General features: G+C 40.4%; 1 protein-coding gene across 2 annotated transcripts; it reads left to right on the top strand.

Annotated features, from left to right (window-relative positions):
* The first annotated feature begins 14,372 nt into the window (after positions 1-14,372).
* wnt7bb (wingless-type MMTV integration site family, member 7Bb) lies at positions 14,373-47,970 on the top strand. Of its 2 annotated transcripts, none has more exons than XM_046037406.1 (4): positions 14,373-14,946; positions 22,086-22,312; positions 38,674-38,945; positions 46,429-47,970. In XM_046037406.1, the coding sequence occupies exons 1-4, from the start codon at positions 14,876-14,878 to the stop codon at positions 46,906-46,908; spliced, it is 1,050 nt and encodes a 349-aa protein (XP_045893362.1). In that variant the 5' UTR covers positions 14,373-14,875; the 3' UTR covers positions 46,909-47,970. The 2 variants fall into 2 exon arrangements, with proteins under 2 accessions (XP_045893362.1, XP_045893361.1); XM_046037405.1 differs by lacking the exon at positions 14,373-14,946 and adding an exon at positions 17,362-17,485.
* The last annotated feature ends 24,119 nt before the right edge of the window (positions 47,971-72,089 follow it).

Genomic DNA, 72,089 nt, shown 5'->3' with positions numbered 1-72,089 from the left:
ATAGGCTTAGATAGACTGTCAGACGTGCCTTAACAAGATTGTGGGGCAGGCCTTGATAACACACTCAAATAAGCTGCCTATTTTCGGTCATAGGACTCAACTTACTCACCCCAGCCAGTGCAAATGAAAAACAGTTGGCTGCAGATTCAAATATCAAAATATAGCAGGAATCCTGTTTTGTTTCTGCTGTACTGATACAAATGCATGCAGTGTGAATAAAATTGTGGCTCAAACACATGTACATTTGTGTTTTGCAGTCATATATGCATATATTTGTCTGGGCCGTGCGTTTGCATGTGACAGCGCACAAGTGATTTTTGCAAGTGCCATCTAATGCATACCTCATGTGACTTGGTCCTGTTGTTTGATTGGGCATTACCGCATAAGACTCCTGTCAGTGCTCTTGGATTGTCTCTACTTGAGGGTTTTATCTGTCCAGCTTCCCCAGAAGATCTTTGCTGTTTCAGACTGTCTGTTGAGCCATCCCCACAGCCCTGCTGCGGTTCTCTTACTCAACACGGCATGTGTTATTCATCAAATGCTGTCATGAGCTGTCAAAAGCAGCCATGACAAATGCTGCTTTTCTGTTTATGAAACGATCATGTTGGCCTCACACTTCAAACCACCATTATCATCCACAGTCGACTGCTCTGCACTTGCAAAATCTGTTGTGTGGGCATGCGGTGCCATAATTCAAAGGCAGGAGGACATTTCGTTTGCAAAGTCAATGAAATACAATATTCTTCACATGTCAGTGCTGTAAAAAAAAGCTGAGAAAACAACAGGAAAGACATGAGTTTAACTGATAGTCAGAGATGTGGATTTTTGCACAGAACAACATACTCTTTTCCCTTACAGTAAGTGACCTCAAAGAACTTACATTATGAAGCAATCAACGGTAGTCACTGCACAATACGATTACAGCATATATCTTAACCCCCCCCCCCCCCCCCCCCCCCCCCCCCCAAAACACACACACACACACAAACTGCTCCGAGAGATGACAAACATGTATTGTCCTACTCCAAGGCCAGAACAATTACTTCCATCGTTGAGGAATGCTCAAGGGTCATGCAAGGTCAAGGATCTTTAAGAACTGGAAACTGGACTGTAAAGGAAAATAGGACTCATTCGCAAGAAGGATATTTATAGAAGCATTTGCAGGGTATTTTACTGTAAACCCCTTATCGTCAGTTGAAATCAAACCTCCCACTTGTGTATCTATGTTTTGTTTTTGCATCTAAAAGTCTGGCGAGACTGTTCAGACAAAGCCTTCCCTCTGTCACAGAGCTGTGCAGAAGATATTTTGGCTGCTGCACGGAGACAGTTTTGTCCCTCCCTGCATCACTCCTTCTTTCCCTTCACCCCTCCTTCCCCACACCGGCTGAATCAGCACACTGGGCACCTGGTGTCGCTTTGCAATGGCATCACCATTAATTTTCTTTGGTGAGCCGGCCCATGCTTCACCAACAGAGAGCTGTCTCCCCCAATGACAAAGCCAGAAAAGGCAAGGTAGGCGGGATTTGAATTTGAAACAGCCGAGATGGCTCAAGTGAAAGAATTACCAACTAGGAAAAAAAAAGTTTTGCTCAACTGAGATTTAAGGGGAAACAGGCATAATAAATCAAAAAGAGCTCATGGAGCTTCTTTGTAATGGTGTTTTGGCTCTTGTTCTCATTTTGACATTTAAAAGACATCTGTATTCACTTTTTTCTGTGTAAAGACCACAGAGTATTTGTCATGATGGAACACATGGCTAAAGAGTAAATTCTAACCCTGCGTGATAACTAAACATGAAGCAAAGGAAGGAGCTCAGTGTAAATTGGCACATATGAATAATACTCACTGAACTTCTATCTGACCCGTATGATTAGAAGGAAGCTCGAGCAGTGGAGTTTACATGTGCAGTGAGCTGCAGAGTCGAGCTGTTTATGGCTCTGGGGTCTGCTCTGTTAAAAGGTGTGAATTGGCCTGGACGCAGCAAAGATTGATGTATATGGGTAGGAAATCTGGTGCACACTCAGTCAGTATAATTTACTGGATCACTGAATCTTGATTTTTATCTTTCTCAAAATCTTTCAAGCATTCAGGGAAAAGATAATCTCATTAGCAGCGGTATATTTCTAGTAGTTTGCATTAAAATGCCTGCTGACACATGTGGAAATACCAGATGGAGAAATATTGAGAAAAACAAGTGAGTAGTACATACATTCTACAAATCCAAATCCAGTGAAAGTAAGTATATTTTCATGTTCTATGATATTAAAGGATAATTATAGCCTGTTACAATATTTTTGTAGATTTGGTCACTTACTCATCAGTGTATTCGGAGATCGTGAAACATGGCATTCCTAGTATGTAAGGTAGTTCAGCAAGAAACACAAGTGGTCAGACAACAGATGGGTTGCAAACAAGCCAACATTATATCCAGATAAAACTGATACTGAGCACAGCCGAAATGTCTGCAATAGTACCTTACTGTGTGGGAAGACTGGACAACTACAGTAAGTATGTTACCGCTAACCGCTTACAATATTTTTGTAATTGTCAATAAATCAGATGAAAAGACCAAAAACAACATTGTGTTAGTCCAACTCCCAATATTTTCTGACTTCCATTTCCTGTCTGTGACCCTCAGCCCTAGCCTTTTTTTTTTCTACTGAAACATACTTTCTTATAAAACTGGTCATGAATATGTACACTATCCATCCATCCATCGTCAACCGCTTATCCTGTGTACAGGGTCGCGGGGGGCTGGAGCCTATCCCAGCTGACATTATGCGAAAGGCGGGGTACACCCTGGACAGAATATGTACATTCATTTTCTAAAAAGGATAAATAATTTACTTCAAAAGCTGGACACTGTTTTTTGCTAGTTACTCAAAGAGGAGTAAATGGTGTATCGGTTGGAGATTGGGGTTTTCATCTGCAGATCTGTGCAGATGAGTATTTACAGCAGCAGGATGGTGTATGTGGGATAGACTAAATTACAGTGCATATTGAGTGAAACAATGTGGCTAATTTATGTGTTTTAATTTTTTTTTTGATAACAATACAGGTCTATAGCACAGCAGAATAAGATGAATCAGACTTTGGCTACACAGGCAATAAAGTGTGAGTAGAATCACTTCTTTGTTGGTTTTGGTCTTTTCATGGGAATTGTTGACAATAAGAAAAATTTAATAGAATGTAATATACAATCACTAGACTTATCCATTAACAGTGGCCGGAAAAAAAATTGGACTATAGACTCTTTGTCTTCAAAGGTAGAGCATAGTCTTAAAACCTAATGTTCCTTGGGAGGAGTGTGGTGACCCACAGTTGGACTGGGGAGGCCCCTAAACTAATGCAAGGTACTGATAAAGACCATGCTGCTCTGCAAGGTTTGAAAAGTTTCCTCCATGCAATCATGGACATGAATGACATTTCCTCACAAGGGAATAATCAGATCGTTCAGTGCCTTTGTGATTATTATTCAGTTTGTGGAAGTAGCGAAGACCACTATATATTCCAGATTTTTTATGTCAATCCGTGCAATATGAGAGGAGACAGTTTTGACAATTCACTCCGGTTGAGATTGGCCTGAGATTGTACAATTAAACAGAATATTTACATATGTTTGATGTTTAAGTGCTTTGTGTTACATGGTAAAACACAAGCCGGCGCTATAATGCACTTTGACTCGGAGCAGTGGGCACAATGTCTATCTTTGATCAAGCTCTTTTTGAATCTTAATAGGGGTACTGTTACTGTACAGTGATACGCCTGGTGGGACTCTGAGCATGGGGTGTCCGAGCCAGACACTGTTTCAATCACACAGCAAGGCTGGAATTGGAGGAGATGAGTTCCTCTGAATCTAGAAAGTGGTGTGCAATCAAGAGTGAAGAAGCCCCCCCCCCGCCTTTTCCCACTCACTTACACACAGACATGCACACAATCCAGTTGGCAATCTAATCCACTGTAGTGTCGGCTGTAGTCAGGAAGTGCTAATGAAGTTATTAATGATATTCATGTGTGCAGTGGCGTGCAAGCAGGGACTGGGCCTCCATTAGCCAGCTGGTAGATCTGTCTCAACTTCAGTTGATGGTGATTAATATAATGGGGAGGGAAAAAGAGAGAGACTTTCACTCTGAGCTTTGTCAAATGAACATGAGCAGAGAGATAATGAAGTCAAACAGATGATACAGGCAAAGAGTGAATGGTCACTTCAAAAATAAGGGAAATGTTGCACATGATCAGAAATTAGGGGTAAATCTTCTGAATCTTCTGATTGCACTAGATGGCTATTTGGACAGTTAACACTTTTAATTATTTCCTTTTGGTTAATACAGTGAAAGCCATTATCAGTTTGATTTGATCTGGGAAATCTGAACAAAAACTTTCTTATACACTTTCTAATATAAGATGATTAACAGATCATAACAGACTGGTCTTGTCCACAGTGTTACAACGTTCCGTTAACACAATGAAACTTTTGAGCTGCGAGTCTCCTGCAAAGATGGCAGCAGTTAAGATGGCGGAGGGACTGGGGGACCGTCAGACCCCAGCTTAGTGCAGGCTGGGTCCACTGGCTCCACTACTAGGGAAGGTTGAAAGAAAGGACCTTCTTCCCACTGCTGCCTCAATTCTTGTCCAACAACTCCCTCTGCTGGGTGTCCACATTGCTCAGAGTCAATGACCAGCTCGGGTCTAATCAGATTTCTAAAAGGTTTTATGGATAGAATGAGTGAAAGTCCATGGTAAGCCCCTCTTTCTAGCATGCTTCCAGTCTTTTTTATGTTTTAGACTGCCTTAGAATCATTCTCTTGTAATGGTTGAAATCACTTAAAAATCAATTAAAAAGACCCTTCTAACTTCATGGATTTTCTTTTATGTTTTCATTTCATAGTGAACTGAGGTACAAGTTCATTATGTAGCATTTTGTTCTGCATACTTTGTCTCCATCTACTGGGGAAACTCAGCTGTCACTTTGTTTTCCAAGTTTATTCCAATGTATTTCAGTAGCAGTTAATCACTTTCACAAAGGCATCAAAATGTAGATACGAGAATTTGTGTCACTTTAGGTCTTGTTGATAAGTTTGTAATATTTTGGAATACTTGGCAGCATATTTCATGAAAACAGAACAGTGATGTGTGCATGACTCATAGCTCCAATTGGGAGGTAGAGTCATGTATAGATCACATCCCCAAGAACACTTTTTTGAACAGAATGTTTCAGACACATTATAGATTATACTATACTGAGCTGATTGTTTGACATATTGCTCTGATTTGTTATACCACACACAGATGGGCAGTGTTTCCCAAAGACATCATCATTCGAATGGATTCTTGATGACAGCGGTCAAATCTGAATTTCATACAGGAGTGCCAGGATCCAACCACCCATTAACCACCAATATATCCCTCAATATATTTAATCGCTTGGTTATGAATGATTTATCTCTCCGACAGCATGCGGCGCCAGCACTGTGTACGTTTGGGAGCCATTATTCAGTTCAAGTTATATGAAGATAAAGGAAAGACAAATTTATTGCCCGAGTGCACCATTGATCGAAAAAGAGGAATTGCATTGTCCACATTTGCTATCTGCCACTTTCTGTGAGCTTTCTGTGCATCTGCGTCTCTGCCAGCAAGCGTTTGCTACAAATTCCACTAGATTCCAGTAAGTGGTGTCAGACAGCTTTCCTGGGCTTAACGGGAAATCTGTCTTTGGGGTGCAAGATTATAACCTCTGCAAACCGCTGGTCAATGGAAAAGTCCTAATCCACTCGCAGGCCAACCACTCCCGAGTGTAACATTGGCTCCAGGAGATATGGAGGTGGCCATTTGACCAAAAACAAATATATTCTGTGAAGAATAAAATAAATATTCAGAAGAACAGCATGTGGGGAACGGAAAAACATTTTGGTCTCTTTTTTCTTGTAGTCACTTTTGGTTATATTATGACTGAATTCGGAGACTAGAAAATGCTGCCATGAAGATGTTGGGCTTCTTTGTCCCTTCTGATTAGCTTAAAATCAATGCAAACTCCTAGATGCTAAAACATTTACATTACAATTACAAATTACAATGTGATCAGTGAATTCTTTTGAGTAATACTAACATCTTCCATTTAAATGCCTTTTGTAAGACCATTACATTGCCATTCCAGACGTCCACACTTCTCATCAGAAGCTGATAATGACTTTTACTCTCACTTGGCCTAATTGTCACGAGACAGTCCAAACAAAGGAGACGTTCTTTTAATTCTCAGAGGGAATGCATGCAGTAAAAAAGTGTTGCACCGCAGCAAAATAAAACCAAATGGGAAGCCTTTCATGTGTCTGCAGCTTTAGTTTATAACGGGGTTTACGCTATGACTGAAAATATCATTGTCATGCTGGTGGAGGCTGAGGTAATGGCTCTGGCCTCAGTGTGGAGGATGGTTCCCCTTCTGTGTCCGCCAGCCGTTGTTGTCATCTTCACCCAAAACCCTAACACCAGACAGAAGGAGGAACTGAGGAGGGTTTGAAGAAGAGACACAGAGGAAGAAGAAGAAATGGAAGAAAGACCGAACCCCCTTAGAGCAGCCACAGTCCAAGTCCAGTGGAACGCTAAAGTGCCCTTTGACCTCAGCTGTCAAACAACCCATAATGCTCTCTGTTTGCAGTTCCAGTGGAGTTGAACCTGCCGGCTGGGAGCTCTAGGTTTGGCAACACTGGCTGTCACTCTTCTGTCTCCACAGAAATGTCTTCTTCCTCTATGCGCCAAGGGGAAGCTTGAGGGCAGACACCCAGACCGACAGACAGACAAACCGCAGGCAGCCCAGCGCTCCGGAGTTGAAATAGCAGTCACTTCACAGGAAGTCGTTGCTCAATGGGATGCTTCGCTGCTCAGACACAACAAAGTGGCCTTTTAAAGACCCAAACACACAGGGAGAAAAGTGCGGGGTTAACTGGAGGCCAGGAGCAGAATGAGAGTTGAAATAGAGTGTGTGTTGACTGTACATGCAAATTGTGTGGGATTTATACACTTACAACTGCTTGGAAAGAGATGACGTTGAAATAAACAATCATAACAGACAAATGGCCTCAGATAGGTCATTCCATAAGTTTATTTCCATTTTGGAAAAAAAAGGTTCATTCGGTGAGGTCTGGTTGCCCTTTGCAACCCGTGGTATGCAAACTGATAGTCAGTAAGCTGCCATCATCTTTACACCAATGTGACCATTATGATTTATTGTACATGCATTGTTCTTGAGAATTTAAATGATTCTGACTGTAACCCTCCTGACCCAGAACAATCTGACTGTCCTACTAGCATTTCCTCTCCTCTGGCTGCCTGCTTATCCACTGTCCAGTCTCTAAGCACTACAAGGACCTCCCTGACCCAATTTAGATGTCAGATTACTGTTGTGGAGTCAAACAGGCAAACAAGCAGTGTGTGTGGCAGTGTAACAGATCCATCCAAACATTCCTTTGTGTATGTGAGGCCCTTGCAAGGTTCAGTGTGTGGCTGACACAACAAAGAGAACCTGTGTTTGACAAGCAGCCCGATGCCAGGCCTAACCCAAGGCTGCCAGAGAAACCCGGGACACTCTGAACCCACCTGAGGCTGGATGTTCAGCTCATAGACCCAACGCAGACACACACATAGACACAACAAATTAAGAATGTATTCACATGTTAGAAAATGATTACTGGCATTCTGTCGCTTTCTAATTCTGATCTTCTGATCTGATTTTTATCTCTTTTTAAGTTGTTAGTTTGTAACTCCTTGTCACTTCAGGAATATTCAGTTGGGATAAATAAATTAATGGACCATGGTCAAACTAAGTGAGCAATTTATTTTACAAGTGTCTGTCTGGTTAGGTATTTTCAAATAATGAAAAGTACTGTTTGCTGAGAGTAAAGCGAAGTGGGTCAATGTCACTTGAAGTAAAGCAAAACTGCACACATTAAGGATGATCAAACATGTATATAGTACTAAGAAAGTTTGTTTTATATAATTTAGCTTAGAAACTTTAAATCGTAACATGCCCAGTTGAGGTCTAATATTTTACCACTTAATGCTGAAACTGGACTATATGTCATGCAGCAAACAGAACAGTGGACTTGTCTGATATGTCATCATAAAGAATATGCACTACTCTACTACTCTAGCTCTAAAACAACAACTGCAGCCACATAACACTTATTCCAGAACTTTCAATTGCATCTTATGGTCTTCCTCAGAGGACAGTTGGTCACATGATTTCTTGCGACCCAAATTCCATACTTTCTTATTTTGGTGTTGACAACTGAGCAAACTCTATCCGCTGGGAAAGACTGCGAGTCAAAAATTCATGATTTCTTGTCAACTTCATAAGTGGTGTTTTTCTTGTGATTTTGTAATGTCACCAGACAATAATTTAATGTTATAAAAAAATGGAAAGAAAAGTAAAAGAAATATTCATCTGTATTTGTGTAATTGGTAAAGATTACAACAAAATAACTAAATGTACCAGCTATTTAAGGTGCTTTAAACCTTCAAGGAGAAATATAATATTGCATAATAAATTAATAATTGGCATGTGTCACAATGCAATTTGAATGATGACTGGTTGAGCTAATTGCTCCCTTATAGCAACAGCAAATTTAGCTTGAATATCATTTCACATCAGTCCTCCTGAAAAAGGCAGTATTTTCAGGAAACATTTTTCTGCCATTTCTTTATACTGCAGTCTATCAGACCAGTATTATTAGACCTTACTATACAGCTGCCAAGCCATCAGTGAGCAAGAGTGAACACCACAGATGGCCTTTACATATTACATACCCAGTGTTTGATGTCAGGATGGTATATGAAAAGACACCATGACAGTGCCAAAACAGGAAAACCGGGTTCTTATATCCAAACATATCAGGCCATTGGTATAGAAACCTCAGTCTGCCAAACGCAATGCTGAAGATAAACAGAATGGATGGATTGAGGGAATGGCATATGCAGAGACATGGTGGGTTGAGAATAGCCAAAAACTTTGAAAAATGTATTGCACTTATCCAGAGTGATTTATGCTGGGTTCATCAGCAGAATAATGAAATTCTGAGAAAATTAAAAGCAAGCAATAGTATGGCCTGCTCTTGCTGAATCTGATCTGACTTCAAAAAAATGAATTGTACTGTAATGTAATGTATGATGTGATTTAAGACAATACAATAGATTGCTCTTTTGTTCATTTTGTAAAGACAGTCTGGAGTTCATTGTTCATCTCTGTTTTTTATTAACCTCTCTATAACTGAGCAGAGAGCTAAAGCGAGGAAAACAAGCTGCTATTGGCTTTGTGAACTTGATGTACCAGCTTCTTCCGAAAAAGCAGGTTTGTTAAGGTTAAGGTTTGGCCATTGTTAAGGACATGAAATAGTGCACTACTAATATCTCTGTGACCCTGATTGGAATGCCAAAACATTATCAACTGCCAGAGGAGAAAACACAGGACAAAATGTATCAGGTGCATTTCTGAAATTCTGGTTGATTTCTCAATGAACTTGGCCCCTGTTTTCTTAGTGCAACCCGAGGCCAAGCCTTCGCAGTTTATGTGTGTGTCTTCACAAAAGTGAGCCTCAGTGTGCTTGAATGGCAAGCGGACGGAAACAAACACTGTTTGAGCTGGGTGCAGTGCAAACACAGACAGTGCATGGGTCATTGTGTGAGACAGAGGAGAATGAACGACCCACTCACACTGCAAACACTCCCAGCTGTTCAGAGTGAGGTTTGCATGAGTGTGTGTGAGTGTGCAAGCGTCCATGCACTTGTGCTTGTCCATAGCTGCGGTCAGATACAAATATGGGGCCACACCATAAGTCAATGCTCTTTGTTTAACTTTCACAGGTATGTAAACTCCAACGCCAAGGCATGCATTTGATGTATCCGCAAGGTTTACCCAAAAGGGGAGGAAAGTTAATACCTAATTCAGTTTTGCAACGCTATCTCATCCATATTCCTGCCTATTGAGGCAAAACATGCTCAGAACATTCACTAATAGCTCTCAGCCAATCAGACCAATGTGTGCTGGAATCAATGATGCAAGATGGTTATTTAAAGAACTATAGGCCATGTTGGAGTGCTAAGAGCACACTAAATGTCATAAAATTAACCTCAAACTTACTGTTTTATGTCATTTATGCTTTATTAATGCCTTTTTTCATAGTCAAGCTGCCTTTTTGAAAACAAAACAGCAATTATCCTGTTGAATTGTTGCTTCTGGACATGGGGAACATGTCACGATATTAATATTTTAGATGAAATCCCATCCAAAGTGCCAAATTGACATGGACTCTGTCTGTTCTCAGACCTTTGCTCATATCCCCGGGCTTATTAGAGGCCAACAGAGAGTATTGCTTGTATTCGCTCCACTGCACACAAGGTCTGGGGCCTTTGCTACAAGACACAAGCCATATGTCTGTCAGATTTTATTGTGAATGTAAATGCCCTGGTTCCATTCTCTGACCAAGGACACTGAATATGTTTTATGTATTTTTTATGGTAACATCAGTCTTGTTTTATTGTTTTTAGTGATGAAATGCATTGTTCCTACATTTAGTGATCCCTGTCCACAGTTTTGCAGCATCTCCTTAAAACACAACACAGTCTTATTCTCATTCTAACTGACAAGCTCATCAAACTCAAGTTACCTTGTGTTTTACATATCAAAATGTGGACGAGGGTACAACCATTGATGGTATTGTGATCTCTGGAAATGATATAACTTCAGTTTAACACCCCACAGAGCATCAACTCACTATTCTGGTTATTCAGTCTGTTGTTTGACATTTGGGAAGGAAAGATTCATCAAAACATGCTTTTGGAAATCATAAATTCAACAATGGATTATAAATAATTAGAATGAATTGAAGTGTACAGACATATTTTTCTGATTGTACTTCATTCAAAACTGTTGAGCAGAAGACATAAAGTCAGAAAAACAAAGCAAATATTGCTGATGGTGGCACTAGGATCTGTTGTTATGCTGTATTCCTTCTGAACTATCACATACATAATTATTAAGTGTATATTATATTACTTCTGTGAAAACATACATACCCAACTACAGTCACACTCATATACTCATGAGCCAGGTCTAGACACATGGCACAGTAGCAACAAATCCTAATCTCAGTCATTCTCAGGCCTCTCCAACTTGAAACTGGAGTCTTTTCTTTCCTCTAAACCATTTCATTCATTTTACAGAGTGTGCTCTTGAATAGAGGCTACAGCTTTGGCATGGTGTCCCAGACTGTCAGATTTGGGTAAATTGATCCTGCCTCCCTGTTCTGTCTCGGAGCCCTGGCCTGATCAGGAAAACACCCATGACAGTTTGGCTAGCGGCCTTGCTAAGAAGCGAGCCCTATTTAAACTTGCAACATTGCAAATTAGTGTTTGAAGGTTTTAACATGAGAAAAAACATTGCTCTCCCTTTGAGTTTCAGTCCAAACTTTATACAAGCTCCCCAAGTGGTATCAGACACTAGTGAGGCCAACCCTCAGAAAACCTGCTTTCCATTGGGAGGGCATGGCGCAGCATTTCAGCCTGGGCTAATCAGCCAGTAAGAAGAAGGCTGGGATACACGTGGACCGAGCCCTGCAGCTCTGCTTGCAAATGAGCAACAAAGGATCTGATAAATCAACGAGCATGGTGAGGAATTAATCAGATCACACGTTGTTTCCCTATCCACAGCTGTGACTGAAAAGGACAGAAGAAAAGGTCAAACCCAGTGGTCAGGATGGGAGGACTGGTAGAGTTGGTTTAACCTCTGACCTCACAGTCAGATGTAAGAGGACATATCTGACATCCAGGTCTCAAAGGTCACTTTCTCTCAGTGTACCTCTGTGAATCCTTTTCCTCTGGGTGCTACCTTTCACAGCAGCAGCCCCAGAGGATAAGGTGTTGTCAAACTAAATCTGAGCTTGGTTAATTGATGGAAGTGTTAAGATCAAGAAGAACATAGTTAGAAGGAGATGGCTGATGGAGATGGAGAGGGGGACTTTGCGAGTGCATAATAGCCGTTTCCCCCCTCTTGCCTGGGGCCCAGTGTAGATGTGGTGGACCCAGCCCCAGACGCCACTCCATGGTTTGGCACACTCTGCATTTCAGCCCTCTCACTGTTTCCAGCTGAACCAGCTCCCATGCAAACACATGGGCAGCCGGTGGGTTTTCTTATTTAGTTGTCGGTCAAGAGTACTTAATAATATTCAAAAAGACAGTGCGACATATCATCCCATGCTTGCCAAAATATGATCCCCTTCTTTTTTTCCCTTCCTTCCCAACATTTTCCCCTCTACACTTTGGGAAGAGTACATGCAGATGAAAAGGAACAGATACACAATGGTGCAATCTTGAAAAAGTTTGGCCGACAGTTGCTAAAGTAATAGAGCAGACTGAGAAGAGGGTAAGTACGGAGCAAGGATGACAGCGACTGCCTTTGAGTAGACTGTAAGAGGAAGTATTCAAATACAATGGCCTGTAATGTAGTATAAAGTACAAGCACTGATGTGGCGTATGACTTACTCAGATTGATATGTCCTTGCTGACCCAAATGCTCTCATCCCTGCCTCGGCTTTTTGAAGTTAAATAAACAGTGTGTCACAAGATCTTCCATATACCACCCAAGTGCTACAGTGTGTGTGAGAGTCTCTGTGTGGGTCCACAATGCTTGTGTCTATGGTTTGATTTGTGAATCTGTATGCATACTTACTGTATGTGTGGACACATAGAGACAGATAATGTGTGTTAGCGTGCACAGGAATGTGTGCGCCGACAACAATCGAGCATAAATGTGTGTGACATGTTTATAATGACAATGGCGGGTGACAAATAACGCTGACGCACACTGTTCCTGGTCTTGATCCTGCTTTCATAAAAAAGTGTTGGCTCTTTGAACATTTTAATTAAACTAAACAGGACCATCCCCACCCAGGCCTTGACGATGAGCTATGTACATTTGAAGACAAACAAGACCATCTGTTACATGGTAGACATCAAATACATGTCTTTTTTATGTCACCCTGGACCCGCATGTTGACTTTCATTATTTCTAAAACCCATCTGGAATTTTGATGGGCATGTTTTGAAGGAAAAGGCCTTGAAACCACAATGCAGGGATGTCTTGAAACAAAGGTCTCTGTGGTTTTGTCTGTTTCTCGTGGTCAACAACAGCCCGGCAGTCTCTGTGCTCAGATAGCTCATGTCTGTAATTTTAGTTTATGCCATCATTATTACAACACGTTAGCCGTTTTTCATGCAGTTTTTTGGAAATATACCGAACTGATGGTTTATGTGTTCTTTTAAGAAATTGAACTAATACCATAAAATTTAGAGAGAAGACAATGGGGTTTCTTAGATGTTTGACGAGCCAGGCAGAGGAGAAAAGTAAAGTTTGTTGCCGAAAAATAAATATAACATATAATATTTATGTAGTGTCACTGAAAAAGTGGTCTTGTCAAAATAACATCACCTTTATTACAATCTTCACAAAATATTAGACTTTCTTCTCAATAACTCTTCAAATGTAGTGACATTTTATTTAAAAAGTAGGTGGTAATTAAATAAACTCAACATTCTGGAAAAAACCCACAACTGAACTTAAATTTGAAGCTTATCACAAAATATCAAGAGGGTGATTTTAATTGTATGGAGTGTGTGTGAAATGAAAAAGAATTCCCTTACATTACTTTCATTGCATAATCTACTTCTGAAGCTCCCTATTAGTTTGATTTCAGATTTACAGATTACAACTTAAAACTGTTCTGCAGAGCGCCCACTGCTTAACTCTTGATTTTGAAATGTCATACAGGAGCCCCAAGAGGTGTATTTCTGTATGTTTAACCAGATCAGTTCAGCTGTGTTTTGTAGCCACCAGAGGGAGTCTTCATAGTCAAATAAAAACTCCGAAAAGGGATGATTGTATTCTGACCATCTGCTCAAAATTCACATCATGACTCAAACCCAAGTGATGAGAATATTGATGTTTTGTTCATGCATTGCACTGTTAATCAAAGTGACTGACAGCACCTCACTGACAAATATTTATCTTGACGCCAGATCATTATTATTAGTCATTATTAGTCATGCAATGGTAAATTTTATTCATACAGCTGGAAAGCCATTCCTCGTCTGTTTGGCTTTATGGGACTTACTGTTGTGGTGGAGACCATCCGGGGAGCCCACACTGGTGGGGCAATGCCCAATGTTGCAATAGACAAGCACCCGTCTAGCCCCGGTTGCAGGCCTATAAAAGGCCTTTTCATTTCATTCCTTTTAGTTTTCTGTACAACAAATACACGTGTTGAGCTCAGACTGGAAGCCCGTCCCATTCCCTGCATATCCATGCTGGAGGAGGAGGAGGAGGCGTGTAGCCCTTTTGTTACCTGTATTAGAGTACCTGGCTGTTGTAAGTTAGTAACATGTTTAAGATGTCTCCAGAGAATCGAAACAGCGAGCGATGTAGCCTAAAAAAACTTTAAATACAACAAAACCTACAGTGTTGGCACTGCAGTAAGTGCAAGTATTTTTTCTACCTGCAAGGCGCAGCAAATGGGAATTGTTAATTAGGCTCTACCGTGAAGGTAAGGACGAATAGGAGGCACTTCCTCCAAGAACTCATTCACCTTTCAAGTCCGACCCTCTCTCAAGTTTCATTTTGGAGTTCTTAACCACCTTTCAGGTCGTCATCAGCATCTCACCTGTATTGCTGGACCATGGATTTCCCACGGTCGAAAATTTCAAATGCGCTTCAGCTTCAAGTCGCGGAAAATAGGCGGTTTACGTGCATCTGGAAGGGTTAGGAAACCTGCCAATGTGAACGGAAAGCGTAACCACTTACAGTACATGGCCTCTGGACAAAGTGGTAACGATCATGCACAAACCCCTCCGAAAGTGGAGTCTCTACGTGTTCCTGTGTTTTGGCGTCATATACCTCAGAATTGGGTGAGTTTTTATTACCTGTGATTACGTGCATAGACTGCTTTCTTTACATGCGCAAACCTGAAGATCAAATTCACTGCAACTCTCTGGCAATTAAACTCTTTACAGGAAAGCACCGGCTGCCCTCTGACCTCAGACTTTAAGCGTGTTCTGAAAAATCTGGTTTCAGCAGGTGTATTAAAAAATTCGATTTTAATCATGATATCCAAACGCCTGCACCTAGGGAATGTGTCGTGCGTAAAAGTGGCAGATCAGGTTTCATGCCAACAGACATGATGATCGATTAGTATTCGCTGTCAGAGGGCTATTTAGTTCATACGAGACTCCTGTTCCTTTGTCTCACAAGATAATTTGAGCCGCTGTCTCTGCTCCAGATCCAGCTCACCCCTGCATACCTTCATTAATAGCGGCAGACTGAGTTGTATTTCCACATTCCATTGCCCAGACTGAGTTTTTGCCTGTTTTGCAATACCTCACCTTGATGCATAAACACAGAAGGACTTCTATCCATTCTTTCTCTGCTGCCCTACCGCAGTGCCTCTCAAGCATGATGCATCATGTTAGGACCCCCAGGTAGACACACGTTAGAATCACGACGAATAATGTCTCTGAATATCCATGTGGGGGGATTTTGCTGTTGTTTTGTATTTTTGTCCAGGCTGCATACCTACATGTGAAGGTTAATGCTGTAAACATTCTCTATTTATGAAATGCATATTCAAATTAAAACATTTCTTATTTGATGGCGACGTCCCTTAATCTACTATTATACTATTATAGCCTACTAATTGCTTAACTTGTAATAAGCCCCAGGGGTCTGCGGTTTTACAAGTATGTTTGCAACAATGCATAGCTGGCAAATGATGATGCAGTGGAGGAAAACCCATATAACACTAAAACAGTGTATTCATCAATATTGGCTAGGCACCTTTTCATGCGCCACTACATCTGCTTTCTTAAATTATTGCAACTGAACACGAAATTAATAACTGAAATATAAGCTGCCACATTACGATAAAGCCCATACGACTGTACTGATATTATTTCGGAGATTCCTGCAGCTACAATGAACCAAACAAAAAAGCGTAAGCCCTCCCTGTGAGAACCTCATGTGGAGTGAAGCGTGTAACTGACAGATGCTCATATCACATGACAGTAGCTCCAATATGAGTGGAAAGTCACCTCTCTCCGTGTTTACCAAGCCAGAGTAGTTAGCTCATTCCTTCCATCCTCTTACTCTGGCTAAATCTTTCACGGTACCCTCTTCATTTACAATGACTGGAGCCTGCAGGTGTTGAGTGAGAGTCACGATGCTGAGGCGATAAAAGCCCTCCACTCACTAAGCTCAGCGAAAAAAATCTCCCCTAGTATTTTATTTCTCTGCTCATATCCAATCTCGGGCAACAGGAGTGCTATTTTTTATACCTCCACCTTTAGCAGTCCTATACTCTGAGGAGATTATTAAACGATCTAAATAGGGTCGCAAAAATATATTTTATTTTCTAAGAAATTGATTAAGATTTGAATGGTATAGGATGACGGCCATGAAATACCATCAGAGCGCACCAGAAAGGTAGACAGAGCTGAACTATTGTAGACGCCTATAGGAATATTATAGTGTTACCAAGGGAAATAATAAGGCTACTTAAAGTCATATTTGAGTACCACAAACATGCTTTATGTCTCTAAGGAGATATTGTAGGAAAACGTGTTACCAGAGGGAATACTACTGTGTAATTCCCAAGAATACTATAATATCGTAGGAGATACAAGGAAATTTCTTTTCAGCAGACTGGTGACGCTCTATGCTCACTTTCCCACACAGTAATGAGATTAAAGTACTTTTGTGCGTTTATGACAGCGACTTTCAGATTCAGACCGACACATCCTTCCAAAGAAATTTTCAGATTTTTTGCACGTGGAGCTATGACGGTGGTGTGAGGCTGAAGTAGCGAGCGTCTATGTTTGTTTGTTTTTGGCTGGATGGTGGGGTGGGTTGGTGGTGGTAGTGGTGGTGGTGTAGGAGCGGGGTGTGATGATGAATGAAAACTCCTGCGTGTCCAACGGGGATCGGATCAGTGTCACTATTGTCCCGTTGTGGCAAAGTGGGCGGATAGCAGTATCTCTCCCTGCCCAATGGCAGTCACGACTCTCATGAGAGTGGAGAGAGGCACTTTTCTGCCATGCAAAATCCCTAAAACCATCATCATTCCGGCTCGGGAACCCACAGTACTGTGTAACAGCCTCCGCCGCTGAGAGATGACAGAGCCAATCTCAGCGCACACACGGCCCTGGGAGCTTGGAGCTGCGTAGAGCCACCGCATCAAAGACAAGGAGACGCACGGCACCTCTTTTTGATTTTGGGTGAAAGGGACTTAAAACCGGGAATTAAGGGAGTTTTTTCATCCTGTCCGCGTCGTCTCACTCAGTCCGAACGTGGCTATTTGCTCAATGTCATCATGATCATCTTCTCGTCGCGCAGTGTACTGCTGTCAGTCTATTATCCACAGATCTTCCTGATCCTGACGAGTGGCAGCTACCTGTAAGTTTGAGCCAATTAACAGGGTCCTTAATTAACTTCAGAGAGTGTGCGCGCTCATCCTCAGCAACACAAAGACGCACAGGTTTGTTTTTGCTCTCGTGCAGCTTTCCTTACCGGAAAACGGGCTACATTTCCTTTTTCCTAATTATTAAACGCCGGTTCTGAGAAGCATTTCTTAGGTTCTCCGAATTCACAGATTGGAGCTTTATATTAAGTTATTTATGTTGTGTTATCAAAATGCAAGGACACAGGCGTAGCAAAACTTCAAATTACGCAGTAAATGGGATTTAATCCTAGAGTATTTTTCACACAAACTAATGTTATACAAGCAAAAATTCTGTAGAGAAAACTCATCAGTGGAAACATCGCCGGGAAAATCATCCACGTGGTATTAAACTAATTAGGTGAAAACCTGAACTCGCTAATGTGCCGTCTTCAGGTGGAGGAGCACGTCTTACGCAGTGATGGTTTGTATCTAGCTGTCGTATTGCAAATATTTATAGAAAAACAAAACATTTTGCTAACTGCTACATGGATCATTTTGGCCACAGAGTGGCAGAGATGTTCAAGACAATTGGATGCTGAGATTTATTGCTGTGAGGAGAATTTAACACAATAAGGACAGTCTCTACTCACGCGAGCACAGTTAACCTGTCAGAGTGTGTGAAATATTATCTCTGTGCATTACCTCATCTCTGGTTAATTCTCAGTATATCGATACTATCATTTGAACCCACATCTTGAAATATCTGCCTGCAACATGCACGTGATTGACGGTATAATTAAATAAAGGAGAATTTCTCTTGTAAAACACTGGCTTTCTTAAAGCTTCCAAAATAATTACTCACCCATCGCTCCTTCCTCTGCTACCCGGAGACCCCAAACCTGATGCTGAAATAGATGTGGTTTTTGGTTTTCTGTGGGCTACACTGCTAAATATAGAGATGGCTTGCACATTAAAACTACATACTATTGTTTGTTTTGATTATTAAAGTATGTATTATGTTAAGCATTAACCAGAAAATGTATTTAAAGGAGAACATTTCAGTATGGATTCAAAATAATACAATGCCTCAAAGCTAGACAACTGATTTTGTTTTGGCATGTTAAACTGTAAAATTTGTAGACCTCTGGGTGGCAAACAAGCCTTCAGCAAAAGACTCTGACCATGTAGAGCTTTTGGGCCATTGCACACCTCACACTCCGATATCCAGGAATTTCACACTTATTGTTCCAATGGCAATATTCTGACCATTTTCACCATATTTTGTTAATATGGGCGTAACTAGAGTGCGACTGTTTATAGCTATAGTTTATAGTTTAAAACAGATGTAAACAGGATTTTGTTTTGAACTAAACACCTTCAGTGCGCTGTTCATCTTAAGCTCTTACATTTGTAAATGACTAGCAAAATAGGAAAATCATATTCAGCACTAAAAACTGTTAATTTCCTGCTCTTGGAAAAAGAAGAGCATTTATTCACTTACTTACTTACTTAAGTTGTGTCTCAGGCATTTTTGTGAGTGCATTCCTCGGTAGAAGATGCATGCCTGAGAGCTTAATAGTCTGTCAGTTAGGTTCAAAGTGTTCCATGTGATGGAGTAGGTGGCTGTGATCACACTGTATGCCATGATGTAGATTATAGTTTCTCTTAAGGCCAAACTACCCTATGATGGAATCTCACACGGGTACCGATTTGATTATTTCAATTACGTTATTACAAAGAAATTAATTTACTGTGAAGTCTAACTGACAGAGGCCTCTATTTCTCTGACATTTAATGTTGGATGTTAAGTGTAATGTATTTTTCTTTCAGTTACACCACACATTTTGTGATTAATATAACAGAGACAGTAACCCATGTTTTGTCAAAAATTAAAACAATCAAATGATTAAGAAAAAGGATTTGTGTCACCTCTAAGTGTAGAAATGAAGTTGAAGGTGTCAAAGCCCTTGTGCACAATCAATTTATTAATGTTCAATCAAACATAACATTTTGGAAGAACACACAACACTAATGTGGCCCCCAAATTTTACAGGTTTGCTTACAGTTTTAGGAATGCACTCTACAGTATCTGTGCAATGCTAAACTGCCATCTGTTGCTTAGTAATTAACAAAATAAAATGACTTCATCTCTTTTCCACAGCTGTATTAATGTAGAATGACACCAGTGATCAAACACTGCACACACCAATACATTAGATCATTACTGTAATATCTGATGCATGAAATCCTGCACCATGTTTAGTATAAACACGGCATTTATTGATAGCCAACTGCAGTATCTTAAAAGAGAAATCCTGTGACATTTTCAAGTGTTGTCAGAGTTTCTGTTGGCAGCCTATCCGATGGTAGATCTTTGACCGTGGGTGAGCTGTCCCCAAGCTGCTGGCTTGCACACAGAGTATACGATCTATAAACAGAATCGCATTTGTGCACTTTGATGATTTCAGGGATTTAAAAAGCTTGGCTCTGGGATTCTCTGTTTGTTTTTTAACGTTTAACGTTTGGGTTGCCTGTGGTGGTAGACTGTGATTCTGTCAATTAGCAGGTGAATGACATTAGAAAGAGCGAGGAGGGGAAGTTGTAAGGAGTTCTGTTTGTCAGACTTGAAAACATTACAGTGCTGTTGTATTAGCTTTTAAGCAGTGCTCTGTAATATCAGATAGCCTATAAATTACTCAAATGTATTTTATTGCCTTAGGATTTATATAAAAAAAACTGTTCTATTAACCCATACCATTTATTATGCAACACTGTGAATTTCTCCAGTTGACCATTATTATTATCTTAATGGACATGACCTTTTGGTTTGTACAGACTACTTGTCATTGTAGCCATGAACAGCCATATGTACAGCAGAGGGTCATTGAGGGTCAGAGTTCAAGCCTGTTTAACAGCAGAGAGAGTAAAGAGGGTCCCAAAGCAGCATCTGGTGTGAGTGTTTACTGCAGATACTGAATGCACTTTGTATTCTTAAAGGAGTTGTAATTAGTTTTAGTTGTTTCATGTTTTGGAAGTTACAGCCTTCAGTTGACAGTGTCAAGCATTTTGCAGAGCAAAATTAAGGATGCTTTTTGTCTTGTTTTCTTTATTAGAAAAACACATCTTAACATGTTTTCTGTGATCTTCTTAGGTCAGCTACCTGTTGTGGTATTTTTTAGAGCGGGTTTTGCAACAAGTCAACCGTACACAATGGCACTTTCCCTTTTATATATTGTAGTACATTCCCCTAACTGCATTGAGAAGACCAAGAGCTTGTGTGTAGTCCTCAGTCTGGTAAATTATACTCATCTCACTGCATTTAGGATTTATTTGAACTTATGCATTTAAAATTGAGATATTTTTCTGTCTTTGTAGGGCAACTTAAGCAACCAGCAGAAAGGGAACGTGACTGTCCGAGAGCGATATCTAATCAATGACCATATCATTCTTAGTCAGGGGTCTCCTACCAAAATCACTGTGCTGTGACTTAGAATCCACAGAAATTGTTGTCTCTGTTTCTTCTCCTCACTGTCTTTCCCCTCACCCATTCTTCCTTTTCACTCCTCTTACGCCGCCTTCGCTTTTCGCTGACACACAACTTGCCTGCGTTAGTTTGCTCCGTTTGTGGTGAAGCCTTTGGAGGTCGACGTCATACTTCAAAGCTGCCATTTGCCTCCACGCTCATTTATAGCTCCCTGTCCCTGACATGTTTGAAAAGTATGTATCTACATGGTTTCGAGAGCTATAAACAGAGTCGTGGAGAAAGTCAGCACGTTGTTCAGCTGTAATCTGTTTTGGCTTTCTCAGTGGTTACAAAGCCATCTTTAACATGTGTTTCGATATTATCACACTGAGTGATCAGATATGATGAAGTCTTCCCGAGGAGAACTGAGAAGTGTAACATGTGAGAGGTGTAACATTCACTTTGCAGCACATAAATACTCTACAAATTAAGGCGACTAGTGTTGAAAACCCTACATATGCTCCATGCAAACCAGTCTTAGGATGTGTCTAAAGTAAAAGCAGTCTCTGGTGAAATTTATAGGCAGCACTTTACACTTTCAAATGCTTAATTACACAAATCATAAGGAATAATATTTTGTGTGACATATGGTTAAACATTTAACCCTGAATTTACATCACAAGATACTCAGCAAGTGTATATACTGTCTGGCAACTATTCACGCCACATCTTACCTAACAATTAACACAAAACCCCCAGATCATTACTCAGTGTCCCATCATCCAAACCAATATGGAATGTTGTTGTCAGTAGTCAAATAAGCATCTTGTTATTTCTCTCTGGGCTATGGTAGCAAGTTTTCCTATATGTTTTTTATGTTTTATGTTGGATTAAGTTTTCACATTTTGATTGACCTATAATCCATTAAGGAGCAATACTTTCTTGCAGTACAGCTTTCACTTCACTACGGAACATGCATCAGTCACTGGTTGAATTGAATCCTGTTGTGGAGAGTCTCACATAACTGAGTCAGTCTGACCATCCTTTGGAAGTTCTAACTGATTCTGTGTGTGTGTGTATGTTTGTGTTTGTGTGTGTCCACTGATGCGTGTGTATGAATGAATGTGTGTGTGTTTCTCTTACTTTGGCAGGGCCCTGTCCTCAGTGGTGGCTCTGGGTGCCAACATCATCTGCAACAAGATTCCCGGGCTGGCACCTCGCCAGCGGGCTATCTGCCAGAGTCGCCCAGACGCCATCATCGTTGTAGGTGAAGGCGCCCAGATGGGCATCAATGAGTGTCAATACCAGTTTCGATATGGACGCTGGAACTGTTCCGCGCTGGGAGAAAGGACAGTCTTCGGTCAGGAGCTGCGAGTAGGTCAGTCTGGGTTCTATCACAGAAGGGAAAGGGCTTGTGTGTGCATTTGTATGTGTGCCCCTATAAGGTGCTTCTCATGAGAGAACCTATTTGAGCTTTAGCTGTTGGAGGAAGGACATGTTTTGCAAAGTGATTTAATTTCTGCCAGTAATCACTTCTTTAATGAACAAGTTTTGTCAGACCTTTTTCAGTTAGAACTTGGATTGAATTCAGGCTTATGTAAATTCCAAGGTTAGTTTTGGGGTATTGCTTTCATTTAGGTTTAACTTCTCCTACCCTAAAGGACTGGGTGGGTAGATCATGATTTTATATAGCAGAGTTTTGTTCAAACTCTTAGACATGGCCGGATTAACCTGCTGATGAAGCCTGGAGCAAAAATTGGACCCCTGTTTCTGTGTGTTAATTAGGTTGTGATAATTTAATTAAACATAGCTCAATTTAGGGATAGCAAATGGCCACAAAAATAGGCATTAATACGGGACCAGTCTTGATTGATATTATACATTAGTAGTGCAAATTCTCAGACAAATTTGCAATCAACCAAAACACTAAAAAACAGTTCTCATGCAGAGAAGAGTTTTTGGATCCCAGAGCTCCCAGAAGTCTCCCAAATGTCACATTAAATTTAACATTCATCTTACTTGATGTTGCAGATATAAAAATGGCATCTTGGACTTGAATGTGTCTTCAGTTTAAGCATAATACTTCTTCAGTGACGCACTGGTGCCAACTGAAAGCTAAGGTGCTGTGCAGTATGGAATCATGTTTTTGCAACTGTGAAGCTGCTTAAAGGGTAATTTAACGGGAATATCTAGGTTCACGAGGTTAAGGTTTGGAATGTTATGTCCGGACAAGGTCATTGCTTGGGAGTGTGAATGTTATCTGATAGATCTTCACAAGTGTGTGTGTGTGTGTGTGTATGTGTGTGTTGTTCATAGCAGATCATTAAATTAATAATTTAACACTGAACACATTACAAAAAAGGGATTACAACTTCGATGTTTGTATGCGAGATACAAAGCAGCGGTCATTTGGTAATGATAATGAATTGAATATGAATACCAGTGACTTTCCTATTGAAGGGGGAAGAGAAGTTACATAATGTGTGTTTCAAGCCATCCTATTGTCTCAGTTTTATGAAACAGTACAAAAAGACTATCAAAAATGTGGTACCAGCCCCCGACCCTCTGAGCCCCATGAAATATGGCTCTTCACAAGCCAAACCCAAGCTGCACACATCACACAGTCAAAACTCAAACCAGCAACACACAGTCTCTTTGACTCTCTATTGTATAACCATTCGTGTTGGCATTGCTCAAGAGGACTTCATATACTGCCGATTCCAGGCCATCTTAGTTGTCCTCTTTTCAATTGACAATGTTGTATTTCTCCAGTGTGCTCTAGTTTCTGTTGATGTAGGTTCTGCAATGAGTCTGTTGGTTAGCAGAATGTCGACCATTGCTGGCTATGCCAAAGTTATGGAAAAGCTACCGAAAGGCATTGGAGCCCTAATGGGGAAAACGTATGGTTGAAAAATGATATCGCAAATGAGGAGACAGCTAATGGTGTTATTGCAGAGAACGCTTGTCGAACCAAAATAGATGGACACATCTGTTGTTAATCGGGCAAAATTGGTTGTGTCCATGTCTGGCTCATTCATGAGAGTGTGCACATACATGCAGAAAAAGATGTTAAGCAGACAAACATTTACATTTACGATGCTTTTGTTTAAGAGGCTTTGCATTCCGCAAACCTCGTTTGCATCGCTTTTGTTTTACAGGGACTTTTATATATTTCCTTTCATTTAGAAGATGCTTTGTTGCCATTACGTTGCGGTTGGGCTGTGCATTTAATCCAGTGGCTCTGTTAACAATCACTCCTCTTAAGGAGTAGCTGAATTAGCTCCAGCTCCCTCTCCAAAAGCATTTTTTCTTTGTTGTGAATGTGGCGCTTTCTTTTGTAATGGAGCTCTGTTGTTTTCTTCAACACTTAACATCCCGTTTCCTACTCCTTTTGGTGTGTGCTTTTATGACCTTTTCAAGGGCGTAGAGATTTAGGAACCATATTAGACATGGATTCATCAGAAGCATCTGTTTGTCTACTATGCATTTTTGTATGCAAAGTTACATGTATGTGTTCAATCAGGTTGAGGCCCTTCAACACTTTTGGGGCTCATCCACTTGCGTTGGCGATGCGACATCAACATCCCATAATAGCATCATCTGAATTTCGTGCTCGCCTTTGCTCTTCTTATTTGGTTTCCATAGTGGATCTACACAAATACAAGCTTCATGCGCCCGCACTGAGCACATGACTGTTGGTGTCCAGTTTTGGTCAGAGAGTGATGACTACTGGGCCTGCCATGATTGTCCAATAATGATGGGACTTGGTGGCCTTCTCAATAAAGTATTCCAATGACGTCTTCTTGTAGACCAACGTGGAACTTGACTTTGCTTAGGGTTCCCATGAAAGATTTTTAAAGATGATTTTTGATGAATTTAAGAAAATCACCAGCGATCAAGAACTTCACTTACAAGGACCACACCATCTAAAGTTACGTTTAAATGATTTATTGATGAACAAAAATATTGTGCAAGGCTTGGACTCGCTGGATAGCGATATTTCTATAGCATTGTGGGGAACGCTAGAGTTCTTTTTATTGATCGAAACAAGAACAACCACCCACAACTCCAACTAGACAGTTGCACAGAAAATAAAGTTGTACTGAATTGAATTGAGAACTGCTCTTACCATTGGGCTTTGTCTCATTCTGGAAACATGAAATAAAAATATCTTCTCGGATTTGTCATGTTTTTCAGGTCCCACAGGTATATTAACGTTACCTGATGAGTGAGTTATGAGATTTGTTGTTTGATATTGCACATTTTAAATTAATGAAAAAAATAGATTACTGATGATTGATTACAACTGCCATACTGTTCAGGACTTGACAGCATATTCCAGGGACACCACACACACTCAGATACGTAAAAAAAGTAATCGCACATCACTGATGCTACCGTAGATTTAAAAAAAAATCTGTGATAGAACAAAGGTCTAAATTTTTTATGTTTTGACCATTACTACTATAGATTATTATGAGATCTGATTGATGTGGGAAGCACATTAGGGCTATTCTGTGCAGTACAAATCAGTAGTATTATTGATGATCTTCCACTTAATTGGAAGAGGAAAAGGTGAAAGCACTTGAAATGCTCATCATAATCATCTGCATTATCAACATGCAAGCGTACACAACCGTGGCAATACACCAGAAGAGTGTGGTTTTTAAAAGCAATACTCACTGTTGTATAACTGGCATAGATAATCTTGTTAAACTTGTTTTAAACCAGTGATTGCTCACATTGGACTTGCTGTCTAGTAATACTGACTTGCTAACATGTCTCAGCAGTTAGTATATCAGAAAGAATTATCAGTAAAGCAACTATCAGTAACCAACTTTTGCCAAAACTAGCCCCTTAATATAATTGTTGTTTAACAGTGCTGAAATGGGCTGGGGCGTCCAGATGCTGTTTTAATACTGTTTCTGACTCCCTGGTGATGTGTTCAAATCATCCAGCCTTGTGTCAACTGTGTCACCCACCATCGCTATTTATGCTTACCAGAAATGATAGGTGAAGTGTGTGAAGTGTGATTAAATTTGGAGGGTGAATCCTATATGAAATAGAACAATGGTTATGTATTGGGACCCATGTTTTAATATATTTCTAAAATGTTACTCTACAGCTTCACTGATCTCTCTACTCACATACTTACATGCACACAAGAAATGGACTATTGGGTAGAAATCAGGTTAAATTTTAACATCCACTGCACTTCTTTAGGGTTGAATGAGCTCATCCTGCAGTGTCATACATATTTTTATGTGCAGATCCTTAAATGATGACTGTATTAGCCTTAGCATTCTTAGGCTGCGTTCAGACTGCAGACCAAAGTGACCCAAATCACATGAAATCTGATCTTTTCCAGTTTGGATTTGGGCCTCTTTCATATGTGGTCAAATCAGATACAGGTCAGATTTTTTGAAATGCGATCTAAGTCTGGACAGTCAGATTGGGATTCATGCGACTCTGATATCACTCAGTGACCATCGTAACAATTCTGCATCACGTGCATACTACTTGTCGGGACAGAAACAGTAGAGAAAGAGAGTAGGGCTTATAGGTGATGTACATTGCCAGAAATGAATGCAATGAAAAGGGCATAAATTGTCATAAATTGGGAGAATTGTGACCCTGGGATGAAAAGGGAGAGGACAATGAAGAACGTCTCACATCAAAATAGCAAGTATGAGCTAACCTCTGTGGCCTCCATGTTTACTTCCGTACGATAACGTACTGCATGTGACATTGTATTATTCTTTTGTGCTTGCAGGTCTCTTTCAGGCCAGGGTCAGTTCACACTGGAGTCTGATATGGGCCACATTTAAAAATAATGTGAACAATCAAAAAAATCGGATCTGGGTAATAAATTGTGCCTTTAATTTATGTTTAAGCATTTTCTTCTCAGTACATTCAAAATTATTTATTTTATTTGCATGGGGATATATAATTGTTAAAACATAACAAAAGCTAAACATTGTGTCTGTTCTGTCCCACACTTTAGCATTAAGTGATAGGATTCAGGTGTGTGTTTGGACGTTGCATCTTGAGACAGTGAGATCAAGTTCCCCGTTGCTGTAGGTGGGAAGGCTGTTGCTTGGGTTCTGACAGTGCTTGTTCAGTATAGCAGTGTCCCACTAGGTCATCGTGGGAGACCACAGACACCACAGCTACTGCAGAACTCCGCTGCCAGTTAGACACTGTGGAAAAGTGGCCGATTTAGCGTTTTCTCTCAACACCTTATTGTCAAACTGCCATCAACTCGCACACGACATTTGAAGTTGTGATAGTTTCCAGTGTTTGTTGCTCATGATTGAAGATGTAACCATGTTTTCTGACCATGTCTGTGTGTATTATGGAATTTTTTTGGATGGCATGAAATCATGGAATACACTCTTTCAACAAAATGTTCCAATCTGCAAATTCCCACATCATCATAATCAAGAACAGGGAAAAAGCTATTCCCGTTCCGCTCCCATTTAAGTTTTTCATTCAAATCCCCCAAATTATGAACACTAAACCTTTCCCCCCGCTCTGTGATCCAGTCTTAGTTTTGGACTGGAGGGAGGAGATGTCGGCATTTTTTCAAGAACTAAAGATCAGCCGACCGCAAGTCTAATGCATTCTCTCTGTGCTGCCTGCTCTTGGAGGCAGTCTTTCTGTTCTGGAGTTGCTCCATGGTATTACATTTGCTTTCCAAGAGAGCTCACATTGATAGTTGGGTTATTGAGCATTACATAGCAAGAGATATCTTCATTCAGCAGAGGTGATTCTGTTTCAAAAGCTGGTCATTTGATATTTATTTCATTCTTCTACTGTCAACAGAAAAGTATATTCAGAAGATGGCTTTTTCTGGCATCTTCCCTGTTGCCTGACACTGCTGAACACAAGACCTCAGGGTAGATGAATTGATGGAAAAATGAAAGCATCCCCATTCTTATTGCAGCTTTATCCCTCAACAGTTTCTCTGTTTTGCAAAGAGCATGGGTTCCTTTATTATACTTTAACTGACAAATTGGAGAACAACACCATAAACTCGCAGTGAGATTTGAAACTGGCAATTTAAGTGTGTCTGTTTCCTCTGCAAAAGCAGATTTAGCAGTTCTCCCCTTGTGCCCTGCTATGGTGTTGGCATGAGTTGGTACCTTCAGTCTGTAAAAATGTGGAACGAATTATCCTGCGCTAACAGAAATGGGTGTTATTGAGTGGCTTGTTGCAGTCTATTAAGAAGTAATAATAAAATTAGAGACAAATCCATCAGCGAGTCAGGAGGAAAGGAGGAGGGGTCAGGAAAAGAATGGCAAACGTGGTCAGTCCTCCAATCATTATACTTGGCCGGGTTTCTGGATGAATCATGATTTGTTGATGCCATTTTATTACGCATATTTAAGTGTGTTCACCCATGCGTAAAGTGCATCAAAAGCCCAATGTGGTTTTTATAAACCTGTTTTAGATCCCTCTAGTTTGTTTCTTTGCCCCATGCCTCAACTTTAACACACAAACAGTATCGAACTAGCACACTTTATTTTCCTGTTGCGGGTATTCTATTAATTCCACTATTACTGGACATTTTTACTTTTTTCCTTCGTTAATGTTTTGACTTGACTGAAAAAGGCCTCATCTTGTGTACCATTGACATTCCTTTGGTTAACCACCTGTAATGGAGATGCCCTTCACTTAAAAGACCTGCTTATGAACATCTTACAGCTCTGTTCAAATCGCAATGCACTTGATGTCGGTGATTAGACCTTGAAAATGGACACCTTTCAATGGCTACACTCAGCATCAAAGGCTAACACTGGCCTCCTTGTCATAAAATGGCCTGCTCCGGTTACTCTCTGTTTGACTTTCTAGCCAGTTTGTCACCGTCCTGATTCATGCTTTTCATCTGAAAGAGCTTTCTTGTTGTGCTGGCAGTGAAATATTACAAAAGTTCAATCATGCTGTCTCTGACTCATTGCACAAGAATAGATGCAGCACTTGAGCAGGTGAGCCTTTTGCTGCAGAAGGAATACTGATCTGAATTATTTTTAGCAGTGCCAAACACCAATTTCTCTGTAGACTCCCAGTAAGGTAGAATTGCATGCTTAGGTAGAATTTCAGGTAAGACATTGTTTTATTCATGGTACATTGACACAAAACGTTTTTTTCAGAAAAGATGCAAGGAAATATCTGTTTTGTTCTGTGACCTACATCATATCTCTCTCCCCTTTGCTTTATCTTCAATTTTCTCTCTCTTGCTCTCTCTCTCTCTGTCTCTCTCTCTCTCATTTACCTTAGATAGGCACCAAGTTGTTGCCCCAAGCTGTGCTTCATGGCTAGAAACTCTTTAGAATAACAGGATACGGAAACAGTAAGAATTGTCTGTCTGAATAGTTACCAAAAACAAATCTTAGTAAAATGTGGATACTCAGACTAAAGGGTGCTTGGAGAATAGAGGCTGTGTTCATGTCTGTATTTTCCCTTGTTCACCCATCTCCCTTTGGAAGCTCAGAATGTGGGCGATCCACCTGCCAGCACTGCAGGGCTGCAGGGGCCAAACCAGTGTCTAGTCAGATAAAGGATGTTTAAGTCAGCAGGTTCATTGAAAACCACTTGTGTGGAAAGAACTCCCGGACACGCACATACTTGATCAGGAGCTGGAGGTGCAGGACACCTTGGAGTGGAGCTCCCTCTCAGAGGAGGGGAAAGGTCACGACAGACAGATAGAGCCAGACAGTCAGTGCTAAGGTCGGTTTTTGTATCCCCAGGTTAAACAGTGGAGGGGGATAAGTGCAAAGAGGATGTGGTTGATAGACATTTTTGAATTTTAGCTTAGTGTTTTACATTCCACACCCTTTAAAAAAAAGCTGAGTTTGATCGAAGATTGAAGGTTTTGGAGTGCTTTTATTTTGGATGCAGTGTGTCAGAGACAAGAGATGAACAGGATTTTATGACTTAAGCTAGTCTGAAAAACAACAGTAAATCTATGCTTAGTATATATTTTTACATTCTTAGTTATAGTTAATATCACTCATAAAACAACTGGTGATGGCTATGGCTTTTATATGATAATCAATATTGAAGACACTTCATTTAGAATTTTAGATCACTTTACTAATGTTTTAACTGAGCGCAATGGTCTTACAGCAGTTTTCACAGGCAAAAATCTATGAGTCACAATGATTTAATCAGAGGGAATAAAAAAAAATTACAGTGGCAATACAATCGTAATTAATGATTATGATCCTTGCATTTATGATCATTTGCATTGGTTGTTGAAGGCTTAAAGTAGCCATCAATTTGCTTTCTCCCACATAGCTAGGATTTCTCATACGCTGCACTACAAGCTCCTGGTTTGAGGACAACAAAATACTTTCAGATTATAAATGCATTGGCGGCGCTCCTTCCCCTTCTCGGAATCAGTTGATGGTCATTTGTGGTGAAATCATATCCCTGCAGAATGCAAGTACAACATCACAGTCCAACCTAAGGCTAATAATGAACGGACAAGAAAATCTATTCAAATGACCATGTGGTTCCATTTGTGCTTTGTTTCCTCATTTTGACAAAGTAAAAGAAAATGCGAGTTGAAATATTAATTTCGACCAGCTGAACTTTTTCAACAAACTCCTTTTAAATCATGTGGTGATGCCGTCTTAAAAGCAGACATAGAAGTTAAATATCAACTAAAGGATAAACATTCTTTTCTTGAAAGCAAATATGTCATTCATACAATGTAACTGTAGCCCCCTATATGGTCGACACACTGATTCTTCAAAATTTAAAAAAGAAATAATTAATCTATAAACTCAACACATTTCATCATCATTAGGGAGTGAAGCTTCACTGTTATATCCTTGCTTGAAGAAACTATAAAGGGACCTTGTTTGACACATGAGCTTAGTCAGTTAGCTATGAGTGTTATACCCAGGAGTAGCTTAATAAATACAGTCAAAAAGTCATTCTTCAAAACTGGGTTTTTTTAAGAGCACAATAGATACTTTGACACGGGTGAACCCTCCCAAAATTCCATCAATCATCTCACTGCCTCCAAGGTTTTTGCCTTTGTGGGATTAGTTTCTTGTTGGTTGTACACTCTTTAGGCAAATTGTGGCTATCAGCTCAGATATGTAATCATTCACCCAATTCTCTTATTCTCTTATCCCATTTAGATCGTAAAAGAACGCTATATCAAGGCAGCTACCGCAAAAAATATCTCTGATATATTGTTCTGCCAAGCTACCAGCAAAACTTGAGATTCACTCCCAGGCAGCCAAGTACTTGATACCATGTGGATAACAGAATGGAAATGATGCGTGCATTGTGTTATGGTGGAACGGTGGTGGATAAAAGACCTATTTTTCAGCCCATCATCATGTGGGTAGCCGTAATCCTCTCTGCCCTCCTCTATGTAAGTCCAGAGAAAACAGAGCAGCCGTATATATGTGTGTGTCCCAATGTGTAGGATCTTTCCCCTAACTTTATCAGATAGGGGAGTCTGATGTTTTGTTGTTCTACAGTGTGTGGGCTGTGGTCATCACGTCTTGGTAAAGGTCATCGCTTACTCTTTTTCTCCCTGTGTTTCGCCTCACATCCCCTGCCCACAACATCTGTCTGTATCTAGGGTGGGGCCTCTCGTCCTACGCGACCAAACAGCGCTATCATGGCCAGGCCCCTTTGCTTGTTCATTCATCAGCTCTGTCTCAGACTGCGTGGGTGTGTCGGGACCTGGGGTCCCTCTCCTTTTCCTCACCCCTTTCTCACTCTCTCTCTCCTGCCCACCCACCGACTGTCTGCTGACGTGGCCCGGGGTCGTTCTGGGCCCTGGCCCTCGGGCCCCTGTGTGTGTGTACGTGTGTGTCAATCGCCCCTCCCCTCTCAGCGGCACTGTGTTATCGGTGGGATCTGCGTCTGTCTGTGTCTGCCAGTGCTGCTAGACGCAGGAGGAAACAGGATGCTAGAGGATCAACTGTAATCTCACAGGGCGCTTTGTTCCACACAATCCCAGGCCGATCACTGTATTCTCTACACGCAGGGCCGCCACTGGACATTTACATGTGCCAACAATCACACCGCTACTGGCCCACTTAGGTGAGAGCGCAGAGAGATGGAGAGTTAGTGGGTTTTGCAGCAAAGAGACACTAGCAGGAGGGGGAGGAGGTTAAGAGACCTGGAGCTTTATTTGAGGGTTAGATGAATATCAACGAATATGGAAATGTTAGGTCTGGAGGTTTCTTTTGTAATGAGAAAGGAAACATGTCATCAGTGGCATATTTGACTCGCTGATTATAGTGATGATGATAATGATATCTTCAATGATATGATGTGGGATTGATATATATCTCAGTAAATATGTTTCCATTGAAGATGAAACAAAGTCAAATGGGATTGAAATAGAGGAAAATCCTCAACACCGTCCTCAAATGAACTTGATGATTACCATGTACAGCACATACAGGCCTACATTTCCCGATCTGAGCAGGTGAGGTCCTGATTCGTTCTCATTATTAGGATGAAAGGGTGGGAAGAAGGATTTGTGCCTGTTTTAGCAAGTCTCGGTATTCAGTCAAAAAGCTTTATCTCCACCTCAGGGAGATCAGGGAAGAAAAAGGATGCTTTTGAGATGTTTTCTGCCAGCCCAATTTTCTATGCCTGGGAGGCAGCTTACTTAGATTCTCAGCATTTAATACCAGCAACGTTAAATACCCTCATAATTGTTTTAGCTTTACTTCTCTAAGCCCTCGTTATTATATGAATCAAACTCAGGACCCTACAGTAAGCGGTGTGCCAAAGCGTGTCACTTCCCCAGCTCCATGATGTGAGTACACTGAGAATGTGGAGCCTAGTTCTGGTAAAACAATATTATTTTATTGTACAGGAACACGACTGTGCTAATTCCTCAAGCTGCAAACCTCACGGACCACAACTTTGTCTATAATTTGCTGGGAGCATATGTTCATAGCAACGGTACATAAAGCGGAACGGAAAACAGTAGTAGAGAGCGCATTAGTCAGTTCAGTGATTGGTATACAAAGCAAGGGGTTTTCCTCCAACTTTCTTCCCCTTCCATGGGGCCCTGGAGTCACAGTCCCAGTGCCGGTACAGTTTTGGTTAGAGCTTGTTTTTTAAGTATTTTGGGCGTAATAACTTTATTATATATTTACAGCATGAAAAAAAATCACCGTACATGAACTTATATTCAGTGTTGAAAAAGCATGAAAGTATATGACATTTCTATATGATTCACTCTTTTCGGTGATATGTTTAATATTTTGAATTTATCTTGTACTTTCATGTGTGGTTTTTGCTTTTTTTAAATCAAGAGTTTGAAGCACTTTCTTGGCTTTAGGATTTTCAGTTTATTTGGAAGTGCAGCAAGATAGAGAATGGGGAATTGGTAGAAAAAATTTCAACAACATTTAGTTTAAAGTCAGCAAATCTACATGCGGGTCCAGAAAGAGTAATCTTAACAACTTAGGTTATCTTCCTTTCCATATAGTAGGCTGGTAATTGAGACAAAGAGTAAGCTTTGTCCTCTTGATGAAAAGAGTCTGTAATATACTGTCAGTGAATATCACCACAAGTGTAAAGACCCCTGGCCACCAGCAGGTGACACTTTTCCCTTTGTTCACTCTAGTGCCATTTGTCTGTGACAGGATGTCCCTAATGGACATAAAGCTCTAAAACTCCACGGTATCGTTGTGTGGTTGAGATGTAATTTCTTATGCAATCCAATCCTTCTCTGTCCCTGGGGTGTGAGTGCATGTCCGGGATGAGGGGGCCTTTAAAAAGCTTTCCCCTTCACTGCTCCACCAACAGGCTTGTCTTGTGTAGAGAAGCCATTCAACTGCACTGCTGGGCTCTGCCGGTTTGTGTGTCTTTGTGTGTGTGTGTTTTCCTCTTATTTGCCAAGCCCCTGACCAGGATTCCAGCTTAAACTACTTCTCTCCAGCCCTTTTCATCTCCTATCCTCTTACTATGTCAGGTCCTCCCCACCTTTGCAGTAATTAAGTCGTATCTGTTCTGCAGTGCTCTTACAGCTCTATGTCTGCGTGCTTCACTGCTTTGGCCACATACCCTCTTATGTGTTGGTGCAACCCTAATTGCCAGAATCAGAATTACGTTTTGTTGCCAAGTATGCTGACACAAACAAGGAATCTGACTCAGGTTGTCAGTAGCTTTATAGTAACCTATAATAGTAACCTGTAATAGTATACGGAAAGTAAGTTATAAGATGTATTATGGCGCTGTTTGTTGCCCATTTAGTATCTCACTGGCTAGAAAACTCTATCCTTCAGTTTACATTTCAACCCAACATCTGATGGGATAGACACACAACAAAATCGGCGTGCCCTTCCCACAGGCCCTTGTTTAAGTCCCTTTGAGTATATCTTCTCCCTTTCCTCTCTTGTCAGCAACATAGCCTAACCATAGCCTGTAAATGGTGAAGGAAGCGAGGCCTGTTGAGGTCAGCGGGAGTGTCACTCCATCAGCTAGCCTATACTACACCAGCACTGGCTGTATAGTGTCGTCGGTTGTAAATCTCCTGTGCTGTGTCATGTGAAATTTGTCTAGCGGTGTGCCTGCCTCCGGCTCTAAACACAGATTGCCGTCTTAGCGGCGAGCCACTACATCCAGAGATTTCTTTTTGCGTCCTACTTTCGGGCAGATGGTCAAAATACACGACGTGCATTGCAGCAAGTGGTGTGGTCAGTTAATGTGAAGGCCAAGTCAGTAGCCTTCACTACATCTCTGGGTTTGGTCCCTGACACATGGATTTAACAGGCTTGTTTATTAACCCTTGTATCTGTTCTGAGTGAAGCAGGGCTGATCTTCTTCTTCCCTACTTTCTTGGATAGTGTAGCAGACACTTGCCACTAAACTCCATTAGACATCTGGTTTAATATTCCCCCATTCTTCTCTCCTGGATGTTTCCAAGTTCATTGAGGTTTTTCTGGTCACTCCAATTTTCCACTGGCAGCTAGCGAGGCTATCCCAGGGTGGTTCCTCCTGGAGGGCTGTCAGGACTCTGGGGCCAGCCTCTGTAGGGCTTTCTGCTGCTGTTAAGGGTGCTTTTTCTCCTCCGCATATCATCAACCACACGGCTGTTCAGCAAAGCAGGGCCTTTCTTTCTTGAGGGCATGGGAGTACAATTATGTTGTTGCACACACAACTTTCAACACAAGACAACAGAGCATTGTTGTTAAAATATGCAGTTGCCTGGTTATGGTTAGATTAGTAAATATGTTTTGTTCAGTGCACTCACTGAATTGTAACCCGAAAATAAGTTTTACTGCAGTACAAGTATAATGCTAGGTTTATATGGAGTGAATAACTGTGATTTTAGTTTTTACATTTTTTATTTCATTATTCATCACACATAATATAATTTCATTTGGATTGAATAAGAAAGAGGGAGATTGAATGCTCCCTACACTTAGATATTTATAACCAGCAGCAACATATTTGAAGTGCTAAAAATCTGATTTCCGATGTCTTATTTGGTTCATTGCACAAGGAAAAAAGAGGGTCTTGAACGCCACAGTTCCATGGCTTGTGTAATTGGCTTTCATTTTGGCCAGGCAGAGCCTTGGCAGTGCCAGACCCACCAGGGGGTGACAACCAGTACAAGCCCCATCATCATCATTTTCCCCATGAGCAGCACAACTCAATGGGCCCAAAAATGGGCATGCATCTAAGGCTCAGGGAACCACCCTTTCTCTGGAAACTGCCTTTATCCTGTTTTAAACATTACAGTGACGCTCTGTTTGTTCGTCTACTTGCAAATGTGTTTTTAACAGTGTATGTGTGAGGGTGGAGGGCAGTGTGAGCATGTTGTGTATTTTTATTATGTGGCCGGTCACTGAGTGTTTGCGTGCATATGCGTGCGTGTAAGGTGAGGGCAGCAGAACGTTACCGCAAGCTGGTGTGGCACAGCTCTGCTGCTAACCAAAGCAGCAAGTGGTTGTGAGTCAGTCCCCACAGGGGCAAACCTGTGGCCGTGGTATTAGCTCTGCAGCACCAGTGCCAAGATAGGAAATTAACAGTGGCTTTGGGTGAAAATTTCTTTGAATGTTGAAAATGCCCCTGAGACTAGAGTAAGAGGTGCAGAAAGTCCCTCTGAAGAAATAAGAGGAAATTAAATGAAAAGCAGCTGCAAATGACTGCATATAAGCAGTTTATTTAAAGTACATAATTACTTTTTAAATGCTTAAAAAGCTCCATAAAATTAGGCAATAGTCAAATGCCAACAGATAAGTACATTTTACTGTTCTGCTTTATGCAACTATGTTTGGTCAGGCAAAATGACATAGGCCATACTATATTTTCTTCTCTCATGTCGGATGCGTATTTAGTTTCCTCTGAATTTCCACTTTTTTGTTGTACTTTGTAGCTGCAGATGTAAATTTTATTAAAAAATTACTTCTGTTTTTGGTGGACACGCCTGTAGGTATGTCTGCAATAGAGCAGCAATTATTAGTCGATTAGTCAATCAAAAGAACATTGATCGTCAACTATATTGATAATTGATTAATTGTTTCAGTCATGTTTCAAGCAAAAATGTAATATATTTGCTGCTTCCTTAAATGTCAGGATTTGCTATTTTGGACTGTTGGTTGGACAAAAGAAGCAATTTGAGCTCTGGAAATTTGTAATGATGGTCTTTTAAAAACATTTAAAAACATTTTATAGACTAAACCATCAGTTGGCAGATGAAACGATAAGGAAAATAATCGTTAGTTGCAGCCCTAGTCTGCAATTCTTATTCTTTTTATTGTAAGTACTAAATATGTACAAAATGTACTTCTTCATTTGGTGTGTCACCAGATTTAAAACTGTTGTAGCTTGATTTTGCAGAAAGTTTTACATATTTGTTTGTTGTTGTACATACAGTGCACCACAATTTAACTGATTATTTACTAATTACTCATAATTCATCAAAACTGATTACAGTTCTTCTTACTGTTACCAGACTTTACCTACTTTATAAATCTCTCCGAGGAACCTCTGACACTGCAAGCAACCGCTGGAGTTGCTGTTTAGATCAGAAACAATGCAATGAAGTTTGTTGCCAAACTGATCTGACAATCTTCTTGGCTGTTTCTCTGAAAGCCACTAAGGAATGATAAATCATCAAGGAGCTTTTGGCTGAAGTGCAGAAAAAAGGCATTTTACCTAGAGACGTTCAAATAATTGCAAGTACATTACACAACATACATCAAAAGACTTACGAAACATTCCTCTTTGCTCTGCGGTTAGCCTTGTTTCTGCTGCACGGCCCCTTCCAGATTACTGCCAGTTGAAGGGAGACTGCGTTTGTAATAGCCCACAGTCTGTTTGAGACCAGGGGAGGCCTTTTAAGCCAGCCCTTCCGTAGCCATTAGGAGAGTAGTAGAGGACTCTGAGATGTTTAGAAAGAGAAAGGAATGGTATGGCATGGTTGTAGTCATCAACCTTTTGGCCAAGTGTGTAACAGTTGTTTGGCCCCGTTTTTATCTTAAAGCCATCAGTGATACTTCAGAGAACAGTTATTTAATAACATGATTCAAGCAACAGAAAATTAACGTTAATTTTGATAACCAATTAATCATTTAAGTAAAATATCAAACTTCAGCCCGTTTCACCCTTTCAAATATGAGTATTTGCAGTTTTTCTCAATTTTATATCATTCTAAATGGAATATGTTTTGGATTTGGACTGTTGAAAACACTGTTGAAAAAATGTATCAACATATTCATCAACAATCAAAATAAGCATTAAGTATAAAATGTTAATATTTTTGCTTCATGAATGCATTATGCATTTTATCCCATGGCGTAGCCCAAGCAGTCAAATATTTTTCTCTCTTCACAGAGTATAATGTGATCCCTGAGGGGTTATGTTGTCAGATGGAAGTACAGATGCAACATAATTGAATTTTTAAGATTTTCACACAGCAACAACATGAAACATAACACACAGCACAGGTAAAAGTATCTCCTGTTTAGGTTTAGCTACTGCTAATCTTATATTGTGCAGTCTTGGTACCATTTGGCTCCTTTCTTGTCAGTGAGCAGTGTGAGGCAGAGAGACCTGCAGACCCCAGCTGTTTGCAGTGTGGGCAGCGGTACAAGGTGCTCCTGTAGAGGAATTCAGCACTTTGGACAGCACCTAGAGCTCTCCCCACACTGGAATTCCAACACTGCACTCTCACAGGCTGGGCCCAAGGACTTTGCGGTCAGAAGTGTGACCACATTTCTACCAAGGTGCATGAGGGTAGCTGTTTAGGAGAGGAAGGAAAAATTGGTAGCTTATCAAGGTGGTGTAGCAAATTTAGAGTTTCTGTGCTGTTTATCGAGGTCATACCCTCTACTGCATATCAGAATGTGACTGGACTTGCTGTGCAGGAGGCAACAGTATTAAAGCTTTATTATAAAAGCATGGGAAATTCTCATTAAAACAATTTAGAAAGCTGTTTTGAGCTGATATACAAATATATATTTTGGTTTAAGGTTCACAAAACAAAGGTATAACTGTCCGATCTGTCATTTTCATCTGACATATGTTTACATGGGTCTTTAGAGCTTGTGTTGGGTGCTAAAAATGTGCTGTAACTACAGTAACTGTACTGGGTTCTGTATTTTACTAGACTTTTTAGTAAAAGTAATAGAAATACAATAGCTTCAGAGTGGCAGTTATCTAAAATGATATACGAATTGATTAATATCTCATCTCATTCCAGTATTTCTTAACAAAGATCTCTTTTCCTTCCTCCAGGCAGTCGGGAAGCAGCGTTCACCTACGCCATTACAGCGGCAGGGGTGGCCCACGCTATCACAGCAGCGTGCAGCCAGGGCAACCTGAGCCAGTGCGGCTGCGACCGGGAGAAGCAAGGGTATTACAATCAGGAGGAAGGCTGGAAGTGGGGAGGCTGCTCGGCTGACATCAAGTACGGAATCGAGTTCTCTCGACGCTTCGTGGATGCCCGCGAGATTAAAAAGACCCCACGCCGCCTGATGAATTTGCATAACAATGAGGCAGGCAGAAAGGTAAAGTGGTCTTTCTCTCAGATGCTTTGCCACAAGTCATTTTCCAGAGCTATATACAGTATATATACATATATATATATATAAGCTAATCCTTAGCCAAAGTGGACATATGTGAAAATATGGCAAAACATTTGACTATCTTCTTCGTAAACAACGACACAAGGACTTGTCCTTCTGATGGCACTGACAAGTACACTAACCTAAATATTCACTTTTGAAAGATAGGAGATAGGATTTTAAGCAAGTTACGGGCTTTTGCAGATAAACCACTGTGTTGTGCTGTTTGTACTACCTGTTTCGAGAAATGCACAAATTTTAAAGATGATTTGAGAAATGTACCAAAGCGACTGAGAAAAACTGTAACTATCAGTGAAAACAATGCAAGATACATGTTTCACATCACCTTAGATGTGCTGAAAGTAGTACGCAACAGTGTACTGTAAAAGATAGATTACACAGTTTTCACATTAGACAATACAATTACATTATCAGAATCTATTGTTTCCATAATATCTATTATATACTAAACAAAATTACTTTTGTTTTTGCCCCCATTCATCATGAGCTGAACTCAAAGATCTAAGACTTTCTCTATGTACAGAAAAGGCCTATTTCTCTCAAATATTGTTCACAAATCTGTCAAAATCTGTGTTGTGAGCACTTCTCCTTTGCTTAGATAATCCATCCACCTCACAGGTGTGGCATATCAAGATGCTGATCAAATAGCATCGGTATTGCACAGGTGTGCTTTCGGCTGGCCACAATAAAAGGCCACTCGAAAATGTGCAGTTCCATCTCACAGCACAATGCCACAGATGTCCCAAGTTTTCATGCAATTGGCATGCTGACTGCAGGAATGTTCACCAGAGCTGTTGCCCATGAACTGAATGTTCATTTCTCTACCATAAGCTGTCTCCAAAGGGGTTTCAGAGAATTTGGCAGTACATCCGACCGGCTTCACAGCCGCAGACCACGTGTAACCACACCAGCCCAGGACCTCCATATACAGCATCTTCACCTCCAAGATTGTCTGAGACCACCCGGACAGCTGCTGCAAAAAATCAGTTTGCATAACCAAATAATTTCTGCACAAACTGTCAGGAACAGTCTCAGGGAAGCTCATCTGCATGGTTGTCATCCTCATCGGGGTCTCGACCTGACTGCAACTTCGCACAGCCATTGAAGAGGAGTGGACCAACATTCCACAGGCCACAATCAACAACCTGATCAACTCCATGCAAAGGAGATGTGTTGCATTGCGTGAGGCAAATAGTGGTCACACCAGATACTGACTGGTTTCCGGACCCTCCTGGAACCCCTCAGTACAGTGAAACTGCATATTTTCAAGTGGCCTTTTATTGTGGCCAGCCTAAGGCACACCTGTGCAATACCCAGGCTGTCTGATCAGCATCTTGATATACGCCTGTGAGGTGGATGGATTATCTCGGCAAATGAGAAAGGCTCACTAACACAGATTTTGACAGATTTGTGAACAATATTTGAGAGAAATAAATAGAGAAAGTCTTAGATCTTTGAGTTCAGCTCATGATGAATGGGGCAAAAACAAAAGTGTTGTGTTCATAGTTTTATTCAGTATATATGTAATCAAGTTGTGATCAATGGAGACATCCTCTACAATCACTGATGCAAGAAACAAACTTACTGTATTTTACTCTATTGCAGCATATAGGTTTGTCTAATCAAATGTAACTCTCAGCCTGTGCTGTTTGACGGGGGCCTTGCTCACCTCTCTGAGCCTGTCCACAAGCTCTCTGATTGATTCCACTGCCTTGCTGTGTATTCTGCTCCATGTTGTAAAGAACTGTTTGTGTTTACACCCCTTTTTACAGTATATGGTTACTAATTTAGTTTACCACCAATGAATTAGCAAAGTAATCATGGATGTTAACCATGTATTGTATTTCACAATATTGGATTGTACATACTATAATCATTGCAGTGGACCTTTGTGGCTCTGTTTTTTAGAGCACTAAGCTACTTGCACTAAGATTGTAGGTTTAAATCCCACTGAGGTCACGCACAATGAACATCTCATGGCTTAGGGTGGTGATTCTGAAGTTTTCAATCTGAACATATAAGGCAAATGAAACAACAATACATGTAAATTAAATAGGTGGCTTTTTCCCTGTCCTTTATTGAGTTTATATCCTTTTTGTGCATGTATTACGTTTGCAAAGTCAGAAAGCCCAAAGTCCACCCCAAAGGGAGTTCTCATATCCCACAGAAAACACTGCTGTGAACTGCCTGAAAACAGGTCGTATGTAGTCCAGCTGAAATGCGCGTCATATAACGCTCGCCAAGCAGGTACTCCGACACTCCCTCAAAATCACCGGTGGAAAAACATTGAGCTGCAGCACACACCTCTCCTCTCCCTTCCAAACTAGCTATCCTCCAGACACTCAATGGACATAAAGTTGTTACTGTGATGTAGAGACAGAGCTCAGTTATAACTTTATGAATGAAAGAAACTCTTGCTCCAGTCCATGTTGATGAGCTGGTAACGGGAACATATACAGCTAAACTGAAGCCGTGTTTACCGGCTTCTCACTGACCCGCCCTTCTCTGCTTCTGTTGGGCTAGTAGTCCTTAACTAGGAACTGCGCATGTGCAACTCCCAACAAAGATCATGTAAAGACAAGATGTATCACTCCATAGCTAAAACGAAGGGTTCAACACACAGGGTAAAAAGAGGAGCTGCAGCATTTTTGCAGTATGACAAAAAATATGGTGTTAAAATTAGGGCTGACCCCTAATAGTCGAAGATTCAATGCTTTGATTGGCGGAGCCTGATTCGACTGTCAATCTCACGGTCGAAGCTTCGCAGCGAAACAAGGATCATGCCATTTTGGCGATATGGGGGTGCTCAACGTCTGATTTTACATAGAACTACCAGTTTTCTCCCAATAAGTTAATACAGCCTCTTACAATATAAATTTCAACGTTTAATGCTGTAAATAAACATGTAAAAAGAATAAAACTTTGAATAAATGTTTTTAAAAGTGCATAAATAAATCCAAAATTTTAACCCTAGGAACACTTGCTGAAGAGACTGAGCCCCGGGTTCACTGGTGTTGGGCCAAGTTGTCCGCACCTTGCAGGACTTTCTGAGAATTTCTCACTGTTGATGAACCTCACAAAGAATATTTTACCATTTTTAAATAGCCGGCTACTTGAAATAGACCCGCGGGGAACCGCGACGTGCATGTAGTTGTCGGCAGCACGGCATGCACGCAAAACTCACACAAGAGAGAGAATGACAGGCGAGAGAGAGAGAAAAGGGTCTTCAAAAAGCCTCAGTTTACAGTGTAAGTTGAATGAATAGAGACTGCAGCTCTGCAGCTTGTCAAGATTAAAGCGGAGCTACCGTGTGTACTTACGTATGAAAATAATGTATTTCAATGTGAAACATGTCTTTCTGCATGTTCTTGTTTTACAAGTCAATGTCAGATGTACTTATTGTTGTAAGAAAAAGTCCTTTTTGATGATCTGTTGTTTTTATGTACTAAGAGTGGTGAAATATTACCACATAGTTGTGTGAATAGTACCATAGCGACAGAAAAAAGTTTATTTGTAACTTACTGATGGTTTTACTGATCATGTTGCCTCCACTTTGTTGTACTTCCAGTTGCTGTACTTCCAGAGCCCAGAAATTATTTGTCAATAATATGATGTTATCATAAGCGATAGATATGATGGCTAAAACGACAGAAATCAAACTTAAGTTGGAATTAAGTAGAGTCCTTGAAAATAGATAGCATGAAATAGTCTTCCTCTAAAGAAACAAAACATTTTATGACTCATTACTTGACAAACATGCATGTGTTCATGCATGGGTGCAGAAGAGCAAACAGTCCCAGATAAAGAGCTAAAAGTCACACAGTCATGTGACAAAGGACTGTGATTAACCAAGTTGCTGATTGATTGATCACCCAGTTTGCCTTTCAGCAGCTTGTTTTGCTTCAGCCAATTATTGACATTTCTTTCCATTCTAAGAGGGCGGCTTTTATTTCTGAGAGAGTGTGTTGGCAAACTTCATTATGGACATGTTTGTTTGCGATTAGTCATCCAAGAACAGTCATGGGGGAAAGAAAGAGAGAGCAAAAGAGTGTGAGAGGTAAATAAAAGAAAAGAGATGATGTTATATTGACAAATGGATCTAATTAATAACTTGGGCTTTATCGTGTCCACTGGGAAAATAGGGCCTGGCCAGTGGTTGCCAGATGGAGGACTGCCATCCCCTCTTTCCAGTTCCTTTCATGGAATTATGAAGTGTAAAGTCAGTGACAGGAAATTATTGCAGTTCTCTGCACAATACCAAAACATGTCACTGCCATTTGACTGCGTCTATTCAGGGTGTGAAAGCAGGCCGACAATGCCGGTGTTAACACAGCAGACTGATAGGGTATGTGCTGCATGCCAGGATGCTGGCTGGTTGGAGTTGGCACTGTTGCTGTTGTCACTCTGGGGCTTGGAAACTCAGATTCTAGAAGGATGTGCAAAAGTCAGATTTCCTCTTTCCTGAGACAGTAGGAATCCAAAATATTTCTCAGACTGGAAGAGGTTATTCAGGATACAGAGGCCTGAACTTTCTCTGTGAATACACTCACTTTGTTTGATCCCATTATGTGCTAGCATGCGTGTCTTAGGTGGATAGCAATCAGATATCAAACAACTGGTGTAAAAACATCCAAAAAGTATTTGAGACGGGTTGAATCTGACACTTTTTGTGCTTATGGGTATTTCTTAGCTAGCTCACCATTATTGCTAACTGTTTATTGTTGTGACTAAACTGCTAACGTTATAGTTTTTCTCACATTTTTGACAGTTATAGTAACATCTAGTGGATAAAACTACCCTCTTAACTGGAGTGCAGACTGGCATTTGCATGTAGCTGGTGAAAACCCAGATTCCCTTCAGATTCATGATCTAGCCAACAAAAACACAAATACTAAGTGTGTAGACCAAGGTGTATTAAGTCACATCTAAATCTAGATACTAGACTTGACAAAGAAATGACAAATGTAACTGGGACCTTTGTTAATTATTTAATCATAATTCACTGTTGTTTTTTTTATAGAGAAGAGTATCTTCCCCTTTCTGCTGGCTTTCTTTATTGTCAAAAATAGATCAGGTGTAAGTTTATAGATCTTGTTTGTTTTCCCTGTCCCCTGCAGGTGAGCTCAGTATGTTTTAGTATTATGTGCTAGCATGATCCATGACATTTTGTATAAAAAAAGAGTCTGAACACCAACATATACAAGACAAATGAGCTGATCAAAATTATCCTGAGTCTGATGAGAGAGGAAGTTGTGCCTCCAATGAGATCCAGCTGAGATTTTGTTTTCACCAATAAGAAGCATCACTGAAAGAGAAAACTATAATTATAATAGATTCCGTGACTAAACCGAATGTATAAAAACACCCAGTTAATCACCAGATCTCTTTCATCTTGTGTCAGGGCTATGTGTTCAACAAGTGATCTTTAGATGGGAATCTGGTCATATTGGACTAATTAGTCACAGATCAGAGGCTTTGATGGACACAGTTTAAGTAAATGTTTCCATGCATCTGTCAGAGTCCTTATACCAGGCATTCCTTGTGGTTTTTGTGCTATACATTTTTGGAAATCCTCATTCTGAATCAACATCCGAGGCGAGATTGACCCAGGCTTTTATGATGTCGGGGGAGCTCATGTTTTTTCAATCAAATGTACTTACGTAGGGAAACTGGTACCACATGAGTTCATGGACAGACAGAGATATTGAACAACTCTTGTGTACACTTCATAAGTGTCTGATAGATTGATGACTTGTGCCGATTGTGAGGTGGGTTGCCGGGAAAAAGCTGCACTGGAAACATGCCATGCCAACCAAACTTACATCTAAAACAATGACACATGCTTCATTTAACCAAGTCGGGGGTTCCTAATTTGGTTGAAGGTGCTAGTCAGGACTATTACAGACGTGTTAATATGACCCATTTGAACTCCATCCCCCCTTTCCTCTCCTCCTCAGCCTGTGACAACAGTTTGGCAGAAAATGAAGGGGGGTACATTTTTTATTTTAAGGTTTTTTAGTTTCTTAGTCTCACGGGGCAAAATATTGACATACTGATGACAGGGCACAATATTTTACTTATGCCCAAGGATTAGACAGCAAAGTGAAGACATTCTGTCCTCTGTACCACATTTTGGAGATAGCCTCAAAGACAAGTTAAGTCCATGTCTGACTAAGGGCACAACCAAAAAATAAGTAAAGAGTAAAAGCATCTTAATCTATAACTGTGATCCACTTTCAAGCATGTGGCAACATTGCTTTCTTCTATTTATCACAATGTTGTTTATGCAGTCAAATAAACCTCAAGTCTCTTATCCAGCTGTAAACAATTAATTGAGTTTGTCTTTGTTTTGTACTGCATGTGCAACACATTTAATGACACAATAATCTGGACTCAAATTATCCAAGATGACTGATAGCTATATGAGATCCATGTTTTTTTCTCTGCCATTGATGTGGTTTAGGGAAGGTAGACAAAATTACAGGATGGAATATTATCAGTAACAAAGTGCAACTAAATGTCATCCATTACTGCAAATTCAGATACGCTTGGATTTGCCTACTTCACAGAGATCTATCACTATGCACTCAAGCCAGGTTGGCAAATTCTGACAAATTAAAGTATCTAAATATCTTGAAGTCTATTTGATCTGACATACATGTCAAAATAGGTAGTTTGTCATTGACTCCCAAAACAACACATATGTGAGCATTTCCCATACCAGTCCAGTGACTGAACCTTACATAAGTCATGTGACCTAAGTCACATGCATGGTTAACGTTGCCCAATGGTTGCAGTTTGGTTAGGTTTAGGCAACAAAACTACTTGGTTAGGTTTAGGAAGGCATAGTGGTTTGGGTAGTAAGTAGGTAAGTATGTTAACTCACGTGACGGAAGTCAGTAATGCTATTAAACTTAAAACTCAAAATAACTTTTACTTGGTTTCACATGGGATGTTCTCCTGTGTGAAAGTCCTATTTGTCACTATTTGTATTACTATTTGTAATACGTCACCTCCTTTGCGGCCACTAGATGTTGCAGCCACAAAAAACATAAATATGTTTAATAGTGGCAGCCTCTGGGTAAAACCTGGTCATTCATTAATAAAGCCAATGTTTAGGGTCCTTTTCACTTAAAACAATTGTCTGTCAGTGTTTATGGAATGCAGAAATAGTTCAACAGTTCCTACACCAATACAAGTTTTTTTAGATTTGAGAAGTCTTACTGGTATGTTGTTTTTGCATTTGTAGTGACCACCAGATGTCATTGAGAAAGTATTCACAGGTGAACTGACTTTTTAAGAGAGACAGGGGTTTGTCTTTTTATTAATTTGGGGTTGGGAGTCTAATTTCATGTCTATATTTGTTGCAATCTACAACTGTTTTATTTTCTCTATTACTCTCCAGGTTCTAGAAGAAAGGATGAAGCTAGAGTGCAAGTGTCACGGTGTGTCAGGCTCCTGCACCACCAAAACCTGTTGGACTACACTTCCCAAGTTCCGTGAGATTGGCTACGTACTTAAGGACAAGTACAACGAAGCCGTGCACGTGGAGGTAGTTCGGGCTAGTCGACTGCGCCAGCCCACCCACCTCAAAGTGAAGCAGACTCAGGGCTACCGCAAGCCCATGGAGACAGACCTTGTCTACATCGAGAGGTCGCCCAACTACTGCGAGGAGGATGCAGCCACAGGGAGTGTGGGCACCCAGGGACGACTGTGCAACCGCACCTCGCCACATACAGACGGCTGTGACCTTATGTGCTGTGGGCGGGGCTACAATACACACCAGTACACCAAAGTGTGGCAGTGCAATTGCAAGTTCCAATGGTGCTGCTTCGTCAAGTGCAACACGTGCAGTGAGAGGACGGAGGTATTTACCTGCAAATAAGGACCAGAGGAACTCAGTGCCAGGAAGTGAGGCACCAAGGACTAGCTGAATAAGGAAGAGTCAAGCGAGCGATAAATGTGTGACATGGACCAGTGAAAGATTTTGAAATAAAGGAATGGAATTTACACTATCAGCTCTTCATGGCATCGTTTTGCACAGCAGAATCTATCTAATTTCTTTTCAGAAAGTAAATGCTAAATATCAGTAGGTAATACCCATGAGCTTTACTGTCACATAGAGATTGTCCTCCTGTACTGATGTATCCACAGTGAAGTTGGGACTACAGATAATGAATGAGACCCTTAGTGGGAACTGTGCTTTGCACTCTGGGATTGTAATTGTTGAATTCACAAGAGACTTGTGCATGGAGAGAAAACAGAGTAAACTGGGAATTGATCAAAATGACAGCAGCTGATGAGGTTGTGACTGGGAGAGATTTGTCAAGTTTTCGATTGAAAACTTTTAAGGGTTTTGTCATATTTTCACTAAAGGGGAGCAAAAGTGAATCTTGGCATGAATGACCCCCCCAAATTGGCTGGGACGTATGTTGGAGGTTTGTAGAAATGAAGAACATTTTGTAAGTATGGTGCGTTGGGGTGCGCCAAAATCTGAGTGGAGAACTCTGTTAAACCCTCTGCTGCCAACTGGAATATGGTGGAGTATGTTAGTTTTCCAGTCACACTGGAACTGTCTGTTCTGAACACTGAAAATAAATTGTTTATTTATGTTATAGTATCTTAAAACGAAGCACTAACGGGTAGAGATGTCTTTTTTGTACTAAGTGTAAAGAAAAATACTTTTTAGAAACTCTGACTGAAGATGTGTGTCTATTAGAAAATTATCCCCCAATCCCTAAAACACCTCATCTTTTCATAAAAAGAAAAAAAAAAAGGTTACATTTCTACTGGTGTGTTGACAACATCATTACAGTGTGTTTTCACATTCAAACACCTTGATTCTATTTTACTGTAGCATAGTTTGTGTGCAGTCCTTTTCTCCAAGCAGTAACATCGATTTGGATGATTTTGCAATTTCAGTTAAAAGACAGTAGCAAGAAAAAAAAATCAGTTAACTGCAAAGATCCTTCCTCAATTTATTAAATATGAAACTGATATGTTGCTGGATGTGTTTTGAGTGCTGCACTGATATTTTCTATTCAGATACAACTCATAAGAACTAAATAAACTCCCATTTGACTCAGTTTGGCAGTTCATTGCTAAAATAGACGATGATTACAACCACACACCCAATCATATAATAGCAGAGTTAACAAAACTTAAAGAAGAGATTATTATTATTATTATTATTATTATTATTATTATTATTATTTAACCTATTATTCTGCTGGACAAGAGTTTATAGTTTTTTCACTTGACACAAGGCTAACTTTGGTCTGATGATTTACACTTGTTTTTTCTCATTAGGGCTACAGAGGATATTTATATATGGCTAAATTAGTTCTGCTCTTATTTTAGGAGTTTAGGATAGCAGTTATAATAACCACAGTAATTGCTGAGATCCGGGAACAGTGATACAACAAAGTCAGACACGGCAAGAAATAACAAGAAGTCGGATGATGAGAAATTTGAGAAAGGTTGTAAAGACAATAATGAGCAGACCCAAAAACTAGGTTATAGTCAATGCACAACGACAGCCAGTATAATCGGTCAAAGTTGAACCAGTCCGTCAACTGTGATGGATGGTCTGAACAGACAGTGGGAGTAATACTTTTACTGTTCGCCTTTGTTTTCTCTTCCTAAAAACTCAAGTTAACTTCCATTTTTGCAATGTCTCAGCATTCCCAGAACATTGCAATTAACTTGGTAAGAACAATGTTATCATAATTGATAATAATTATGGCCAAAAGGAAAACTATTTCTTGACAAACAGAGGTACCTTTGTGCAGTGTCAGCGCTGGTGACTCCAGGAAGTCAGAGCGCCATGATGTTGTTCTCCAAGAAATTATTACAGCATTTAACACCCCTTAAAACCATAAATTATCCTTTTGACATCTTTGTGCTAGAGGTGTTGGTTGGCGTATTTCTGTATATTTTTGTATATCTTTTAAGAGAGTCAAACTAGTTGTTCCACCCTGCAAAGTGAAGCTCCTTTCTTCTGGCTCTACCTCCAAACTTGACTCACAGACACAAGAGTGGCCTATCTTCTCATCTGGCTCTTGGCAAGAAAGTGAATAACTGAATTTCCCAAAATGTTTAATTATTCTTTCAATTCATGCAGTGTGAAAGAAGAAAACCACAGGCTAAACCTTGGCTTTGGGCTGGCAATGGGCAGTGCTTTGTGGCACTTTATGTTATAACCACTTTTTGTTTCCTTGGCATATTCATGTTGTTGCTGGCTATTCAGTTTTAATCTATAATACCATATTTTTCAAGGTCATGTGAGGTTTACAGACTATACAGGCCAGTTCATATGTTGGTTTACATATTAATTAATATGTTTAGAATGTATAATAACTTTTGCACATTAGTAATTACCACACATTTAAGTGATAAAGACTGACGTAGCCTAGTCTTGCACTTTGCATGATTAATCATCTAGTGCAGTTAAATATGTTGTATGTGCATCAGTCTTTAAATTATTTTATTTTATTAGAAGTGCTACTCAGATGGATCACAGTTGTCATGTAAATAGATTTGCATATTTTCTCAGTTAAAGTAACTTATTAATATAACATATCTAGCATATAGCCTCATTCTGACATTTATATTGTCTTCTGAAATAGATTACAATAACTCCAACTTGAGGCAACTGAAAAGAATCATGTTTCCTTGACAAGGATGCAGATTTCCACACAAAAAGCTGATGTGTCTTTAATTCAATGATGAATTGTATTATGAAACATACAAGAAAGCTTATCCTTGAACCCAGGAATCCACATTCTTCATTTTATTGCTCAACACATGTTGGTACAAGAATGTTCCCGTTCAGCATTCAGTTGCCCATATTGACTGTTTCAACAAATATCCAAAGCTATTATTTTCATAAATTCTCTCCCTTTAAGAAAAACACACACATTAAATCTGGTCATTATGTGTGTCCAGAGTAGTAGTGTGTTTGAAGCCAAACATTATGTAGAAGTCTGTTATTCAAACATTCTAACCACGCTTAATATAGTAACTGGCAAATGCGTTAGGGACCATAAATCATTAAAAATCAAAAATAAATAAATCACGCAGTGTGCTGACTTTGACGTTATTTTCTACACAGCACATTTTTGTAATATGCTGTGGTCTTCTGTCTTGATTGTGGCACGCACGGAACAGAAGTCAATTATCTCTCCCAGCATGGAAAGGAGCGTCTTCTCCATGTCTGTGTCAATCAAGCAAGCAGGAACAAGGATTATGGAAACTGTTATTTTCCATTGAAAATTAAAAAGCAATGTCTCCCAACAAAATTAATCCATATAAACTGTGCAAAATGTCATTATTCATCAAGGTGGAAATGTTTTTAGTTTAAGGATGAAAAGCACCCATGCTACTTATTCAGGGGTTGATTGGGGTTGTCCGGCTTGGGTGGTCACAGCCACCTGTGACATCCACATTAACTCTTCTGGCTCATCACTTCGCACATTTGTTTTCTGTTGTGGTTGGAATGGCAGATGATATTAGCAGTATTTTCTGTTCATGTGGTACAATTCATGATACTCAGGATAAAATGAATGGGGATTTAGGAAACAGAATATCTGGCTCAACACTCGAGCCTATCCTCATGCTTTCTGTGTTGGCAGAGACATTAGGAGTCTGTAAATTGGAAGAGGACCTACATGCAAATGACCTGATGTGAAAAGGAAGTGGCTCAGTGTGCCTCTTGTTTTTAGACACACAAACAAGAGTGTAGTTCTTTTGTGAGGGTGTTTTTGAGATGGATGAGATGGCTTGATGAAACAAGGAGGTGCATGTTCAGCCGGAAACTGCATGTGAAAAGAGTGGTTATTTAGGAGAGGAGCTAATTGAGAGTGGTTTGGAGAAAGAGTGGGTACACTATATAAGTAGGAGCAGCTGTCGAACCAAGTGTGCAGAGCATAGTAAAAGATTTTTCAGCTTTTTAGTTTTCAGCTCAGGAGTAATTGCATGACATTTAATTCATCATTTTCACTTTATCTAGCCTTTGAATTGATGTACTCTGTGGAATGTATGCAAAAAGCATAGAAGTTTTGTTTTTTTTGTGGCAGTGAGGGATTTTGAAATCCAATACTTAAAAAATAATTCATATCATTCATAAAATACCATTTTTGACATGATCACTGTCAGTTGTTCCATTCGGTGCTTTCTATGAAGTGAAAGACAGCCATGCTATTTCATTCATTTGCTGGATCCTCCTGTATGTGAAAAGCATTGTAGGCAGGCAGCAGAGCAGAATTAAGATGTGTTTTGTTAGTTGTCTGAAGCCCTGGGGACCGGAACCACATAAGCTCCCTATACTATGCCCTGGATTGAGAAAAATAAATCCATTTGTTTCTGACAAACATTTTGTCATTAAAAATATGAGATAGAAAAACAGAGTCTGCTGTGTGTGCCTTCTTCTAAAGCAGCTATTGTTTAGGTGTCAGGATCATTAGTTCATTGGGATATATTCTGCAAGCTAATGCTTCTGGTCTAATTCACACTGGGAGTGACGCACCCAGTTTTCCAATTCAGGGCCCAGATGGGAGGAAAGACAGTTGCGAGGTAATATGACAGCTAACATCCCTAGAGAGGATATTAGCTTATCTGCCAAGGCCATGCATAAACTTTATGCAAATGTATCATATGATTCTGCTATTCAGTTCACTGGCAAGACATTTCAGGGTCTTTAATGCTTTGGGAAAGCAGGGTACATTCAATTGACTCCAAAGAGGATGTGAAGGAGTCACAAGACTGCCAGTTTTTATTTAAACAGATTAAAGAGAACTGGAAAAGAATATGACAGACAGAAACAGAAAACTGAAAGAACTTGTGTACGCTAGAAGTGGTCATTGATTTCCTTGTCCTGTGAAAAATTAAAATGATTTGAACCAATAAAGTAGCCCAGAACAAGTCATGAGTAATTTCCTCATTTGGCTGATAAAACCACTTACTCTCTGCTGTAAAGATAATTTATAATGGCTGTCTAGGTATGTGAATGGAACTTAGCCAAGGGCATATAAAACAACTTTTAGTTTAGATTTTTATTTGGTGCTTGTTGAGAGCAACATTGCTTCAAGTCGTTTTTACAAATTTTCTTCCCTGTTTTGCGAAGTGACAAAACCCCTCCCAAATTCCTTTGAATTAGCTCCAACATTCTGCCTCTAGTAATTTGTAACTTTGGCAAAGTGAGACAACAACGTTCAGATCAGAAGCTTGGCTTCTCACAGATAAAACACATCTGCAAGAGTGAGGGAAGAGAAGCACGGGTGGCAAAAGAAATAAACTACCCAAATGGGGGGATAAAATTAAAAATCGAGGAGTCAGAGGTCTTCTGAGTTGGTGCTTGAGATTAGCCAGACACCAAGTTAGAAGAAAAGGATTGCTGTCTTCCACACTTCAATTACAGACTTCTCCTCTGTTGAGTAAAGGGAAGTTTAACAGTCCTATGGATGATGGATTATTCTGGGGCAATCCTTTAAGTCTTGTTTGTTATTTCAGGATGTGAAGGCTTTGGTTAAGGTGATGCAAAAACATGTAAATACTACTGTGCTTAAAACATCTCTTCACTCTCCAACAGCTCCTGTGGACAAAAATGCAATTACTCTTTATGCCATGATAATGTAGGTTCAAAATGTTAAAATTCTCAACAAAGCAGAAGAACACACAATACAGTTTAAAGCTGCCCGCAACACAGCCTGCAGCAATTAAGAACGTATAGTCGCTTGGTGTTTTTCTGTGTTCCTTTAACTTTGTTTTGACTGCTTGTCTTAGTGAAAGACCATCATTTGGAGGTTTCTCATCATCTGTTTGATATTAGTGGTGAGGAACATATGGCCATTCAAAGGCAGAGCCCTGTGTGACATCATAGACCACAAGGCAAAGTAGGGATTGTCAAGACCCCAGACTGAGGACTCTGAACACTACCTGACTGCCTCCATCCATCTGCAACTGTATAGTCCAAATAATGTGCCAGCGTGGGTCTCTGTTTCTGACGCATGCTTGGGGTTTTTGCAGAACTGTGTGTTGTCTATTCTGCACAGTTGATATCTGAGAGGCCGTTTTCCAGAATATCTTCAGTGTCATATAAAAATAACATGCAGAGCGCAATAAACTCAACTGAAATCAACTGTCAAACTTTACAGCAAAGACTGCATGATGGAAAGAAAAAAAGAGGCAAGATGCAATGCCTTTAAATATAGAGTCTGTATAAATATAAAAGGTTCTTTTCTCCTACTTATGGTTCTGACTGAACAAGTTCAAAATATCTGTTACGGGTAATGTAAATAACTTAGATTCACAGATAGCAAAGTGAAAGTTCTGACTACAGTATACATATAAGCACACAAGACATTAGCCTGGGGAGTAATGACGCCCAATTTGGCGTGCATACCTGTTTATGTTGGACTGGGGCAGTAAGTGGTGCTTGTAAAATATGAGCGAGGTTAATACTTATGCGGTGACGCCCTCAGGCCTCACAGCTACACTAAGGACAGCATCAGCAGTCTGAGACGATGGGATGGGTCTAACCCCAGGCGTGTGTGTCTGTGTTCATATGTGTGCAAAGCTCATTCTGTAGATTTAAAGAGCACTAAGCATTTATTTGTCTGCTCACCTCACCTTCTGTTTCTGTCTGCATGCCACTTCTTTATGTACGATTGTGTGTGTCTGCGTCTGCCTGTGAGTGTGTGAGACAGGCACATCTTGATGGGAAGTGGGTTTCTACGTGGAGACATTTGGCAGAGGGAGTTCGAGGACAGCCCACACGCGCTTTTGTGCTGCTCAGTGTCCAGTGGTTGGCTAGGCCACGGCTTCTCCTTGAGGTTATTTTTCTCCTCACGTTTTGTTTTCATGAAGTGAGGTCGGGGTTCTAAAAGCAGACACCACCTAGGGAAAAACTACAAGACCCTTAAGGGCCCTTTTCTTAGCACTTCACCCCTCACCCACCATGAGACAAAGCAGAAGATTGAACATTCTGGAAGGAGCAACGTACAATTCACGAAGATGATCACATGAAAAATTATATCTGCTTCTAAGCATGTTGCTTTTAACACATACGGAGGTACTGTGTTTCCATGGACACAGTATGCATTTAACAGCTAATTGCTAAACCATGACTCATCTTTTTAGAAAATTGAATTTGGCATTTAATTTTAATGCTGCAAATAATAAACTGAACTTACTAAAACTGCAAAGAATTAACTCAGTCCAAACCATAGAAACTCAGAGAGTGCCATATTCTAAAATGATCCGTTCTGATAAAACTGCATCAATATGCTACACAGCTGAAACCACAGAAGTTGACACTTTACAGCTGCCATTCGGAAAACATTGGCATTTTTCATTACATTACATTTATTCATTTAGCTGACTCTTTTATCCAAAGCGAGTTACAATGCTATATATGTCAGAGGTTGCACACCGAGCACCTGGAGGTTAAGTGTCTTGCTCTCTCACACCAAAGGCACGTGTCTTATCCACTGCTCGATCACCACTCCGGATTATCTTTTGCAGCACGCTTTTTTAAAAACTTGTTGTTAACAAGTTAAAAATCTGTCTTGAAATAATTAGCTCACCTTGAGCAAGTTCTTCACTTCAATCTCACTGAGAAGTATTTTGATTGAGCAGAGTTGGGTACTTTTCCACAGTAACAGTAACTTGTTGCTGGTTGGAGCACCAGCAACAAGTCTATAACTCTTTTGCTCCACTAAAGAGTGACACTAGAGTCAGGTCCAGAGAATAGTCCAGGAATAGCCAACCCCACTACACAGCCAGTGCCAGTGAGATTCTGTGCCAGTGTATCATCCTTCCCTGTCTAGCCTGTGGAAAGAGCAGTGGTGGAGGTGAAGAGGTTCCATGATGTGGGTCATGTACATGGAAAGTTCTGCTGAATCCTTTGCTTTTCCATGGGAATGGAAGGTCACCGGAACAACACACAAACAGCTCCAACTCAACATGTGGCTAAGAGTGCTGCAAGAAACACTGGGTTCTGTTGTTCAAACTAATTATCCTAGTGCTTTTAATGGATTTTACGGCTGTGTCAAACCAATAAATACTTCAGATTCTAAGTGTTTGTGGCAGGTAATGATGAGCAGCATGGTGACAGCGTTTGCTTAACACAAGTGAACTTGTCCATCTCCTGCTCGGAGAGTTGATGGCTAACTCAGTCTGTCAGCAGAGCGCACCACATGGAAAGCAACATCAGAGAAACTGGTTGCCCAGCGCTTGTATATTTCTGTCTCCATCTGTGTCACCGGCTGGAAGTGGGCTAGTGTACATGCCTTTGAATATGTAGGGCATTGGACACCAGCTCCATGTGGTTTGGGAGAAGTTAAAGGCTGGTTGGGGCTTTAATCCGCCAACCCTCCTCCCAGTTTTTCCCCTCTTTTTCTTGACTCTGTGGATCCCGTTTCCCCTCACCAGCTCACCATCTACCACACAGGCCCATCAGCACCCTAGCTCCAAAAGACCCTCAGCTCCCTGCTGCCCCCCCCTCCACACCAACTGGGCCTTGCCTCACCACAGTCCTGACGTTCTACTGGCTGATGGATGCACCGAGGTCACACTGATGATCTAGAGAAGTCCTTTGGTCCATCAATGAGCCTTTGATCAACATACTTAACCCTTTCTTCCTAAGAACCCCCCTCAGTGGATGAGAATGTGGGGAGATTGAGTTACACAGTGCTGGGGAGCGGGCAGGCTGACATCCCTTTGGTAACACATGTCTTTGTTTAAGGCAAAGCTCTGGCAATGACAGTCCTCTTCCAAGCTCCTCTCCTTCTCTTAATACCCCACCAGAGTTACCAGGGAGAAGATGTAAAGAGGAGTTCCAGCCTTTAGTCTATGAAAAAACCTGCAGTTTATTTAAATGATCTGTCTTGTTGTTCATTCAACCATACTGTTAAACCAATAGAAAGCAATAGTAAGACATTTGGGGAAATACTTCTTTCTTGTTGAGAGCTAGATGAAGATATCAGTACCACTGTCCCTTAAATATATGGTTAAAGCCAGCAGCCAGTTAGCTTAGCTTAGTATAAAGCTCGGAAACAGCTAGCCCAGCTCTGTCTGAAGGTGACAAAATCCACCTACCGGCACCAATGGCTCTATAGTTCTCACGTTATATATATACACGTTATATCTCATTTGTTTGTTCTGGAAAAAAATGTTTAAAAATTATTTATTATTTGTTTTAATGATTAAAAAATGTCTAAATGAGTGATCTTAGATGCAGGTAGGCAGATTTAGTTTCCTTTGGACAGAGACAGCTAGCTGTTTCTACCTGTTTCTAGTCTTTGTGCTAAGCTACGCAGCTGCTGCAGATCACTCATTTAGACATTGCTTTTCAGTAATCATTTTATTTGTCGTGCAGGTGTCAACTTGTTCAGCAGGAACCACACTGGCAAAACAGCACATTGTTTTTGGATGCACAAAGCTGTGTGCTACCACAAAGTAATTCAATTTAATATTGCTTCTTACAATCAGGATACAGGTTTTGCTTAAAGCCAGACCTTGGTCTTTATAATTATTTATAGTTCATCTGAATGATATTTTCAAGCCATTCTGTGAATAACTCTTGTTTTTTTAGCCAATTAACTTCTGTGGGTGGGAGGTTACAACACAACTATGAAGTGCCATATGTGTTGTAAATCTCATGAATGGATAAAACAGCGAATGGTTCATTAGATGATGTTAGTCAGATCTTTTGTTTTGAACTCTGTAAACACAACAAATCAAATTTAATGTCCTCACATTAGCAAAACAAAATGTTTAATTTATGTTTTGAGAGAAAAAAATCTTCACTTTGAATTTGCTCAGTGATGATTTTCATTTGCCATTCACAACATGTGAAAAAAGATTTGGTTTCAAAGAGTAGTTGCTCAGTATATTCATTTCAGGATCACCTTACCAGTATTCGGATATGTTCTATCAATTAGCGGGCTTTGGCAGAAAGCAGAGGAAAAATGAATATGTTTCTAATTCTGAGTATCATGGTTTCTACATATGGACCTGTATATCATCCTTCCAAAGTAAACTTCTACCCTTACATTTCTCTGTTTTATTGAGCAGAATTGCAATAAAATTTTATCCACAAATACATAAACGCATTAGACCTCATTGGGAAGTGTTATTAGGTCTGTCTTGAAGCAGCAGTAAAATCCATTTTTAACTCCTGCCAGTTTGCTGGCCTCCGACCTGCAGTTACACCTCTCATCACTCAGGCCATTTAAGAATACTGCCTGCACCACGTTGAGTCAAAGTGGTGGGGCACGCAGACACTCTTGTCATGTCATGTCCCAACTGTCGACTTGGCTTTCTTTGGACTTTTCCCATACGCGCAGGTTGGTGAGGCAACAGCAGCTGTCAGACAGTGGTTGCTGGCAGGGCGTGGTGCCTGACCAGTGGGTCTGACCAGACACTTCTGCTGCTGCACTGAGCCACAGGCAGAGAGTTGACACCAAAGTCTGCCTCAGACTACTGGTTGTCGTGCTGTGGTTGTCGGGGTCCATGACAGCATGGATGAAACTCGATGGTGTGGATGATCTGGACTTCATAAATGTGCTTGGTCGTATCACGATTGGTTAATTCTGACAGTAACTTCACAGCTAAACAAACTATGATTTGTGACCCACAGTGATCCTGTTCTTGGGTCATATCCCTTCTTTTCTCTTTCCCAAAATATGTTACTTGAAGTTCCCTCAGAGAGATCTTTAGATCTGGCTGAAGAATAAATTACGAACACAGCTTGAAGTTGGTTTGAGAAGAATATGAGTGATGACTGTCACTATGGCAACCTCCTCATGTTTTCAGTTTGAAGCTGACATCTCAATAGGTCCTGTTGTGTGCTGATATGTGGGGATAGTAAATGTTATAAATGTATGAGGTGAGTTATTAAGAAGTCTGTTAATTACAGGGGTGGGACAAGGTATAAATCTTGCAGATTAGAGGCTGGATGTATAAGCAAAACAATCTGCAAGATCAGCACTTTGTACTTTAGAGGCCCCATGATGGCAGTGCTGGATAGCCGCAATGTAAAGACATGAATCGGAAGACTCAGTTATCGAAGTCAAGCTGAGTCTGCATAAAACGGAAGCTGATGAACATAGATTCATTATAAAGGTACGGGTGGACATATGTAGTGAAAGAACCAATGCAGTTCATTCCATGTTTTTTTTTTTTATTTAATTACTGCCATACGTTTATTGTGTGACCTTAAACCCAATTTTGCATTTTCATTTAAGGTGCTGACATAATGGCAAATGAACACGAGCTTGATGATCTCAAGCTCAAGATCTACTTTACACTATTTCAGTTTATCAAGCCTGTAATACCCGCTACAATATGTGGCTAGTTACCACTACATTAATTTGAAGGATAAAGGTGTCCTTAATTTAAAGGACAAAGGTTTATTACAACTTTGTTCTTTGCACAGTTTTGGCCATCATTTCTGTTAGTAATGAGAACATTGTCCTCTGGTTTGTAACTGCTGAGATCTGGGAACAGAGACATTGTAACAACAGTGTTGTAACAAGAGTTTAGCCAGGTTATCTATAACCACCTCAATTGAAAACTGAAAATAAACACACCCAAAATGTTGGTAATAATCCCTCATTGCACAGAAAAACTAGGAATAGAACTGAATTATCTTTATTGTTATCATACTTAGATATAATGAAATTTCATATAAATGCCTGACCTGATCTGCAAGACTGGTATCTGCGGTGTATATATATATATATATATACTGGTGATATTGGTGGTCACATAATGTCTACAACAGCTACAGAAGGAGAAAATTATCCCCTGTGAACAATGTCACCACTTGTATCCTGGTGAAGCAATCCCATAGATGTATGGACTACCTAAGATACATAAAGAAGGACCCCCCCTCAGGCCCACCATCAGCAATATCAACATGGTTACATACAACATTGCAAACACTGGTCTACGTCCTGACCCCCTTGGCCAGCAACATGTTTCACCACATCCAAAACTCCATAGACTTTGTGACAAAAGTATGAGAACTGAAACTGGACTCAGATGTAAACCATGGTGTCCTATGATATGACCTCCTTGTTCACATGTATCCCCACCATGGAGGCAGTAGAAACCGTGAGGACAGGACTGCTACAAGACAACACCTTGAACAACAGAACAAACCTCAGCCCAGAAGAGGTTTATGAACTGCTGGACCTCTGTCTGAACACCACCTATTTCTAGTACGATGGTGAGATCTGGAGACAGAATGCAGAGCCCCTCCTTCAGAGGAACGGCACTGAGTCATTGGCATAAATATGTGGGTCAAAATTAAAACCCAGGAAGTACAGGCCCACACAGAACACATCAAATCTGTGGACAGTAATATCAAGTTCACAAGAGAGCATTTCAGCAACAACAGTTTGGCCTTCTTGGACTGTGCCGTACACATTAAAGTGGACAAGAGCAAGCAAATTGGACCAATATTTACTTTTTGATTCTTACCACCCTCTGGAGCATAAGCTAGGTGTAATCAGAACCTTACACCACCGAGCTGACAACATATCAACAAGTGCCTAAGCCCAACAGAAGGATCTTAAACACCTGAAGGAGGCACTTAAAGCATGCAGATACCCAAACTGGACCTTTGTGAAAACAGCAAGCTCCAGGAAGAACACCAACAATATGGCTGATAAGGAAAAGAAGAGTAAACGCAACAACATTGTGATTCCATATGTGTCTGGAGTATCAGAGAACCTGATTTTCAACAAACACCACATCCCTGTGTTTTTTAAATCCAAGAAAACTCTAAGCTAGATACTGGTCCACTCGAAAGACCTATATATTGGGGAAACCAAACAACTATTAAATTCAACTCCTCAGGTCAAGACACAGCAGTTTACCTACATTTGAAGGGAAAAGGGACACTCTTTCGATGACAATCATGTACATATTTTGGACAGGGAGGACAGATGGTTAGAAAGACAAGTGAAAGAAACTATTTACACTAGAAGAGAGAGACTATCGCTAAATAGCTCAACTACCACAACGTTACAACAGGAGCACTAACAAACCAAGCGGTATCCATCACCTAGATAACAAACTGTATCAGTTACTATAGCTCCATTTCAGTTGAAATCAAGAACACAAGGCATTTTTTTGGTTCCAGGCATTTATTTGCACATCCATGTCAAACATGCTGTAAGAACTAGATACAATAAAATTCACAAATCAAAAAAGGAGTCTAATGCAATACAAAGCATTCTCATAGAGTATAACCATTAAAACAAATATCTCACAAACAGAAAATATAGCTTACAACACTTATTTGAAGGCTGTTAATGTTACTTATGTTCTTAATTGTATTTATATTAATATGTTAATTAATTTAAATTTAAATTACATTTACAATTACATTACATTAAGTACATTCTACATTAAGAGAACACTGTTTATCAAATAAAGGAGTTAAATTGTGGAATAGTTGCTGTAATGAGTTAAAACAAGCCACGTCTATTTTTCAGTTTAAAAATATCTACAAGAGAATAACATTGGAAAAATATTTATTAGAATGGAAATTAATTAAATAGGCTTGTTTCTGGTGTGGACAATGGTCCACTAATGTGTTACTGTTAATTTTATGAACAGATGTTGTCATTAATGAGTTGCATTTATGATTCTAAAGTTAAGGGCAGGCACAATAAGCTTTAGCTTCTGCCTGCACCTGGTCATCTATAGTGTTTATGTTTTGAATGATTTGATTGAATGATCTGTAAATGACCAAACCGAAATAAATGAAATGAAATGAAAATTATTTTTATAGTTATCTCAAAATTGGTAATGACTCTAATGACAGCTTCAGTAACCTTAATTAAGTCAACAACCAACTTTTAGTGTCATGGCTATATTTCGCCTCATGTTACCACAGATAAAAACATTCCCAATGAGTTACACAGTGCAATGCATATTGATTTAGATTTGGGAAAAAGATCACTGATATCGGTAGTCAATGAGTCCCTGAATGAGGTATTACAAACAAAATGGAAAGAGAAAAAGAAAGTACTTAAGAAATATCACAAATGCTCCTTTTCATCTCAGCTGGCTGTAAGGGTGTGTTGGTGTCTGTATAAATTGACAGCAACTTTCAGGCTGAACAAACTTGTGCTGTAGCCTACACATCATAGGCAGACATCCAGCATGTTGTTAGTGGTACTGATGAGTAAGGACACTAGCATCTAACTGATGTTTGCAGCACACATTTTCCTTTTGAATGTTTGTTTTGTCACTCATCCAACAAACTAAGGTTGAAGAAAAGAAGTGTGTAAACATTTGTAAGTTAGATGAAATCGAGACTTTAGCAGGAAAGCTAAAGTGGGTCGTTGTTCAAAGTCTGTGGCTCTTGTGTTGTGGCGCAACCCATTCTCACTCCCAAGTCTTCACATATGGACGCATGGTCAAGATCCCTTGGCGTCAGTATGTAATGGACTGTGTAGCCCTTGTGCGTCATAGTTCAACACACTGTGGGAAGCCCTGAAGCATATTTTTTAATGCTAAGGGTTGGTGTATGATATTTAACAGAAAAGTTTGAGTGAGGAGGTGGTTGAGGTGGACGGGTGGGCCAGAAACCAGACTTTCAGTTGGGAGACTGGAGTTCATTCACCATGTGAAACAAAAAGTCAACATCGAATATTGTTATTTAATTTACGTAAGTAAGCAAGTAGCGTTACTTGACTTGCGTAGCTTCCTAAACCTAACCAAGTAGTTTTGGTGCCTAAACCTAACCAAACTGCAACATTTCACAATGTTAACTACATGACGATTCAAAAAGCTAAGTACTAGTTTTGTTTTGAAAGTTTAACTGGACGTTGCATATTTATTACTGCTAACATGACCGGACGTTGCATCCTTTTGTCACTAACTTGACTGCAGAGCCCTACACGTCAAGAAACGAAGCTTAAGTGATCAGAAAGTGATGCCAAGGGGTCTTGACCAAGCGTCCATATGTGACAAGCTGGGAGTGAGAATGTGTTGCGTTGTAGGCTGCTGTTTGGCTCAGTGGCATGCTGACATTACTGCTTTATGTAGGATTTGGCTGTATCAAAAATTGGTGTCCATCTGTTTAATTAATGCAAAACTAGGATACGCCATCATGAAACCAAAAACTATAAAATTTAAATTTCTCCTTTTTAGTGTCAGGTGTTTTTCGCAAACCAAAACACAGGACAAATTATTTACGGAACATATATGTATGCTCTAGGAAACAAAAAACTTGGACTTTAACTTGGTTTGTACAATGCTATGAGTACCATTAGAAATTATGGCCAAAACCGGGAAAATATGACTCAAATTATGATAAACTGGACTTATCCTTTAAAGTAGTGTGTGTGTGTGTGTGTGTGTGTGTGTGTGTGTGTGTGTGTATGTGTGTGTATGTGTGTGATTTTGAGACAGTTTTTGTCCTTTCTCGATATTCAGTGTAAAGGTTATATGGAGAGGTTTGCAGGTCTGAAGTCTGTGAGGTGTCAAATTGGTCTCAACAGAGTTGAAAGACAGCGAAAGAGATATACAAACAAACACAAACATTCCTATTGGGTGAGAGCAGGGTAAGCCCGGGTAATGAGAACAGGTCAGGAGGGAGGCTGATGGCTGGAGACAGGTCTAGAGGTTGGAGCATTCATGCACAATGGGCCATGAGAGGCTCCTTTCTCCCCTGTGGCAGGCCCTTTCACAGGTTCCTCCTCCATAGTCATGAAAAGGACCCCACATGCGTCCCCACTTCCCTGTCAGTCTAGTTTCCCATCATTCCCCAACAGCTGTTTCTGGGTGGCGTTGTGTCATTATTGGGACTCATTTACAGCCTCCCAACTGTGAAGAGCTTGGTTTTGTTAAGGTTGTTGTGGTAGCTAGCTCACATTTGGTTTAAAATATGTTACATGTAAGTTATCTGATGGTTTGGCTGTTGACAGCACTGGTTAAACTAATTGGGTGGTCATAGAAAAAAACACAAGCCTCCAAAACGAGTGAACACTTAAGTACATTTTTCAAAAGTGACGTATTTTTTCAGCGCTTCTGTTTCGACATAGCAGGAATGGTTTCCTTTAACCATAATATAATATTGCTGGCACAAAATGTTTGAAAGAGATATTTCTTAATTATGACTGGTGAACATAATCTGTGATCAGATATCAAATGAAACCAACAGGGCATGTTTTCGTGTGGAGAGCAAAACTCTGCTCTGCAATTTTGGCGAAGCAATGAGATGTCTCCGACACTCACTGACACTTACTCTGAGTCGAAAAGACAAGGCATCATCTACCACAGTAGCTCTGACATTTTCTGGGCTTTGGATAAACAGGTGCACCACCGCGACCCTCATGGAAAGAGTCTTATGTCTAGAACTAACCCACTATCACTCCCAATCCACATAAAGACCTTGTGGATTGCAGGAGGACAGTGGTGGATATATCACGTAAAAAAAGTGATATGGCATACTGTTATGGTTCTGTGCCAGAAGAGTTATAGGGGAGTCATGTGTGGTCAAAGTGGTGAAGTGAGGCCTCACAGTGTTGGCAGCCATGTGTGCTGTACTCAACCAGATGCTGCTTCCACTGTCATTTGTTTGAGGCAATTACACATTTAAGGGTCTACCTGCTTACATTCTAACCAGACTGCAATTTACTTTCAGTACTTTCAGGTTTGTTTTTACATCAGTTCAATTTATGATTATAATGTGAAAAGTCGCAACAATCATGTGTGAGACTAAGAACTAAACTTATTAGTCAACACAGGCCTTCTGAACTGGCTAAATAAGTTTTACAAATGTCACAACTTTACTATTCATTTAAAGATTGTCCAGTTGCCATACATTTTACATTTGTACACTGCTTGCGGCTTATGGAATGCTTTTAGTGGTTGACATAATTAGTTACTGCATAAACACGTGGAATTTGTTTCAAGGATTTCAGTTATCAAAGCTGTTTCCCCCAATATTTTTCATATTTTCATTGCTTTGTTGTTGACTTTGTGTCAAGCTGTGTTTTGTGAATGAGGGTCCTGGTATGGCCTCCAGTTTGATCACTAATCTTAATATTTTGTGACTTACAAATGTTTTTCATCACAGTCAGAAATGAGCTGTAACATTATAGAGGGAAAAGCCTGGAAGTTGTGTATTTAGCCATGAAAATATGTTTGTAGCACAGTAAGCATACAAATGAGAGCAGCAAATTGGATAATATTGCAGGGGTGATTTGGGAGGTTTGTATGAATTTTTTTTCACAGTGAAACATGGTCAGTATTATTGAATAATGTCCATACTACAATTTCATTATGTTGGTTTATTCTGTACACATGATATCTATTGCATATCTGAGCATCCTGGGAGAGGGATCCCTCCCCCTTTGCTCATCCTGAGTTTTTTTCAATTTTTTCTCCATCAAAGTTTTTTTTGGGGAGGGAATTATGCCTTACCCATAGATTTGTAAATAAGTTATACATAGCATGCAACGATTCAATCCAAACCAGGGCTTGGACTCATGTTACCTACATTGATGATCCCAATGAATTCAACACAATCAAAACTGTATTGGATCAGTATTTGGTAATGCCAGGTACCCTAGCTATGGTATCGGAAGCGGTGTTGGGAAAGAAAAAGTAGGATTGATGCATTTATAAATATAGACCACACAAAATAGAATAATTGCAATAAATAAATGTATTTGTGCGGTTACACCAGACTTACAAACTGTTTAATCATCACACCAGATCCTGACAGAACATTACCATGGTGATAAATCATCAATTCAGAAGCAGCTGACATCTCAAACAAAATACCTCCCAAGCTTCCTTTACATCATTGTAATAGAAAGGTCATAGCTAATGGTGGATTCAGGACCATAGGATTTTCCTGCCTGTGTATGTAAGTGGCCATGGCAGTCATGAGGCCTGGGTCACAACAACCATTCTAGTCAGCGGTCGCCATGGTCCAGTTATTAATGATTGAGTGCGTTCCCTGTGCTGACACTAAGTGGTGAGTCAGGTCAAACGGCCATTCAGAGGAATTCCATCTCGAACATTCCAATGCTGTTCCTTCAGGTTCACATCACGGAGGATGTAAGGGAAAAAAGGTCGAACAATGTGATCTGGAATCTGGGAGGGAGTTGGCCACAGTTCGTTCACAGCTTCTGAGATATGAGTTAAACATGCGGAATGTTAATCTGTCAATGTGTGGTCATGGTGCGTTTTTGTAAGCGGTTGTGATTTGAATCACGAGGCCCTGCAGTTGTGCCCAGGCTCTATCCGCCTATCAGGGGCGATTAGAGGTAACCAGTTCTGACACCCTGATGGCCATGAGAGACATCCCTCGCCCATCAACAAAGCCACATGTCACACGCAGCCATCTTGTTTTCTCCCAGCAGCCCTGTGGAATGTAGTTCATCCCTTCTGTCTCCTCAATAAGGCCATTCTGCAAATTCAGGGTCAGAGGCTATTGAATCTTAACTCTTCAGGGCGATGCAAAAAAGCCCTCAGCATGAAACTATGTAGAACAAATGCATTTTGTCCTGAATCTGCCCCTCAATAGACAGAGGCATTCTGAAGCCTGTCTTGGTAAACTTGTCTCCAAAATGAAACGGTAAAACAGCAGGGAAGACATATGTGATCATCAACTCATGCTCTAGCAATGGTGACAATACTACAATACTCCTCTACTGGAAAGTTCACAAAAACAACCAACATTGTTTGAAATTGTTTGCATGAAGTGCATCTGAGACCCCAAACCCTGAGTGTACCAATCACAACCTTCTTTGGTTTCTCATTTTTGATGGAAGTAAAAAATGCATTTTTCAATCTCAGTATGCAGGGATATATCCATGCCATGTTGGAAAAACATTTGCACCACAGCTCTGGTTTGTGGCTGGCTATTGTACAGGGAGTGGTATTTCACTTATGAAGTGATTCCGTTACAGCTGTCCCCTCAACCATCCCCCCTCTGCACGCACTCACTTACTCCCATTCAACCACACACACACACACACACACACAGGCAGAACCATTTAAACACAGTTCTCCATAAACACGTACAAATCAGTTCCAACGGGTGCTCCAGCAAAACTCAGACATGGACCCAGACCCACAGCACTCAAAAACAGGTTATTTTGGAAATGACATGATATGCCAAGTTGCACATCTGCAGTCAGATCCTGCCAAGCTGCCATGTGAAATATGATCTAATGTTGGTCTGCTTGATTCCAATGAATGACATCCTTACGCTCCTATCTGTTGAATAATGCATTTCACTTAAGTCTTTGTATAGGGGGGCTCTCTTGCTGGCTGGGGGGGAAACAAATCTTGAAAGGATTATTATATTTACTTTCTTTGGCGAGGCTCTAAATTGGTATGGGAGGTAGTTGTGGCTTTTGTGGTCACGTGTTTATTGTTTATGCTTTGTATTTATCCTTAATTAATGCCGCGCTGATGAGTGCTGTCACAGACACCAGGGAACAACGGTTGGGTCTCACGCAATGTGCGGATGATTTCCTCCCCACATTCAAGGCCTTGGAGAGGAGCAAAATGCTTCCTCCGGCTTGTCTCTTTGAGCTGGAGCAGGAAGACAGATGCTCTAGAAAAACACACACCAAACCAAAGACTGTCAATCTATGTTCCCGCTACTCCTTAAGCGCACGTCTTTTTTGGAAGCCCTCTTCTTGTTTTCAGCATGCACTTTGGAGTGAAAGGAAGTTCAAATACATGTTTTTCAGCATCAGCAATAGTTACACACGTTTTCCCCAGATGAAGGCTCACAATCCAGATGCAGATCAGTCACGGGGGTCACTGCAAGGTCTCTCTGACCCCCTTCCATCCAACCAATCCAGTTCATAGGATTATTGTTTTCAAATGATCTGCTCCCTGACAAATGATGTGTGATTAATTTTGTAATAATGCAACTTGTCTTCCCTGAGAAATACAATCCTGAGATTTCATACAGTTGAAAGTTGAATAACATGCTGTGTGGAATTAAAAGTGACTGACATTGACGCTGATTAATGCTCCTCTTTATACATTGACACCTGCATTTGACTTTGACTTTTGACACAAGGTTCACTTAAAACTTTCTCAACCATCTCTCACTGCCTTCTTCAGCACCTGATCAATGCAAGTCCAATAATCACTTGCCTTTTAGCTCCGTTTTAGTCTTCACCAACTCCTGAGGGCAAAATCTGGATGTTTTGTTGCTAAATGCTCCACTATGTTCACTAGCCAGCTTCTAACATTGTCTTGTCATGTGCAGTATTGGGTGGTAATTCTCTGTGGGTTGGTCACAACAAGCGTGCCCTTTCACATTATAAATAGTTATTTGATCCATTTTAAATAGAGAAATGCTGATTAGTGCAGCTTTTAATACAATCACATCACTAGGTGTCCATCATGTATTACAATGTGTAATATAATACACCAGCTGGCAACAGATGCTAGCAAGAGACAGCATAAAACAGACTCATTCCTTGCACAACATTAAAGGGTTTACCGGCATATGATAGGAATACATCATACATTGTAAACAGTCAGACAACTTAAATATCTACAGCTAGTTATCTCTGTAAAGCACAGCGCTGTGTACAGTCATGTTAATGCACATTTGAGTCTTTATTTCCTAGGGTTTTCCAGAATTAGATCTCTTCTATATAGTTTACAATAAAGACATTAAAGACCCTTGCGGCTTGCTAACTCAAGAATGGGGGACTGTTTTCTGGAGATGTTGACTCACCCTAAATATACTCTTTTCTATTTTGGTTAGAGCTTAACATGTCACGGCTGCTCTCCCCTATAGAGGAAAACACTGCTATGCTTCATTTTTGCCTGGGGTCAGGATCTCCCCAAGGGAGAGAGCATACTACTTTCTCAACCCGCCATATCAGCAGGGCCATCCCGACATGTATAATCTGTAATGCACAGCTGCCTTTTACTATGTACTACTGTTCTACCACTGAGGCCTGACAGTGCCAAGGCCTGTGGTGGCTTGGGCGGTGCAGGCCTCAGAAGTTTTGTTTTTGTCTCGTGGGCTCCAAAATCATATCTCACCACCTGAGGACATGAGCGCCTGGCTCCATGATTCACAAGTGTGTGGTGGCAGAGTTGAGAAGAAGGTGAAACACTTGGATTATATGGACTGCAGTACTTTTGTTATTAGGTTCTTTGTTTCACATGTATTGTGTCGTAAGATGGTATGATGTGTTTTGAGCATAATCTGAAAATCAACTACTAATTTATTCTGATCTAACCTAATCTAATGCACTTGTATAGTTGTAGTCAAAGCCTATACAGGGCAATCATACCTTAAACCAATTGTGAGAGAAACAAAGAAAGCAAGCAACATTCTTAAAATCAAATGAAAGTAAACACTCAAAACTGGAAACCAAAGCACTATATCCAGACTCAACAATATAATCTGTCATATAATTCTAATCACCAATCACTAATCACATCGCCCGATGTAAACTGGGATTGGCTCCAGTCCCCCGCGACCCTGTACGCAGGGTTGAAGATGGATGGATTGATGGATGGATGGATGGATGGATAATTATAATCTATTGACACATCTGAGCATCTAAAATTGGATTTATTTGTTCAATTGTCTACTTTTAGGCAGGATTGGACCTTTCTTGGGCCATGTTGAAAGACTAATTCTTTATTGACATGTGGTGGGAAAAGGAACCTGGAAATGAGGTCTGCTCAGAACAGGCCAGGCCAAACCAGGTCAAAGTAGACCATGTTTGATCACATCTAAGATGAAGAAAAAACAAACACTAGTTCAAATTGTTGGTCCAAATTCTAAGCTTCAAAGACTATGGTAATTAAACATTAACTTACCTCCCTGTACAAAAAGACTGTTAACTTTCATTCACTCTTTTATGCAGAATGCTCTCTTTACAGAAATTATAGTATCCATTGAAGGCATATAGCTGTAGCACATTGATGAGACAATAAACCAGTTTTTATTTGCAAGAGGAGGAAAGTGCATCTTTCATCACTTCTTCCACAGTGCCCAAGGCTGCTTCCTTCTCCGTGGTGTGGCCAGCACCCATCCAGCCACACAGGAAGCATCTTCCACTGCTCCCCCTTTCCTCCTCTCCTCCTCCTTTTTCTCTCCGTCTTCTCCTCACTCGCCCATGGTGGAAACTATTAACAGGGCAGGGTTCCATGGAGCAGTGTGGCGAGGTTATCGTTCACACAGCCTTCCCTCTCCCTTTCCTTCTGTCTGTCTGTCTGTCTGTCTCTCTGTCTCTTTCTCTCAGTACAGTAATCCTCAACACACAGCCCAATATAGCAAGGGAGACTCACTGCACTCTTTTTTTAAACCTCCACAGCCACAGGGTAACGATTTTTCCTGATACACGCGCGGTGAAAATGCGTAAGACTTGACCTTTTTTTCATGGGCCTCCGTGTGTCACAGGCAGGGGTGACATGGGAAGGAAAATGTGATGGCCAGCCGAGTGCAAAACAGTTTCGCGAAGTGTCAGCAGAAGAGTGATGTAAAGATGATATCCATAGGCAGCTCAGAGTATAAAGGAATAGTTCAGCCTTTAGAGAAATATGCTTGTTTCTTCTACTTTCTGAGAATGGGAATATTAACAAACCATCAGCATTTATGTGCATTTATGAACAGTGGTGGAAAGTAACAAAGTACAAATACTTTGTTTCTGTACTTAAGTAGTTTTTTCCGTATTTATTTTTTTTGTATTTTTAGTTGTTGAAAGTATTTCACTTTGCTACATTTCTAAGCCAAATTTCTTTTTACTCCATTACATTCTGCACAAGACCTCGTTACATCATTATTAGCATGCAGCGCACCGAGTGTGCTGAGTGCAGAGTGGACCCGCAGTGAAAAACAAATTGATAATGTTTACTTGACGCGAATCAACTTCACCCAACTGATGCGACACTGGCATACGCAGTGATCAAACCATTCTTGTGTAGCGCTAGAGGGCCCCGCCTCGCTGTCGTGTCAAAGGTGAAAGCGAGTGTTAAAGTTTACAACTTTGATGAGAGGATGAATAGGGACTATCCTTCTAGGCACGAGGAGTGAAAAAACTCAATGAGAGTGAACTGCAGGAACAGTCAGGTAAATTTGTTCTCTCCTCTCAAAGTCTGATGTCAGCAGATAAGAAGATATTGTGCAGCTGCTGTGAATCTCTCTGTCTGTCTGTCTTGCTAACCCAGCTAAGCAGCGCAGCTCTTGTCTTTCTGTGTCTTTGTTGCTTGCCAGACTGTGACTGAACAATGTTAGAGTGAAATACAACTCTTTATTATGTTTGGTAAACACTGACGGGCCACGGTGTTTATAAACTGTAGCTCAGAAAACACAACCACATTCCAGCAAGACACATCTGTGAGACCAGTCCAGATATAGATTTGAGGGCACTCCTCATAGGCACACATCATTTGTACTTTTACTTAAGTATGAAAATTGAGTACTTCTGCAGCCACTGTTCATGAATAAAAATGCCTGAAATTTTAAAATTAACCCAACAGATTTTCATGCTGGATTAGTGTCTGGTGCTGGATTAATGATGTAATCGTGGATTGACCTCTAAATGTGTTTGCATAAAGGTAGTTGTAAACATGCACTGTTAAAGTAGCACTATGTAAGTTAAATTGAACAGTGTTCCCAAGTGTATTTTATCCTATTTGATGTTAAAAGGGCCTTTGCACAATAGTTAAGTTAAAAAGTATATTAAATCTAAATAGAGTAAATATTAAACAATCACTACCACTGTATAGCGTTATTTAAACCTAACACTACAGGTTAAATAAACCAAAATGTTGCACCATTCCTTCAACGGACTGATTGTGTGCATTATGTACATGCAAATAGATTTCTACTTGTATGCATGGGCTTGTATTCATCCATCCTTCTTGTACAACTTGAAATTCAGTCTCTCTGACTGTAATGTACCTGCTCACATACTGTGTACTGTAGTGCAGTCTGTCCTCTCACTTCTAGTCTCTCAGCTAGCCTCATCGTCCTCCTTTCCTCCTCCTCCCCAGGCTGCTGAAAAGTTGTCATTGATGAGAACACTGTGAGGGGGTGAGAGGTGCTCAGGCCCCATGGGCTCGTGTAGCAGCTCCACTGAAAGACTCCCTTTTAAAGACAGACACACACACACACCTGTTAACAAACAGCAACAATAAGCTGCATGGCTGCCAGTTCAGTGAGCTCCATACCCTGACCCACTCCCACCCCTCGGCCCCCTGACGGATATTAAAGAGCCTCTATTTACCCATACTGGCACACAGCTCACAGGCCCCACAGAGGCTGGCCTGACCAGGGTGTCCTCAATTCACCATTGTCTGGTGATGGAAAACTAGGCGGATGGATGGCAAGGAATGCTGAGGTAAAATGGAGTGCTGGAAGGGTGTTCTGTTGTAGATCTGTCTGAAATGCTGCAGCAGGTGCAAAAAATCATCAAATAGAACGAGAAATAGCCCTGCTTGTCCCCAAGGAAATGTTCTGTGGTATATTTTGTGTGTTACTTTTACTGCTTTGTTATGGACAGTGTCTAAACTGTATCATATCTGTGTTTAGTATGCTGTCATTTTGTTAGATGTATATGTTTTGTTAGGTATACTGCTTCTGATCCTTTAGTACATTAAGAGTGAGTGTGCTTTGTTATATTCCGTTTCTATTTTCAAGAACTCCTCTATGCTATAGTGGGGAATGCAATTCTAATCTAATACACGTCTTTTGTCCAAATAAGCGAATATCTCCTCATGGTCAGCTAGCTATGTATTGCTAGCTGGTATATGTCATGGCAACCCGATCGCATCTCATGCGTCACATATACATGCTTTGGAAAAGACGTGTCTATTGTACGCAAAACTTCGATTTTGCGTGTGTCTATGATACGTTGCAGTTTGCAAAAGCATTGCAACACAAAGGAGACTAACCCTACGTGCACAGCTGTAGGTTTAGCCGGTCGACATGCATATATTTACTGACTTAGGTTTAGGCACTAACTAATGCCATGGTTGAGGTTAAGGAAGTTGCCTCGGGGGGGCTGTCAACTCCTTAAACAAAAACATCGCTAG

The sequence above is a fragment of the Micropterus dolomieu genome, linkage group LG22, assembly GCF_021292245.1.
Source record: "Micropterus dolomieu isolate WLL.071019.BEF.003 ecotype Adirondacks linkage group LG22, ASM2129224v1, whole genome shotgun sequence".
Taxonomy (NCBI): Eukaryota; Metazoa; Chordata; class Actinopteri; order Centrarchiformes; family Centrarchidae; genus Micropterus; species Micropterus dolomieu.
The sequence above is the reverse complement of the archived record's forward strand: the minus strand, read 5'-3'. Positions and strand labels throughout refer to the sequence as shown.

Bases quoted from the DNA above. Each gene is read 5' to 3' on its own strand.
- wnt7bb (XM_046037405.1), top strand. From the start codon at position 17,403: ATGATCATCTTCTCGTCGCGCAGTGTACTGCTGTCAGTCTATTATCCA. The intron at 17,486-22,085 runs GTAAGTTTGAGC...TTACTTTGGCAG, and splicing joins CTGACGAGTGGCAGCTACCT to GGCCCTGTCCTCAGTGGTGG. The intron at 38,946-46,428 runs GTAAAGTGGTCT...ATTACTCTCCAG, and splicing joins ACAATGAGGCAGGCAGAAAG to GTTCTAGAAGAAAGGATGAA.